The sequence below is a fragment of the Copadichromis virginalis genome, linkage group LG4 (genome assembly GCF_057382275.1).
Source record: "Copadichromis virginalis isolate Kocher_CV1m ecotype Utaka linkage group LG4, C_Virginalis_male_GT1.1, whole genome shotgun sequence".
Classification (NCBI taxonomy): domain Eukaryota; kingdom Metazoa; phylum Chordata; class Actinopteri; order Cichliformes; family Cichlidae; genus Copadichromis; species Copadichromis virginalis.
Genome location: NC_140621.1, coordinates 14,038,361 through 14,106,688, shown reverse-complemented (window position 1 = coordinate 14,106,688; position 68,328 = coordinate 14,038,361). Strand labels below are relative to the sequence as shown.

The following is a 68,328-nucleotide window of genomic DNA, read 5'->3' as shown; positions in this document are numbered from 1 at the left end:
CGAGCAGCCTGAAACAACATGGGGTCGAGCGTGTATATCAGATATACAGAGTGTGTAGATATACACACATACATGCAAACATATGCGCACTCTGATAACAGCCAAAGTCACAGTTTACTCACCCCCTGGTGTTGCATCTTTTGTAAACGACCAGCACAACAACAATAATGAAACACATGGTGCCGAACAGTCCCATCTTCACCAGTGAAGACAGACTAAATCCCTCTGAAACAGAGAGCAGACAGACTGAACATGCACAAATGTACATATTCAGTTGACCTTTACTTTGTTGCCTAGACAACGAAGCAGACTGGATGCATCCTTTTTTCCAGCTGCACTTATTCCCAATGAAAAGGTTGAACTGTGATGCTTTTAAGACTGACAAGAGATAAGCAGAGTGTTCACCAAGCTCACCGTTTACACTGTTTGTGTTGTTACCAAGGTTGTCCGATGAATTCACTTTCCAGGATGACGCTGGACTCCAGTGGCTCCAGTGGCCGTTATATCCAGATTTTTCAGTTTTAACTCTCACTCTGACGTCCCCATGCCCCTTTAGTTCAGACAGAGCTAATCTCAGCTCTTTGTCTGGTGTTTTGAAATCTCTGGCCTCCTGAAAAATTGAAAATTCAAGACAGGGTCAAAATAAAGGAATAAAATACAGAAATACTTCTCCAGGCTTCTTAAAGGACAATCAAAGCTCTTCTTTGGATGTTTGCTGCCTTTTATTCTGTTCTCTGTCAGGATGAGGTCCGAGCTCAGGGGAGGCCAATCCATGACTGATCCTCCATTGTGTGTGTTTTTTCTATCAGGTATGCTTTTACTGCATTGGCAGTGTGTTTGGGATCGTTGTCATGCTGACAAATCAATCAGACACTTTCCAGGTGGTGTTTGATGGTGAATCAAACCCTGATGGTGGTTTTCTTTGTTGATAATTCAGTTTGACAAGATCTCCAACACCATGGGCTGAAAAGCAGCCCTAATCCACGACAGAGCCTCCGCTGTGTTTTAGAGATCACCTCCTCCATACATCCTTTTTGAATCTAAAAATTTCAAATTTTCTCCCTTTTTCCTTTTGTTAAGAATGTCTTCATCTACTGCAGATAGTATTTAGGCCTGCCAACTTCCTCTTTTGTCCTTTGCTTTTACACGTTTATCAGTTTTTTAAGCTTATGGCTTTTTGGAGTCTTTGGTTTTATTCTTGTCCTACCGTATTATCTGATGTGTTCTTGTAACAGGGTTCTGGCAACAACGTGCCTAAAATACACCATTTAAAACATTTTTTTGTGCCAAATTCATCTGAACATGATCAAATACAAGGACTGGACTAAAAATGAATGAAGAAGCAGAAGATGTCCAAAGCAAAAGCCTGAAAAATCTTGAGAAAGCCTGGGAAACTTTGCTCAAGTCCTCTTTAAGACCCAACCCATCAAAAAATACCCAGAAAATTCTGATTCTTTTGGAACTGAGATGTTTAATAATCCTTATAACAAAATCTACAAAACATGTTTTGCTGTATCATGTTGTTTATGATATATTTTTATAATTTATTTATTATATATTTTTTCTATCGCATTTCATACATTGGGCATTTTCAGCAACATTTCGTTAAGAACAATGTTAATTTTAGACCAAAAAAAAGAGTTTTGTCCATAACGTTTTGAAATCATGGCAAGTATTGCTAATGTTGATAAGATGAGGTCTCAGAAATTGATGAACATGTGGCAAATATGATACAAATGGCTTTATTGATTTACTCAGTAATTTGTCTAAAAACTCTGTTACTGCATGTATGTAGATGCTCACCGTCCAATTTTGGTCACTGGTTTTGGTCTGGATATGGAAGTAAAGGGCTGACAAGTACGGTAAGATTTTTTCGCCTGGGCTCCACGTTATGTAGAGGTCTGTGCCGTTGATGCTGACATTGGGAGCACTTGGAGGATTCATTATAACTGCATACACAGACGCACAAACAAGGCAGATTATTAAATGTTGGTAATTGTTGCAGTTATTAATCCATCGTTGTAACTTATTCCAACTGTGCGGTGTATCAACAACAATTTGAATAGAAGTCAGAGCTACTCACTGCAATCTACTGGGCGATAGTTTATTAGGGCCTCCACTAACACTCCATTACAATTCACACTAAAGTTCAGTCTTTTAAAAGGATTTAAAGTCTGGAAGAAAGCAATAAACCATTAAACAATGAGGATAGAACTTGTGTGAGTAATCCAGTTTGCCATGTTTGCATGTGTCCGATACTTACTTTGTTTTCAAAGACAATACTGCAGCCAAACAGAGAGTTCTCATGTTGTTCAAGCTTGCATTTTTGGCTAGATGAGAAAAGGACACAAAAAGGGCAAAATCTTCACTTAGCACTGACGTTTTGTAGCCAAACTGTGACCCATGATGTTCCTTTTTGTAAAATTAAAACCTTTGTCCAACTAATACACACAGTTTTCAGTATGTCAGAAATATCTTACATATACAGGGCAGGACTGTCATGTGTCCAGATTGTCATCACACCCGAAAGCCAACAGTCTGCACCGGGACCCACGGCAGAGCTGTTCAGCGTGCAGCTGACATTGTTGTAAAAGTCATTTGCACAGGAAAGTCCTTGAGTAACAGAGACACAACAGAAAACAGGAGTTGGGATAGTGTTGCTTTATCAGTATCACGAGACTTTACGTTCAGATTAGACTGAACTCTGTGTGCACTCAAATATATACACTCATACCATGTGAGAGTCTGTGGGAGTGGGCCGCATGCACTGAAATGATAACTATCAGGAGGTGTGAGCACAGCAGCACCTCCATCGCTGCGAATGTGGTATGACTGTAGGCAGAGAAGAGCGGTCATACACTGAGCGTTAGAAGGGCGAGAGGAATAAAAAGTTGTAAATACACCAGCTTAGACCTGGAAGTCAGCTAAATACAATCACCACAAAGCTTCTAGGAAGGGCAATATTCACAGCTTGAAAAGCTGTGGCAATATATCAACTGTGTTTTACAGTAAGGACCTCCTCTAAGCCATACTGTTAATGCAAGCAACACCTTATTTAGTTTACAGTAGCTGACTTCATACTTTGCAGTGTGTGTGGCTTTATGCTAATGAAACAAATGAGAGAAGATGAACAAACCAGTCTAAAAAAAACCTCCGGGAACATTATGTGACCTGAAAGAGATGAATCTTCCCATCACGCTATTTTGACTCCAAAAACTCACTAAAACTATCCAGTACAGTAAAAAATCATCAACTCCAAGCTGAAAGACACACTTGTGTTTGTGTGTATGTACTTTAAAATTATTACATCAGCAAATGATTGTTTTTATTAATTAACATAGTAATTCCCCCCCCCCCCCCCCTCCCCTTAAACAGGACTAATAAAAAATGTTTGAAGAAGTAATAAATTACCTCATGAGTCTTGGTAGCAGGTGGTCAGGAAACACATTGTTGCTTCCTCTTTTGGACTGACGAGAAGATTTCCTTCTGTTCCTTTCTATTTGAACATCGCCGTCTTTTCTGGTGCTGTCGTTCTGTCACTCACAGTCATCCCCCTGCCTCCTCCTCCTCACCCCTCCCTCTTCTCTTAAGTGCCCAGTGATATTTTCCACTTGAAACCACAGCTTACAGGGGCTTACAGGAAGCTTCGTGCAGCGGTGAGTGATAATGAGAGACGATGGGCCGGGGTGGAGAGTGAGATGATGATGGTGGTGGTGGGGGCGGTGGGGGCTTGGCTTGTTGTACAACACCTCCTTCTATTCACCACCAGCTGCAACTGCTACCTGAGGCCCCGTTGCCTTGTTTAAGGTAATAATAATTGTACCGAAAACAAGAAATCCAACCACATCCTGTTTCAATCACAATTGTAAAGTGGGTTGTATAAAGAGAAACTCGCGAATTGCTCTATGAAGTGGTTTATGTCAATGAAACTCATCTTAAAAAGGACATTCAAAGGATTATATAGGCTAAAGCTACCCGATTTAGAATCGTGGGGTTATTTAAAAATGCAAACGCGAGAAGCTGTGCATGAAAACCGCTGCTGTTACAGCCGCAACCGCTGCAGACACATACTGAAGTACTTCCAAAGAGACAGAGAGTAAAGGAGGTTGAAAGTTAAAGCAGCAGACAGCTCTTCAGTCAGTGGCCACCAGGCATTTCTGTAGTCAAAGGCCACCTGTTATTCCGTCTCACTGTGTCAAACGTTAACCCTTACAGCGAGGGCTATGTGGCAGTTGTTAATGGTGATATGGGGCAAAACGGTAAGCAAGCGAGTTTCTAGAAATACAAAATGACGAGCTGGAAGGGCATCACTTGTTATACAGCACAATCTGGTTAATTTGCACCTCAAAAGGTTGTCACAAGAAAAGTGACCGTAAGAAACCAGAATTTGTCTTTGTGCATATTGCCAGTAAAATCCGAAATATATAAAAACAATACCAAACAAGCTAAACGTGATAGGTAAAGTTGAAAAAAAGAAAAGAAACAGAGAATCTCCTGTTTAACAAGACACACAAACTTTTGTAGGTTTGTAGGCTGCGAGCACAGTGATTGTGCAAACCAAATCAGTGAGATCAATTTAAGTTTGCAGAACGTTTTTGTTCATCTTTGTCTTAAAGGTCATCGGAGGCCATTGTGTAACTTGCCTTTATACTAATCATATAGGCCTACAAACCACACGCACAAAAAAAACTTTCATGCAGAACATTACAACTGTTGCGACACAGTGTTTTTGAACTCAGCTATACTTTGTCTGCCTGAGTGGGCTTAGGCCTGCAGTAGTAGGCCAGAGGGTGATGGCGTGATGCAGCCGCCACGGGTTCCTGCAGTTACTTAGGTGTCAGCATCAGTGAGAACCAGCGAGACGAGAGCAGGGGAGGGTTTAAATGTGCAAAGGAGCGGGGGGGTTGGTGAGGGTATATGACACTCACTGAAAGGTCAAAGTCCGCTGTGCCTGTGGCAGGAAGTCGTCGAAAAGACCATAGAGATGTTTGTGCTCGGAAGGCAACAAAATCATCATACCACAACCATAGTGGGGAAATGTTCAGTGGCGAGAAGGTGAGAAGAATAACAAGGGAGGGTATACTCATAATACGAACCCTACAGCTCTATAAAACAAAGCACAGTGCTGCTCTTGAAAACTACTGGGTTAACACTGTTTCAAGATTAGTTCTCCTAACTGACAGAAATACATCATTTATTGACTCATCCCCCCCAACAATCAGACTCAACTAATATAGCCCCCCCAATAAAATTATGAATTATCTTGCATAAATAGGCTGTTGATTTTCTTTACTCATTTCAGGTATTACCAGCAAAATAGTTGCATGTTTGATCATCTTGGAATTTACCCAGATGTATTTATTTATTTAGACAGCGATTGTGACACCCCCCCCCCCCCCCCCCAAAGTTATGCAGATGCATACATTCATATACAGCATTATTGTACATGCTTTAACAGAGCTAAACTCACCAGTTAACCTAACTGGTGGGCTGTGGGAGAAATATTTGATATTGTTGGGACAGGGAAAAAATGCAGGGTCCGTGCAAAACATCCCCAACTATCAGATGTTTCCAGACATTGATGGTAAATGTGCTGCAGTGTTATTCAAGCTTTGGACTATCGACTTCACTGATGAACAACAGCGTGTGGGGCCAAAGACTAGATAAGTTGCAAATGTTCAAAACAAATGTGGTAGATAGCATAAGTGCCCTCTTATCTGTAGTTCCATCAAGTGAACAACCCAATGTGTTGGGCCAAAGATAGCACAATCCTGTCAGAATTCATGCACTACATATGTATATGGTGTATATATGTGTAGTTTCCACATATATAAGTATATATATGTGTGTGTGTGTGTGTATACACAAAATTTATATGCAACTTAAAATAAACAGAGAAAAAAAAAACGTAAAACATGTTAGCTTGCTGTGATAAACCAGAGCTAGCAGCTAGCAATGCTGGATTCTCTGTAAAAGGGAACATGGCACCACAACGCGGAACTACACACTGAAAGCATGAACCACTGGACTTTTAATTCATCATAGTGAACTGATGACATTTTGTATCTACATTAAACTTCTGCAAAAATGTCAAATTAGCTTCACACAGGCTTCATAACAGATGAGCTCAGACATGAAAGCTGTACTATCTGCTGATCAGTTCACACTTAACACATTCAGCTAGAGCTGAATTTGACAGTTTATGCATTGTCTAGTCAGCATATGCAACTTCAAAGAGACCCCTCCACCTCCTATCTTTGTGTAGTAAAGGATCAGATTGCTACTACAGATACTTATTATATAGGTCTGGGTTGACAGGAGAGGCAGGAGGTTGTGACAAAAACACAAGTTTCAGTGGTTTGTGTTGAAACCACCTCCATTCTACTGCCTTTACACATCACACAAAGAGCCAAATAACCGCTTTAGCTACTACTGCCATTTACAGACCCAGTTCTCCAAGTTATAATATGAATTGGGATTGCATTTTATAAAAGCGGTTATTTTATTCATTCATTTTTGTTTACTTTATATGCACATGAATCATATTGCTTTTGTTCTGCAAACTAAAAAAACTTATGTTAATTGAGCGGGATATTACAGAACTTCCCCTGACTAAGCTTTTATTTCGAGCGCAATATTTATCTCTGTTTTGTGCATGCTAAAAGTGCAAGCAGCACCATCTCCAAAATAACCTACAGTGAGTCATAAGACTGGTGTGTGTGTTGTGGTATCAGAGTAGGAAACAGGACCTCGTTTTGCAGTGCCCTTTTTTTTCTTTTCACCATTTTCATCACATGCTTGGTGAGCTGCTGTTTCTTTCTGTTATACAGACAAAACAAACGATATATTAAAAATAGAAAATAGTGTAATAGTAGACCAAAAAAATTTGAAAATTAAGGTCAAATAAATATATGTTAAGCGACAAAGTAGAACAGGAAGAGAATGTCTCTACCGACTTCATCTGTCTTGTGACGCTACCACAGATGTGGTCTGCCAATCACAGGGCAGCAGCGAGGAGTTACTATGATACAGGGGAGTCTAAGGACAGAATATTTTGTGTAACATAATTAAGAGAAAATCTGACTAAGACAGTCATTTGGACCTTGGGCAAGATACTAACCCCGTGTTTGCCTACTGGTGGTGGTCAGAGGGCCCGGTGGCGCCTGTGTCCGGCAGCCTCGCCTCTGTCAGTGCGCCCCAGGGCAGCTGTGGCTACAATGTAGCTTGCTATCGCCAGTGTGTGAATGTGTGTGTGAATGGGTGGATGACTGAATGTAGTGTAAAGCGCTTTGGGGTCCTATGGACTAGAAAAGCGCTATACAAATGCAGGCCATTTACCATTTACCATTTAGAATTTTAAGTGTATGAGGAAATGGTGACTTAAATCTAAGGATGCAGGTGATAGTATAAAAATATTTTCAATAATAATGTATTATTATCATATAAATGATAGTTATAGGCACCTTTGAACACACTCAAGGACATCTTACATTAATTAAATACCAAACTCACAGTATTCATAAATTAACAACAATGCAGAATCAAACAGAATAAGCGGGCTTTAAACTCTCTTTGATATTTGGGCATATTGGGGCCCGATGAATGTAAAAACAAAGAATTACCAGATTTTTTTTTACCTTATTTTTGTTTTTAAGAAAAATAAGCACCACATATGAAAATATTTGTTTAAAATTTTGATAGAACAGTAGCAGTATAATGTCCTCGTAAGTGGATATCAGGCCCCTGTAGAGCAAAATTGAGTATTTTGGTCTAAATAACCTAAAATGTGATGTCCACATATGTGGACGCCAGGTCCTAGGAGGTTAAAGGCTTGCCTTTAAAGCCAATATTGTAAATGTGGTGCAGGACATGCCACTCAGCTGTGAAGCCCACAGTGGTCTGGTAAGAGGGCAGTATAATCTCAGCATACGGGACGTACAAGTGCCACTGTGCAGAAGATCAGAGAGATATGAAGGTGTGAGGTTACAGAGAGACTAAATAAGAAGCAGACACTTAAAATTAATGTGACATTTATCACACATATGGTTTATGGAAGAGGGTCTGGTAACACAAGCAGCCACATACTTTGAACCAGTTTTTTGTGCGGTAACCCAGAGAGGACAGAATTATATTAATCAAGTAATGCAGAGCATGAGTGAGAATAGAGGCACTGTCATGAATGGGTGAATTAATATTATGTAAGTGGAGATATTGATGCGTGCTTCATTAAAGGAGGAAAGAAGAAGGAGAGATTAGAAAATCAGAATCAGAATCAGGAAGACTTTATTTATCCCTAAGGGGCAATTAACATACAACAGAGCAGCATGACGTTGAAGATAAGGACAGGGCATAAACAGGCAGTAGGGGTGAGATAATAAATACACACAATATAGAGTACATACACAGTTTTAAAATTACACAGTATTAAAATTAAAGTGACTGAAAGGTGAATAAGTGAGTAAAAGTGAGTAAAAGTGAGTAAAGTGTCGACAGTATAAAAAGAGTGTAGAGTAGTTTATGTTTCTTCAGTCTGTTCCTCTTCTGAAGGCTGAGGGAGTGGAACCAGAAGGCGATGGAGAAGGTCATGATGCTTTCCAGGAAGGCATAGTAAAAAGTCATCATGATGGGTGTGCTGACTCCAAAGGAGTTGAGTTTTCTAAGGAGGTATAGCCGTTGGTGGCACCTCCTGAGAATCTCCTCAGTGTTGTTGGAGAATTTCAGGAGGTTGTCAAAGATGGTTCCCAGGTATTTGTACTCCTCAACTACCTTCACTGGCTTCCCATGGATGGTGGTGGTGACTGAAGCAGCCAGATCCCTCTGCCTACTGAAGAAGGTCACCACCACTTTGGTTTTGCTCACGTTCAGTTCAAGTTTAGAGCTGTTACACCACTCTACAAACTCCTGCAGAGCGGGCCCGTGGTGTTGTGAGGGGCCTGTCAGCAGTGACAGGAGAACTGTCTTGTCAGCATTTTCACCAGGTGACAGTTGGGCTGTGTGGATCTGCAGTCATCGGTGTAGAGGATGAAGAGCAAGGGGGAGAGCACACAGCCCTGGGGGGAGCCAGTGGAGGTGGAACGGAGACCGGAAAGAGAGTTGTTGACCCAAACTTTCTGAGTCCTGTTGGTCAAAAAGTCCAATATCCACAGGATTAGCTGATCATCCAGGTGAAATCGGGAGGAAAGTTTAGTGGCCAGGATATGAGGCTGCAGAGTGTTGAACGCTGATCAGCAAATAGAAGTCTGGTGGAGGAGTCAGGGAACTCCAGATGTTTGTGGATGGAGTCCAAGATGAAGATTTTTGCATCATGGACACCTCTGCGTGCACAGTAAGCAAACTGAAAAGTCATGCACAGACAGAATTTATCACATATATCCCAAACAGTTCCTACCAGAAGAACCTCTATTTCGTCACTGTTTAATTTGACAACCACAATTCAAATCAAATCAAATCACTTTTATTGTCACATCACATGTGCAGGTACATTGGTACAGCACATGTGAGTGAAATTCTTGTGTGCGAGCTTCACAAGCAACAGAGTTGTGCAAAATACAATAATGTAAACAAGCAAAATACAAGAATGGCTACATCTGAAACTAATAAATATATGTACAATATATAATAGTATATGCATTTCTGGATGTGTATACTAAATATTTTTCTACGTGTGTGTGTGTGTGTGTGTGTGTGTGTGTGTGTGTGTGTGTGTGTGTGTGTGTGTGTGTGTTTATTCAATTTTATCTTCCGTAAACATTCAGTAAGAGAATAAGGCAGGAAAGTGGAACTAGACTTAGTGGAGAGACAGAGCTGTGTGTCATCAGCATAAGAATGAAAAAGTATGACAAATTACCTACAACTGTGAACTAAAGGTAAAAGAAATGATAAATATAAGGGGGACCAAGGCAGAGCCCTGTGTAACACCACTAAAAACTAGTCATGTGGAATCTTATGACATGGATATAATTTGTGGTCGAAACTCTGAAATGATTGAAGGTAAAATCGCAGTTTAGCAGCCTTACAAGCAGAAAGCCATTAAGGATATTAACTAACTTAAAAAATATTTGTGTTCCATCAACGTGTATCTAAAGCTTGAGGACTGAAAAAATATCAACTGGTAGGTTGTTGAATTTGGAAATTCATGTATATATATCCTGGCATGGTGGTTAGCACTGTTGCCGCACAGCAAGAAGGTCCTGAGTTCAATTCTAACACCAGGCCGGGGTCTTTCTGTGTGGAGTTTGCATGTTCTCCCCGTGTTTGTGTGGGTTCCCTCCGGGTACTCCGGCTTCCTCCCACCGTCCAAAAACATGCAGCTTGTGGGGATAGGTTAATTGGATAACCCAAATTGTCACTAGGTGTGAATGTGCGAATGAAAGTGAGTGCGAATGGTTGTCTGTCCCTGTGTGTTGGCCCTGCGACAGACTGGCGACCTGTCCAGGGTGTACCCTATCTCTCGCCCAGCTGGGATAGGCTCCAGCGCCCCCCGCGACCCTGAAAAGGATAAGCAGAAGTGAATGGATGGATTGATGGACGTATATATATCCTACACCTAAAGAGATTTAGTTCATTCCATTGAAATGTTGGATTTTGGCATATTAAGGTAACGGTATTTGGAAGAGAACCTGGAGAGAAGCAGAAGCAATACATTTGTGTGAAAAGTGGAGAGCCAAGGAGTAGAGTTAGTGAAGGTAGATCAGTTTAAAAGCCTGGGGTCAACTATGCAAAGCAACAGTGGGTGTGGGTGGAGATGAGTGTTAACATGAGGATAGCAGCAAGAGTGAAAGCAAAGGTTTAAAAGATGGAGCCCTTCTGTGATGTATGGTGTGGCTCTGACAAAAATACAGAAAGCCGAACTGAAGAAGATGGAAGAAGTGTTTGGATAATTTTCTTATGTGAATTAAATCCTTAAATTAATTTCTGCTAGCAAACATTAGCAAGAAAAAGAGAAATAATGTTATTTCACCATCTTCTGATCGTCTAGGAGTGGTGAACGGATCAAAGTCACTGAAATTCAAAGGACTCCCCCCCACCACCACCACTATGGTCAGCACAAACTGCTAACACTAAACAAACCTTGGAGTTAAACCTCAGTTGAGAAAGACCGCACTCTTTTGCTAATGTGTTGGGGTTTTTTTCTAAATGCTGGTCAAACATTAACATGGATACAGGAAAACAAATGAGTCATAAGCAAGTGTGTCAGGCAGTTCGGTTTGTTGCACATTGCAGTGGACATGTCTATTCTGATACTCATACAGTGGTGTGAAAAAGTACCACCTTACTGCTTACACGGGAATTAAGAGGGTGAGTAGCAGCCAGATGCTGCTAATCAAACATACTTGATTAGCAGCAATCATCAGCAAGCGGAGCGCCTCTATAAAAGCAGAGGTTTCGACAGTTTGCTGTTCTGGAGCATTCAGGTGTGTTAACAGGGTGAATGTCATGCCCCCGTGTTGGTCATCATAATAATGCTGATCCAGGATCAACATTGCAACTGACCAATCATGTTGGCTTTGCAATGTGTGTGTGGTGGAGTCTGTTAATTAGCTAATGTCTTGGCTAATGTTAACAGATTACACAATGTCCTTGGTCAGTTTCTCCTGGACCAACATTGTTATGATGTGGAAACAACACCATCACCATCACGGGGATATCCAACTGTGTTGACACAATGGCTAGGAGGAAAGACATCGGCCATGATTATAGAGAAGCAACTGTTACTGCCCATCATCGCGGGAAAGGTTATACGGACGTTTCCAAACAATGTGAAGTCGGTCATACTGTAGTGAGAAAGATTATTCACAAGTGGAAAACACTTGACAGTTACCAATTTCCCAGCAATGGACATCACAGCAAATTCAGTCCAAGGTCAGGTTGTGCAATGCTTAGAAGTTAACCACGTAACTGGCAGCAATGTGCTTAACATAAATTTTGCTCAGATGTGAAAAGACCTCTGGTAGTTGAGAATGCATTTCAAAGCAGGAAAGAAAGGCGCAAAGTGGTCCAAGCTGCCACAGGTGAGGTGACACAAGGTTGATCCAGGACAAACTTGGCGATGTGATAAGAGCTTTCAACTTTTAACTGCCCTAAACCTGTAGCAGTGTGGTCAGAAGAAACAAACAAGAAAACAAAAAAACTGCTTCGCAACATTTTGATTCCTTTTTTGGTCAGATGAGATCATTCAGAGATAAATAAAAAAAAAACAAAAAAACCCACAGCAGAGGGGAAGCAAAACAAAAGGTGTTAGATTTCTTAAGAATATCATGCAAGACATCCGAGGACATTACACCCTTTCATCTTCTGATGATAATAAGAAAAACATATTGGTCTGCAAAGGAATTGTGCTCCAGATTCACTTTGAACTGTAGTGGTAACGATCCTTGCAAGCAGCAATGAGCCCGGAGAACCAATGAGACGGGCTGGAATCTGTATAATCCCTTTAGGCACTTATTTTCAAATCTCCAAAGAACAACTTTGACTGGCAACTAAAGCACCACAGCTCAGTTTTTCCTGATCATTTTTCAGTAGACTGCATTTTTCTTTCAGCCTGTGATGGTTACAAGCTAATCCATGTCTGGGAAATGGCTGCAAAGGTGTGCAAGGGCTCAAAGATCAACCTCATGCTGGATTTTCCCTTTATTTAAAGCCAGATGAATACAAATTAAAATACTAGTAAATAACAAATTTCATAAATACGGAGACAATAAATGGCCAGACACCCCCCGTTCCCCGAAAAAGAAAAACAAGAGATCTGCAAAAGAAATGTTTTTCTTTGATTTTATTTCACAATTTGATGCATTTAATGTGTCCTTTGTTATAATACCACACACAAATGTCAACTGGCTAAAACAATATAAAACATAACTTCCACAATTTTCCGTTATTTATATTATGTACATGCACTCATATATTTAGAGGCAAAGAAAGAAAAATATCTCAGGCCATCTCTCACTCTCAAGTGCACTTTCATTTATCTTCTTTGCTGGCTGAGAGGCCATTCCAATGAGGATGCTTCAGTTTTTCCACGTGGACTTGAGTTTGGACTTTTTTTGTGAGCACTGTGGCATAAAATAACTGGGTGGACGGGGCCAAAAACAAACACACAGCAGTAGTTTATAACCTTTACGATGCAACTTTTCTACACAGCATGTTTGGAAGGTGATGACACACTGATGTCAGATGGGCGTAAAGTTTGGTATGGTGACAGTTTCTATTTCAGGTGTTTGTTTTTTTTAACACCATGTGGTTTCACTGCAATAAAAGATTATCAAGGCTCAAGGGAAGAACCAAAGGCCTGACTCAAGTGCCTTATTACTCCAAAGTCAAGCCATGGAGGTTATGTTTTCAGTGTTCAACAGGGGGTATTTGATCCCTATCAAACTTGTTTTGGGAAAACTCTCCAAATACTTTTAGTGGCCTTGGTGGAAGTCTGCACTCTCTCCCTTCCTGTTGCTTCTTGTTACTCTCCTAAGTGCACGGCTTAGCTGAGCACATAAGAAATGCCAGGATTGTCTTTTAGGTGCATTTACCTTTAGATGGTTTTTGATGGGTCACTGCCAGTTTTCTTTAAGTGCTTTGTGCCAGATGGTATGCCTGTGTATTTGTCATGATAATGAAACAGCGGGCAGAGAGAACAAAGGAAGAACAGACAGACTCCTGTTGTGCTTCTGCTTTGTCACAGTGAGAGCCCACATTCATGAAACACTATCTACAGTACTCCTGGCCTCTGATGGTTTGATAAAGCGTGTAAGGTTACCAAAAGGGCAAATCTCTGCTGAACATCACACTGAGTGGGTTGGGCATGATGTCTTACTTTTACAGCTCAGTCAGCACATTAGTCACACGCAGTTTTATTCGAGGCATGACCAAAACTGGATATGGATAGTACACATATTACAAATGTCATACTGACAGCAGGATTATCAGTTATGCACTGAAAATGCATAAAAACTGGATTTTTTTTGAGGACAGGTAAAATGTATGATATTACTGAATTGTCAAAAGAAGGGAAAAGAAAAACAGGCTCACTTGTAGCCTGTATCAAAAAATATATTTAGAATATATTTAGAATACTTAAAAGTGGATTCTTATTGGAGTGGTCCTTCAGGTGCTGCCTGCCACCTGTTTGTGAGCTCTCGGTTCAGGCTGCTCAGGCCAGGTCGAGGCCACCTCTCCGCTCTATGTGGGGGCAAACTTCTTGGCCTGCGCCCTTACCCTCTTCTCGTAGTCCATCCTGTTCTGACTGAATGATCAAACGAAAAGAAAGTGATACAACAGCCTTGCAACCACACTAATAACACATCACTGTTTAAAAAACAGGTGTGATTTCCCCTTAAAGCTTATAACAGTGTTAATATATTAATTTTAACTTGAATACATAAGTGACCTTTGGCAAATAGAGGCCTGTTCTTCCTGTAAAGAGGATGGTGCAGTTCAACATGCACACCTGATAATGTAGAGAGCTAGCATTTCAACTTCAGGTGACTTTTGGCTTTACAAAGGGTCGCCACAGCGGGTAGCTCTCTGTGCTTGATTTAGCAGATATTTTTACGCCGGATGCCCCTCCTGATGCAACCCCAAAAGAATGTATATCTCTGGGGATCAGTCACTTGTTAGGCTAATTTGCAAACCGCAATCACGTAAAAAGCAGATGCGGTTGTTAGTAGTTATCATGTTGCTATCAAATCACATGACATTACTTAATAATATCACAACATTGCTTAATAAAAATAAATAATTTCTTTCTTGATTCTTTTTTTGTAGGATCCACTGAGTAAATCAAACAACCACACTTACCAGTAAATTGTGTAAGCTTCCGCTTGTGCTGGATCTTGAATGTTGGGCTCATTCAGCAGCTCCTGGATTCCCAGAAGAATCTAAAAACACAGCAATACAACCATAAATACATATAACTTAAAAACAAAGCAGCCAACTCCAATGCCATTGAATTGAATCATTACTAAGGAACAGAGGGCTGTATAGAGAAATTACAGATGCCCTCCTTTTATGCTCCAACACTGTGAAAGTAATTGGAGTAGTCACAAAAACAAAGCTGCATTCGCGGTGAAGTATGGAGGACGGGACTATGAACACAGGAGCTTTCAAACCTGTTTGATGGTGATAGCAGGTCTCCAGTCTTTGTCCTCCTCCAGGATGGACAGACACACAGTGCCTGATGGGTAGACATTTGGGTGGAATATCGGTGGCTCAAACTTGCCTGAGGACAAATTATTGAAGACAAAGTCGTACAATCAAGCACAGGAACACTGACCACAAAATACATTAGAATCACTATAAGAAACCATCATTAGTTGGAACTAAAATCACAAGAGGCTGTGTGAAAGTGAATTTACACAATAGTGTTATTTTCCTTTAATTTTGTCTCAGAGATCAAAAACAGGCCTTTGAGTAAATCATGGGATTGTAGCGCTATCGTAGCACTGTTTCCTAACATCAGAGAGGGAAATTCAGGCATATAATATACAACATGTGATTCAGAAGTTAACAGTACAATGACACCAGGGAATTCTGGGATTGAGCTTTGGTTATACACTTTCAAATCTTATGTTGTGACTAAAAACATGACGCTGTCTTCTATATGTAGAGATGATAGTTATTTATCTTAGAGTCATGCTTTGACCAAAGCAGTTCACTGACCACACCGGCTTCGTAGCCCGACGCTGTTTTTAACGTTTCTGCTGTCTGTAACTTTCCAACATCAAACATTACACCGAGCCCGTCCTTTTTCTAACCATGTATCTTTTTCATTGTCCTAATGGATTATTTCTGCTACAAAAGCTTTTATATTTTCAAATAAAGGAAAACTACAAGTTATTTTATTTGTTTGCAGTGTTTCGTGCCATCGCTATAAACTTTCCTTTAATCCTGTTCTCTTTTTGTCTCTAATGTGTGACTTTCTGTATGAATTTAATGTTCTGCTTTTTTCACTCGCTTCTGTAAACCCTGTTTTTAAAGGTGCTGTTTGAGTTAAATTGTTATTATTATTACATACCGAGAGTGGAGAAGAGATAAGAGGTACTCACATTTGGGTGGAGATGAAGGGTAGTCATCCTTGAACAGCATTCTGAGTTTATACAGTCCTCCTTCCCACAACGTCTAACGAAGAAGAATGAAAACAACTGTGTAAGCAAAGTAACTAACAACATACCAAGGTTATTTAACAACAGCAAAGCAGCGTTACAAAAGTAACTGCATAAACAAATTTCTAAACTGCCGTTTTCGTTCAGCTCATCTTTTTATCCCCATTCTTTGGGAGTACAAGAAAAATACATACAATGTTTTAAAAGCATAATTTCATAGATGTTAACACTAACTTTACCATCACAGTAATTGTCGCCACTACTTATAATACTCTTGACTGTAAAGTTTTGCTATTAAAGCTTGTGAAGAAAAGCAATGTTACTTTTTATTTGAGAAAAGAGTGGCTTGAAGTTGTTTTGATGATTTAGCCTATGTGTAGTACTTCCAAAGAGAACCTCGAATAGAAGCACATTACTCAGTTTTTGTGTCAAATGTATCTGATCAGCAATGAAGACATCCTGTAATTTAGCAGGTTTCTGTCCTGCATACAAAACTGTAGTTATACTAAAGCATAGCACAGATTTCTACTTATCAAAACACAAGAACATGTAGAGATTTCAGACAAATAAAAGAGGACTGTAATTGCTCTCACTGAAGTAGGACTCCTGGTGCTTACATGCATGGGCACGTGCAAACGGCTCAGTGTGATCCGGTTTGGTACTAATGTGCAGACAGGTTGGGTAATAAAGTTGCTGAAGGAAATGGGGTATGCATTTTATGTGTGTGCGAACAAAGTTTGTGCTTAAAATCCAGCATCTTAGAAGGCCTCCTGCTGGTTATTTCCTACTCTACATCCAGCTCCAGGTAACTTACTCCTTTCTTCCCTGGGATGGCACACTCCCAATTCATCAGGTTCATGGTCCCATCTGGATTCTTAGTGGGAACAGCAACAAATCCCTGTGGTTTACATGACACGCAAAACATCAGCTGCCAACCCGAGTCTGGTTTGTGTTAGAAACACTCACAACAGTTAGTTTCAAAAAACACTGGACATGAAGTTGCTGCAGATGACAGATGCTTACAAAAGGGTGGTCTTTTCTCCAGGCTTTGCGCTCCTGGGACAGTCTGCTAAGAGCGATGCCAGACATTGCTGCTCATCAACGCCCCCCTGTGGAAAAACAACCCCAAAACAAATTGATTAAATGCGAATCGTTAACAGGCGGGTAATGTCCTTGTTTCTACTAAAACGGCGACACATGTTTAGCTTGTTATTACCACAAGTATGACTTGTTTATGAGTCCTGCTGTAACGCAACGGTAAGTACAGGTGAGCTCCCACAATGCTAACAAACGCTACACATGAATCACCTCGCATTACTGTGGGTCCACTGTCTAATAACATCACTTCTCGTAAACTCACCTCGTGTTTTATTTGACTAAATACCAAAAGTGAAGTTATATAAGTCTCAAAGGTGGCTCGTTTGCTTCGCTAATGCTAACGTTGCCCCCGTTACGACGGCGACCGAAAAAAAAAACACACCCTTCGACGGTAAAAAAGAAAAAAACAAATACAACCGGGCTAGCTAGGCTACTAATGACCAAACCGGAAGAACAGTTTCTTTTATCAACATTACTAAAAACACTTTACTCAGATTACACTGAAGGAATTTTTCCCACAGTTTTGTAAAACAACGTGAGTCTGAAAACCGTTTCGACTTGCTAGCCTATCGCGAGGAAGGACCCCAATTTGTTTATCTCGTTAGGACCTTCAGGCAGCGTAACGGGCAGCCTAGTGACACCCATCAGAGATGACGTGATGCGTAGTTCACAGCCGTCTAGTGATTTAATCCTTTTGAGTCACGTCCAAACCCAAAATGTATCACCAGTCACGTCACAATTTTATATTTACCTTAATAAAAACCCACCTTTGTCTGACTGATATTCATATCACCTGGATAGCATCGTTACTATCAGTGATCGTTTTATTGTGCACCATCCCATCATTCAAATCAAATCACTTTTATTGTCACATCACATGTGCAGGTACATTGGTACAGCACATGTGAGTGAAATTCTTGTGTGCGAGCTTCACAAGCAACAGAGTTGTGCAAAATACAATAATGTAAACAAGCAAAATACAAGAATGGCTACATCTGAAACTAATAAATATATGTACAATATATAATAGTATATGCATTTCTGGATGTGTATACTAAATATTTTTCTATGTGTGTGTGTGTACACATATTTTACAAATTAAATAGAGTCAACAATAAATAAAATATATAAAAATATACAGAGTTGAGACATGTGCAAAATATCTGCTTGTCTGATGCATGATAAGCAGGGTATTGCAGATGCACCTCTCCCAGTTTTATCTTGTGTGATCCGAACATCCTTCCAGGACAGGTGAAACCTGCTATTTGTGTCTGTACCTGCTGGTCTTCATAAATCTTTACATGCCCAGGAAATGTCCCAGGGAAAGCTGGCACCTTTCAGTGCACAAGCTCTTGAGTTCCTCATCCTATGGACAAAACTTATGCTTATGCTTCAGCGAGAAATATATATTGTAATGTAAAATCTAACCTAACGTGCACCTCCTGAAAAATGTAACTACAGTTCCAGTTAATGCAGCCCAGAACTACTGTGATTGGCCTGTTCAGCATTGTTGACTTCTCCTGAGCATTTCCAGCTTGTAATTTGCTGCAGTATGAAGAACAATCATAGCATTGATAAAAGGACTCACAAATATCAGATTCCTGGAGGGAGATTGCTGAAAGATCCAGAATGCGCATGAAGGAAGGTACAAAGTAGAAAAACCTGACAACCGCACAATAATTAACAAGTAATGCACCACACATGAACATAAATGAAGACAAACACGTCAGCCACTTAGGAAGTTGATTGTAGGCTCTCCAAAGACTCCCCGCAGAAATCCAATTAGCAAATTTTGTTTTTCTTCCTTATGAATCTTTACAATAGATTCATTTAACCTTCATATGATTTCATGTAATCTACATCACAACATGCCTTTTAGTTCAATATATATTAATGAGGGTCAAAATAAAGAGCAAGAGTGATGTATCTGCTGCCAGTTGCAGAGCGGAAAGTTTGATTCATTTTTAGACAATGCGTTCAGCTGCTGCCTCATCTTCAGCCTGAGAAGAATCATTTCAAATGAGCTGTTCGTTCCTTTTCGCCCAGTTGGAGCGCTCTTTTATTCCGGACTCGGCATTTTTTTTTTTTTTACCTCAATGAGACATAGCAACAGCTGACATCATACAGAGTGGCTAAGATTACCCCTTTGCTACATTGTTAATGAGAAACAAAGTGCTACTCGAGGAAGAATAGAGTTGGAATAAATATATACTCTGATCAGTTTTTTATGAAGCTTTCAAAATAGCAGTCCTCATGATTGATTTAATGATTCTTTCTCAAACTGTAAATGCGTATTAGTGCACTTACACTTCCTGATGACCTACATGGTGTGCACAGAACAGCTGCACGTAGCTCATCCTGGCGTGAGCTATAATCCATAAACTTTATTTTGGCAATCGGGCATCTTTCCAGACACCTCATATAAAACTGCAGGAACCGGCTCAAACTGGTTTCCATTTCCTCTGTGTCAGCAATCTTTTTTTTTTTTTCAAAAACGCTGTGCATGTTTTAGAAAAAGTGTATTAAGTATTTTTAATTAGATTTTTATTATTATTATTTCTTCTTGGGTGCACACTAACAATGAATTACAATGACTTACGTTTTCAAAACTGGCAACTTTTACACAGTCCGATCAAGTGAAAGCAAAAAATCAAGATAATTTAACCTACACCCCCCCCCAAAAAAAACAAAAAAAACCAAAAAAAACAAAAAAAAAAACAGGATCTGAAACAACATGTTTCCTACAACCCTGCGAGGTCACCTGAGGAAGCTATATCTGATCAACAGTGAATTTTGCCCTGTGTGGCCTTCTAACAAAGCTAAATATTTACTTTACTGGTTACCCAATGCACGTTTTCCTCCACCTTGTGAGCTAGACTTACTTTTAAAAGAAAAAGAAGATACCTGTGGTGGTACCCCATCAAAACGGAAGCACATAACATATTCAGGTTATTGTAATGGAATTCTAATGCATCACTTTTGGTTAAAGAAAGAACCAAAACAATACATATGAAGTGAAACTTTAGAATGTTACATTTGCTTAAAACATTAATTATTAAATTATTTGAAAGGTTTCTTACAGCTGAGGAACCTTACAACCTATAGTGTGTATAATATACTCGGGGGGGGGGAAGGATGTTAAGGCGTAGGTTTAAAGTTCAGGCACAATCTGCTGTCCCCGTGTTGGTGCTGTTCCTACAGCATAATAATGCATGTTGCTCGAGGACCATCAGCGCAAGTGACCAGTTACAGCTCTGCGACTTTGAGAAATAAGATGGGGGGGAAAAAAACAACATTTTTTATTGAACTCTAACCTTTAAAACTGTGTAAAACAAATATGGGTGTGTCATGGGGTAGATGCAGTGGTTAGAATTGGTGCCACATAACAAGAAGGTCCTGGGTTTGAACCGACCTCCTGGGGGGAGTTTGGGTGTTATTCACCTGTTTTTGTGGGTTGTCTCCAGCTTTCTTTCGCAGTCCAACAGTCCTAGGCTAACTGGCAATTCTAAATGTGCCGGTGCGAACATGACTGGCCGTCTGTGCTGCTTAGCCTTAGACCTATCGAGGGTGTTCTTTCCGCTTCTTGTCTTGACACCTAGGCTCTTGTTAACCCAAAGCAATTTGTCTCCCCTGCATAACATTTGTGAAAAAATATGGTCCTAACCCTAACTAAACGGTTCAAGCCAACCAACTTGCCAGATTGCTCTTTGTCACTTCACATGACTTTTGAAAGCCAAAGTCTGAAAGCAATCACCTCACACATCTATGCAACTGGTCATTTGCGATCACAGTCCTAGAGCAACACTGTGATGCTGTGGGAGAAACACCAACACGGTCAGGTCAGATACACCTGTAGCTTAGCTCCCTCTAAAGAAGTGACTTTCCCCTCACGCCTTCTTTCCCTCCCCCTCTGAGATGATAAGTTCTGGTGATGCCTTTTGAAACCACTCGCACCAGGAACCATCATAAAGGCAAACCCCGGGATGCCCGAGCAGGTGGGCGGCCAGAATGACTTGACACGCTGTGACGCCTGAGCCGCAAGAAGCCCAGAACGGTCGCGTCATGTCCACCCCTGCATCCTTGAAAATCTCAGCCAGGCTCTCGGTATCCTTCACCTTTCCAGAGGGATCCAGCAAAGTTGTATATGGTATGTTGATCGCTCCGGGGTAATGTCCAGGCAGTATGTCTGTGACCGGGAGAAAGAAGAGTGAGAAATTTAGGGGACGTATCAACATGTGACAGGTTTTTATCTTAAATTTCTTCCATAGCTTTTAGCAGCATCTCCTGGACATCATCAGTGGATGTTTGCTTCAGTGAAAACCACCAAGATAGAAGCTGAGCACACAGTATCTGCTGGTTATCTGCACGTGGCTCAAGAGCTGTAATTAGCAGCTGAAATAAAATTTGGGTGATGGCTTTCAACACGGCTCACAGTTTCTATCAGCAGCTTTTTTTTGTGTAATAAAAAAACCCTACAGAGACTCTTCAATAATATTTGTTTTTTAGTTATCAATTATCATTAGATTTTTTTCCTTTTCATTTCACATTCCGTACCTACTTCAGATTTTACTGTAGTTTAAGTTCACTATAGTAACCTTACTGAAGAGTTATGTTCAGTGACAAAAAGCAGGAGCAGAGGGCAAGGCCACCACAGGGCACGGCCTTTGATAACAGCCAAAGGTTTCCAAGATAACAGCCAGTGTATACAGAGTACCTTAAAAAACAAAGTACAAGTACCTCTAAAACTCAGTGCTGTTTCAAAGGCAAAGAGTACTGAAGCTAATTTATTTTCCTGCACTTTGTGTAAAAGTAGCTATTATATAAAAAGTGCTGATATTAGTATTTTTTGAAAGCATGTTCACTTTGGAGTATTGCACACAGCACTGTGTACACGATAAATGACAGCAGCAACATGTGAAGTATGCAAAGCAGTCTCATCTTTCTTGTTTTGATGCAAAACCCTACATGTTGTATCTTATGCTCTAAGCTGTTTTTAACCCTTGGGGAACTAACACGACTGACCGATAAACTGTTGGCCTCTTCTTAAGTTTAAACGCTTAAAGTTTGACTCACCATCTCGGGGCTCTGGCTCAGTACCCTTGAACCTGCCAGGAGACCTGGCGTCCACAACCTGGACCTGCTTGGTTCTGATGTTTTCCAGCACGTCCTCGTAGCTTTTAACCCACGACTGGTTCAGAGTGGCCTTAAACTCTCTGCTCTCCGGCTTCAAGTACTCGGACGTCACTGGATAGCCGTCAACCAGCCAGTTCTTGAAGCCACCATCCAGCAGCGACACCAAACTGTGCCCGAACAACCGGAACATCCACCACACGCGGGGCGCGCTGTACGCCCCGGTGTCGCTGGTGTCGTACACGACGACGTGCGTGTCATTCCCGATGCCCAGATCTCCCACATATTGCGAAAAGTAGCTGGCAGTTGGCAACATATGATCAAACGCAGAGTTCTTGTCGGAACATTCGTCCAAATCGAAAAAGGACGAGCCCGGGATGTGCTTCTGCGCAAACTCCTCTCTGGTGTTCCGTTTGGCTTTCGGCAGGTACCAAGAAGCGTCGAGAACGCGAAGCTTGGGACCGATCAGGTCATTTCTGACAGCATTTGCCAGCCACTGACCTGACACCAGAGCACGGGTCTGAGCCGCCATGACGAGCCTCTGCATGAAATACAAACCCGGAGCGCTAGAGGGAAGTCACTGTGCAATTTTGTTTTTGAGGAGCGAACAAGTTCGGCACGTAAAGATCATTTTGAGAATAAAGTCGCAATTTCGAATTACAGTCAAAGATGAAGACGGTTAATTTAAGACTAACCGCCTGTTCAGCTGCTCATTAACGGAAATATCTAATCATCCAATCACATGGCAGCAACTCAGTGCACACAGGCATGTAATGTAGGAATGCTCAAACTAAGCCAAATGGGGATGAACGTTTAATTCAAGTGACTCTGAATATTAATGACACACTGGTTGGTCTTAGTATTTCACAAACTGCTAATCTGCCCACCTGAGTACAGCTGCTGACCATTTCCATTTTTGACCATAGTGTACCCACCTTGTGGCGACAGCAAGTAAACGCACCACATCACAAACCCGAAATAATCTCAAACTGGTTTCTTGAACATAACAATGCATTGATTGTACTCCAAAGTCATCACATCCTTTGGTATGTGGTGGAACGGGAAGGTCACATCATGGAAGTGCAGCAACGTTGTGACCCTATCATGCCAATAAGGACAAAAAAATCTGGACTTAAATCAAAGAATCAGAAGTGTCGTAACTTTTAAATTAGAGTGTTGGAGCACTAGAATAGCTTCAGTGTGTTTTCCAAGAGCTATTTCCTATTTTGGTGTCGATGATGGTGATGCAGTGCTGCGTAACACGATGGTCCTCCCATAGAAGGTCTGCTGGGCTGAGATCTACTGACTGAAAAGCCTAATTTTCATATTCATTAAACCACTTCCTGACATCTCGTGCTGTACCTGTTGAAGACATTGCTTCCACCAGGATAGAAATGATTCATCATGTAAGACAAAGATGACCAATCAGGACACCTTTGCATTGATTTGCAGTCACCCCTTGCTGTTAGGTAAGAGTGTTAATCATTTTAGATCACTGGCCATATACAGCTCAGTTTCATCTCAGGTAGACTGGACCAGTAAATCAAAAATTACCAGACGCTAGAAGATGTAATTAATTTCTTTTAAAAGTATTTTTCTTATTTAACAAGTAGTTCATTGAGAGAACAGAAGATGGAGAGCCTGAGATGTCTTAAGGAACATCTTTAAGTGCACTTAAAAAAAAAAAAAAGCCACTTTTTCTACTGTTATAGCGGAAATGTGGAACCTCTAAATTCACATGTAGAGTTTCTGCACTGAAACAGCAGTATTTATATAACTCATTTAGATACAGACATACTTTTCATTGCATCAGTTCTTATAAATACTGGCATATTAGTACTTTTTAGCAATGCAATTGAATCAATGATTCGATTGCATTTTTCAAACTTTGCACAGCACCATCATCAGTGAGATTTCCCCCCTTTGGTGGGACAGTTTCTTCTGTTCTCTACATGTTTATTCTCTTTAAATCTTTCTCTTTTGAGTTATGAAAAAATGTCTTTATCAAGCACAAAACGTCTTATGTATCTAATATTCATGTGAAAATTGCCCAATAAGTACTTTCTTGCTTTCTGAGTTTAAAACCGAGGTCACAATGAACTAAAAAACCTCAGAGTCAGATTTGTGATCAGATTTTATTTTTATCATTCATAAATCACAAATAAAGATGATAATCATTTCTAAATAAAGTTGCGTCACTGCTTATTTATCCTCAAAGCTTGCTTTTAGCCTCTGAGAACCTCTCAGACGAGGAAATACACGATGGCGCTGGCATCATGTGAGCAGCCAGCATCATGTGACAGGCCGTCACACTGGAGCCACAAAGCGGCTCACTCAGGTCCACCTGTGACCTCAAAGAGCTGCTTTAGCTCCTGCGTGGAAAGCATCATGCGGTCACTATCAAGGCAATTGGGAAAAAATGCATGAATCTGGAGTCTGGGATGCGACCTGGTTGGACGCCTGTAGGATAAAACACTAGTTTACATTTCTGCACACATCTGTAGCGCTGCTTAGTCAGGCATCCACACACTTTACATTTCCTGCAAACTCTTTTTCATAATCAGCATCACATGAAACAGTTTACGGTAGTTCCCCTTCCAGAATGTCTCACAGTCTTGTTGAGTGTTGATATACTGTAGGTGGTATTGCTGCAAAAGTGACAATGCATCTGTTTTCTTTTTGCATTCAACAGTAAGAGCTCTGAGTTTTAATGATAAAGAAAATTTTCATCACTCATGTTCTGAACAGTCTCCAGAGTTTGGTGACTTCGTTGGGACTCTCTTTTTCTCATAGGATTGATGCTAGTGCAGCATTAGTGTCTTTATTCAATAACCTAATAATACTTTAATAATCTCAGACACTGCAGGTGACTTTCTGTATTATTCTACAGTTTTTATGCTTCAATCTTTGTTTTTAGCCATTTGTTACGTACAGGTCGTCCACAGGTTCAGTCCTGTCTGCTGTGCTGTATGTATTTAATTAAAAACCGGTCTAATTAAATACATATTAAAGCATGGCGAGGGGATGTATTTAAATGCACATTTCATTGAACCTTACTGCAATGAAATAATCCATAATTGTGCATGGAAATGCTGTCTTTGTGAGATTATGGCAACATAGGCAACATATGTTTCTGTTACTATCCTTTTTTTTTTAGAAACATCCATGCCGGTTTCTTAACAGTGAAAGAAATCCAACAGTCTCTCTGGATCATTTCTATCCAGAAGATGGAACTCTTCTTATGCAAACACATTTTGCGCAAAGACAAAAATCATCGGACAAAACATGTGGTGATAAAACATCTGGTGACAAAAGGTCATCATTTTGTCATGCTGTAGTTCCACCTGGTGACAAAATTGTGATATCTTGTCTGGTGAGAAAATGTCACTTTTTTTCAAAAGCAGATTTTCTCTTATAATTTTCATTTGAAAGGAGAAAATCAGAGCTCCTAAAACTCCTAAAGGGATAAAGATTGAAGGGGATGATGATAAAGATTGAAGGGGATGATGATGCACAAAGCAAGCAAAAACACGATCTGTAAATGTTTAGTTGCATGAAAAATATCCTCACATTATTTTCACATGCAATATAACAAAGTGGTCATATAACTTTTCCTGTGAGCTTGACTATATGTGATCATTTTTTTAATCTCTACTTATTTCCCATACTCGTCACAAAATATTTATGATCTACAAAAAACTGCATATATATTACATTCGTGTGAACAGAAAAGTGCAAACACACACACACACACACACACACACACACACACACACACACACACACACACACATGGCGTAAAGCAGAAGTTGATCCCAGTATAAAAAAGGGGCACACCGTTAATGCAGATGTACTGTTGTCTGCTATACTAACACAAACTGCTGAATCTCTCACTTCCTAAGACGCTACCTGATAAAACTCCAGGAATTACTTTCCTGAGTGTATTTGGCAGTTTTTGCTGCATTGTGAGGGTCCAAATTGTGTGAGAGAGGATTAAAAAAAAACACTAGAGAAGAACCACTGAGGGCAGAGAGCACGAGGACGACTGAGTGAGAGGCATTGAGAGGTAGAGAAAAGGGACAGGCAAGAGACTAAATTGCTTAATTGGAGTCACAGCCTGTGTGTTATAGACAAAGCCTTGTCTCTCCAGTCCAACCAAGTTTTATTTCCACTGAGTGGTCTTCCACCCTACCAGCTGGCCAGATCTCGAGACATCTTCATAGCGAGGTAAGTTTATTTTATTCTAAATAAAACGTACAGGTGAATAAAGGTAAAGGGTTCATGTTCTGGTGTTTATGGAGCAGTTTTCTACTGTTACTGCACTCAAAGCCCTTCAAATATGATGAGGAGATAATGATTTGATTTGTATTGATGCAGTTACATGTACAGCATACAGCATACTAACGTCTAAGGTGAATTGAAGATATTTCTGAAGTACTGACCCTTAATGCACAGACTTCAATATTAAGAAATGTTATAAAATCAATTTTTTGTGGATCATTTTCTTCAGATAAGCTTTTGACAACTATTTCTGTGGCATGAGTTTTGTACGTTTTTGGAAATAAATAGTGCTTCAGAGGCTTAAAAAATATCTTTTTAACACAATTACAATAACCTTTGTTATATTTTGGTTTCCTCTGCAGAAATATTAACAAAATAACACCCACCATTTGGCATAACCAAATGAAAATCTTATAAGAGATGAACTATAAGGCCAAAATGTCTGTAAGTGAGTTGATCTGAAAAGCAACATTTTCTAGTTTCTTAAACTAAACTAAACTGTGGTTCAACTGAAATCCAGGCCCTGCCTCTAAGAGCTTTGCTGGTGACCCAGTATGTGATGAGGTTAAAATAATAGATTTTTTTATTCTTAATTCGTTTAGATTTTTTCAAAAATAATGTTACTGTTGCTTTATTGCCCATCAGTTGGCTATTTCTACTCTATGATGTAACACACAGTAGTAGTTCTGGTAGCTGAGCTTTTGGAATCACAAGACCTGCTTCCCTGCAGAACCCAAATCCATCAGATGGAACACAAGATTCGGATAAAGGACAGACAGCCAGCATTGTGTGGGTGATTCAAACTGATGGGACCAATCAGGAGAAATCTAATTTCCCAAAAAGTCATTTGGCGAGGGACATGTTTCCTTGACGACCAGCAACAAAAAAACCCTGGCCAACTTAAGTTAGGGAAAGGGAGTAACTGCTTTCACGTGTGAGCAGATGAGCTTAGTTATGAGCCATTACAAGGCTCTGTATAGCTGTAGAGTGCTGGGGGTATTGTCTAATACAGAAGTAAAATCTGGATGCATTCCATTCATGTTCACCTCATTGAAGCACAAGGAAATCTGTGTTTCACTCAGCAGGCTCTTAAACATAAATCAGATAATTCACTTACAGGCTCCGCTAATGTGAGAATGGTTGGACATCATGTGAGGAAACCGTAAAGGGAAAATGTTCTGTTATACAGTAGCTATATGGACAAATACACTGCGGTGTGCCGGTTTGTGTAGTTTGTGTTACATGTGAGATCTGAGGTGTAGTTTGCCAATAAAAACTGTGGAACAAAACAGCTGTTAAAGCGAATTGTTAAATGTTGTCATTTTTATGCTTACCATCTCTACATTGTTTCATCACAGAGTTAAAACAATGTAGAGATGGTAAGCATAAAAATGAGAACATTTAACAATTCACTTTAACAACAGCAGTAATATAGTGATATATTGGAATATTATAATATATAGAGTAATATTTTGGAATATTCATCATTCTATGTTGATAAGCTAACATTTTCTAATCAGTACAAACACAAAAGGCACAGCTTAGGGTACAAGCTCTATACAAAAGATGCAATGTCACATATTTGTTTGTCAAGCTCTGTTTAAAGTTCCTAATTTTACCATTATGGATGTTAGCTAGCTTTGATAGAAGTTACATCCATAGCAGGGCCCTCGAATGGTAAGAGTTATGTCAGGGGTGGTCACGTGGTTCATGTAGATAGTTCCCTGGAGTGCTTAGCAGAAAATAGGAACATGTGAATATAGAGAGACAGAACTGGTAACTGGTAATTAATAATTATAAATACATTGATCTACAAAGGTTTTAATACCACATGTGTATGTAGTTAAATGTTGTGTTAGAAAACCTTACCTGATTACATATTTATGGTGGTATTACCCCACGTCTTCAGTCTCAGCTGACTGCAAGGCCAGGACCCAAGGAACTGACCTCCCAGTCCATTGTTCCCTCAGTGGTGCTGGTTTCAGTCATTATGCAAATGTACAGTTTATAAGATTGGGGAAACCTGCAGTCAGCTGAGACTGAAGAAGTCACTTGGATGAGTGATGAAACGCTTTGCCCACAAAACGCTACGTCCAGATGAACAGAATCAACTTTTGGGGATTTACTTACCTGGATGATTGAGCATGCATCAATATGATATCCAACTGCCTCTCTGAGACCAATTATAAGATATTCAAGGTTTTTGGGAGAAAAGCAGAAATGACCTCTCTTCCTGTCTTGCTCCTGTGACCACATTTTTAACATTTTAGTGGATCTGAATCTCCTCTTTCTGTCTCTGATTGATGGATACTTTTACAACTTGTCCTTCTCTCTTAGACTGACAGTTGAATATGATTATAGAGCCCTCCTTGAAATGAATCTACACACATTTTCACCCTCTTTAAACCAGTTCAACCATCTGCATGTCATTATCCTGAACTGTCTGAGATTTTGCATTTGAGGTTACAGTATGGGAACAAAAACATACTTTTAGGACAGTTGTCCCAGGTCAGGTCATACTCCAGCTTAAACAAATCATCACAGCTTCAAGTATTTAAGCTGCTGTTCCCAGTTTTAAATTGTGTTAATCTGCCAATTTTTTAAACACACATACTGAAGGTCTGCTGTGTGTTGCTGGAGAAGTCCAGCAGTAGCAACAATTCCCCTACAGGTTCTCCAGAAAGTGCATAGTTTAGTTACTTTTACAAATATCTAATTATAAACCAAACCTCTAGATCCTTACAAAATGTGATTTAAAAACCACTTTTGACTGTCATATTACTTAGACATACTGTATTACAAAGTAACTGTGCTGCAAGAATAGTGTTCTACAGCTTTTACGTCAGCCCCATTTGTTTAAACTAAATCCATCAGTCTTCTGACTTGATAAATGTGCACAAGTATTGGTATCTGGTTCTTTTTGTCTTTGACTTTGACTTTGATTTTGATTTTATTGATTAGCATTCAAATTCAAATCTCAGTGAAAACAGTGAAAAAAAAACAAACAGTGAAAACAGAACAAAAATCCACCATAAAGAAAGAAAGCATGAGACAAGGCTAATCAAAAGGTATTGGCTGAAGCATTTGCTTATTACGCCAACCCTTTTCACAAAATATCTTTTTGTATGCAGCTCCTGTACACAGGGCTTGAAGAAAATAATAAAACAAAGCAAAAAACAAACAAAAACAAAAACAAACAAAAAACAAAGAAAAAAAAAACAAACAAGATCAGTCTTGGTTCTTTGCATGCTTGGAAAATCTCACAAAGTACCTGGAGCGGTCATGGACTTTCTCTCTTTTTCTTTCTTTTTGTCAAGCCTCCTCTGTATTAACAGGATGACCCTTCTCGACTACCCCATTCCAGATCTGGATGTTACCTTGCAAGAAGTGAGCCGTGTTCTGCAGCTTACTTTAGGACCCGATCTTTACCCAGAGTTCAAAAGTACGTTGCAACAACAAAGAGAGCTCCTTGAAGAAGCCCAGCAGAAATTAGCAACCAGTGCTGCAGGCCAAGAGAACTGGGTGACAAAGCAGTTCAAAAGAGGTCTGTTGTCTTGTGCTGACCCTCTCCCCATCTCCACAGCACTCCCTGTAGTTCTTCTTCCATCTAAAGCAAAGAAATGTAACCAGCTTAGTAGAGCAGCTGCTCTGCTCTGGGCAGCAGCAAAGCTTTACAGTGAGCCCGACTTATTGGAAGGCAATATTCCAATGGAGCATACCCAGCAGGCTGAAGTATTCGCTGCCACCCGTATTCCTGGGAGGGTTCAAGATGAAATTAAGGTGAGATTAATAGCAGTACAACTATCTTGATGAATCCTAAAAGACTTTATTCTTTATCTATTGATGTACTAACCTACTGAATGTATATCAAATATTTTCTAATCTGTAGACTTTGTAATTGCAGATCTTCCCTGACAGCCTCCATGCCGTCATTACCTGTGTTGGCGGAGTGTTCCCTGTTGACATACTGTGGCGACCGAGCACTGGTGGGCCAGTTTCTGCGCGGTCATTTATTGACATCTATAACCAGCTTGCTCAGGTGATGGATCAACCCAGGGCAGGGAAACAAAATGATCCTTCATCCATTTGCAACCTCACAGCTCTGGAGCGTAAGACCTGGGCTGCGAGAAGGGAAAAGATCCTTGAGGAAGGAGGAACAGCACTGACATCACTGAGGCTGATGGAGAGTGCTATACTTACGCTCTGTCTGGAAGACTATGATGCACCCTCTGAACTGGCTGATATCCTCAATGCAGTGAGGCTGGGAGGAGGAGGACACAATCCATCTCTGAGATACTATGACAAGGTAATGGAGGGAAACTAGAACAAGCTTAGTTCAGCTGTATTAGCTCTTTACTGCGAAACTTTATTATAGTTTTAACAACTGTTAAAAGATTTAAAGCCTCAGAGTAGTAATTAAGAGTTATAATTAAATAATTTGTTTATTGCTTGCTGATTTGTAGAGGACATCCATCCATCCATTTTATACTACTTATCCAATTCAGGGTCAAGGAGGGCAAAGAAACCCAAAATAATCCCTTTCTTTTCTGTGTTTTTTGACAGGTGTTGAACCTGGTTGTGTTCAAAAACTGCACAGCTGGAATGGTGTTTGAGCACAGTGCTGTGGATGGGATGGTGGCTGGGCTTGTGACTGAACATGTGTATGATCTGTCGGAGACTGTTGACTTAAACCCACTGCATACTGGCACTGAAAAGATGACTGGATCTGTTGCAGTAAACAATATTAATTCTGTTTGTCCCCATCCTCTAACATTCCCTTTACAGGGTGTAAATACCCCCCAACAGAGCCTCGATTTAAAAACAAACCACCCAGTTCTCACCTTTGACATCTCCTCCTATCCTGATGTCTTCTCTACTCTCAGAGGGCACAGAGGTCTATATGATGCCTGGATCAACTTCTCTTTGCAGCTCTCCATGAGGCAGACCTTTGGAGAAGCTGCTTCAAATCACATACTTGTCACACCTTCCCATATGCGCCACTACAAACATGGTCGTTGTGACCCTACATACTCAATCACCACGCATTCTCGTCAGTTAGTAGGTGCCCTGGCATCCTGCATTGGTCCAGATAACGCCATCCAATACACTACTGACCTACTGCAGTTGTTCCATGTTGCATTTCTGGAGCATAAGAAGCTAATAAAAAACACCAAAAGTGGTCAAGGTGTTGGCCCCCACCTAGCTGCTCTGCGCCGAGCTTTGCCATCTGAAAATCCCTTGAAAAGGTTCCTGGACCCCTTTGGGTGTCCATCTGTGTATCTGACAGGTACAGATCTCATGGAAGGAGTAGAGTGCGGAGTAGGAAATGTCTATGCTCAAGATCAGTTAGCTGTAACCTACCTTGGGAAGAGGGACAAGGTTCGCATTGTGCTTAATGGGAAAGGTAGCTTTGCTCTTGCACTAGACAAGCTCCAACAAAACCTCAAGATGAACCTGAAGTTATTGATGCTTCTAGCTGTTAGATATGCCATTGCAAGTGAAATGGGAGCCCTTGAGTGTCTACTTCAGCAGGGTCAAAGAGAGAAACTTAATGGAGAGAAAATTCATTATCCAGAGAGCACAGACAAAAGCACTGCTGGTAGTACCCTTGGCATGAGTCCAGACTACACTCTAGTGATTCATGGGGGTGCTGGAGAAGAGATAATGCTGAACTCCCAAGTAATAGGGGTCATTGAGTTTGCTCTACAAGCAGCCTTAACTCTCGGATCCCAAGTGCTTCAACAAGGTGGCAGTAGTCTGGATGCAGTTCAGAGGTCAGTGGAAGCTCTGGAAGACTGCTTTCTGTTCAATGCAGGTAAAGGTTCTGTATTTAACAAAAATGGCAAAAATGAAATGGAAGCAACCATTGTGGATGGCAGTACAAAGAAGTCAGGATCTGTTGCCTGTGTGCAAAGTCTAAAGAACCCAATAAAAGCAGCCAGGTGTGTAATGGATAAAAGCTCACATGCACTGATCGTGGGAGACGGAGTTGAAGAGTTTCTTGAAGAGCTTGAGGAAAAGCAGAAGCCCGTTGGCCCTGAGTATTTCTACACTGATGTACGTCACAGAGAGTTAACTGCAAAACTCAGTAGTGGAAAAAACTCCAAAAACAATCATCCACAGACAGTTGGTGCTGTGGCCTTGGATCGCTGGAATAGATTGGCTGCTGCAACCTCTACAGGTGGGTTGGTAGGAAAGCTGAAAGGGCGAGTTGGGGACACAGCAGTAGTAGGAGCAGGTATATATGCTGATGAAAAGTTAGCCATTACCTGCTCTGGAGATGGGGATGTTTTTTTGAGGAACACAGTTGCTCAGAAAATAGCAAGTCTATACCATCATAAAGGCCACAGCCTTAGGGAAGCGTGCAGAGAAGTGATAGCTGAAGATCTGAAGGAGATCTGTGCTGGAATCATTGCTCTGGACGCTAAAGGTGATGCTGTCATTGAGACAAATGCTGGTGTGATCTTTGTGGCCTCAATGATTTGTGGCATTTCACGAGTAGAGGTCCTCAGACCCCTGAGAGATCCCCCTAATGTTATCTGGGAAACAGATGAGCTTGTTGCTTATCTAAATCTCAAACCCTGGATCCCTGGAGCAACGATTCTGACTAGAAAAACTCTTAGTGGGGCAAGCAGCATCTTCCACTTAGCTACAGCTGATTTTGTTGCTATGCTACAAGGAGCAAGAGTTGTCTCAAACTTGTTATGTGAGCGACTGGGAGTGCAACGTTGTGCCTTGGTATTCAATCCAAGTCCTGGTGAGCCAGCACAAATCAGACTCCTCCCTCTTCATGGCTTAGAGCCAAAATGGCAGCCCCATCTTGCTAGTGAAGAAGAGTTCCACGCTTATAATCCTGGCTATTGCACCTCAAAAAGTGGTCCACGCTGGGATAATGAAACACTGGCTCGGGTTCAAGATAAGATTAGAAGTGCACTGCCAACACCAAATGCACCTTTTTGCTATGATTTTTTGGGGGACCTATCCAATGACAACCTGTTCAGTCGCATTGTTCGTGGGGAGCAGCAACAGTGGAGAGTGTGGGAAGACAGTGAGTTTGTTGCCTTTCTGACACCTTATCCAAACAGTCCTGGTCTAACTGTTGTGGTGCCACGCAAACCTCTGTCCAGTGACATCTTCAAACTGAAGGAACCTGACTACACAGCACTGATCTTGGCCACTTACAAAGTTGCTCGACTGCTGGAAGAGGGGATGAAAGCTCCAAGTGTTGCACTGATCTTTGAGGGATTTGAGATCGACTATGCTCATGCCAAGTTGATCCCTCTGTTACCTTCACCAGATGGCACTAAACCTGCTGAGCTGCAAACAGAATGCTTCCAAAGCTACCCTGGATATGTTTCATCACTGAATGGCCCACCCGCTGACTCTGAAACCCTCAAAACCATCCACTTGAAAATTACCCAGTGCAAGCCTGCTCGTTCCTGGACAGATCCTGAGTCTCACTCCATGGCAGCCATCAAGAGCCAGTGGTATCGAAACCTTTTCAAGATCCAAAACACTCTTTTCCACAGCACAGTGGAATACTTCAACAGTTCCTGCCAGTACGCATATGCTCTGACACCTCTCACCACTGACACCATCTCCTCACCAATGGGCTTGGGTTCTGACTCAGAGCCAGTTTCTGTCAATCTCCTGGGCCAGGGTGTGTACCTTGCTGACTCAATGCAATTTGTACTGGAATACTTCCTTCGCTTCCAGGAAAACCTGCCAGGGACCTACTACATATCTCCCAGCTTCAGAGGGGAAGATCCTGATGCCACACACTTAAACCAGTTCTATCATGTGGAGTGTGAACTGCAGGGTGACATGGACAATGCAATGTCCATAGCAGAGGGATACTTGGTTCATCTCACCAAGTCCATGTTGAAGAAACACTCAGATATAATCCTGAACACTGCTGGGACCCTTGCACATGTCACAGCTCTGCTCAGTAAGCTGGAGGGAAAATCCAGACTTTCAAGAGTCTCTCTAGACCAGTCCATCCCCATGATGCCCTCTGCTGACTGTTTAGAGTGGGTCCAAGATGGTCAGCCGAATTTTGGCAGAAAGTTAACACGTAAAGGAGAGCGGGTTTTAATTGAGAAATATGGTGGAGCTGTTTGGCTGACCGAGATGGACCATCTGGCAGTTCCATTCTACCAAGCATATGTGGAGGGCACTGGGCAACGCAAAGCCAAAGCTGCCGACCTTTTGCTGGGGCTGGGTGAGACTGTAGGTCTTGGTGAACGCCATTCAACTCCTGAGATCGTACAAGAGGCTCTGAGGCATCATGGAGTGTCAGAGAAATCTTATAAATGGTACATTAACATGCGCCAAGTGAAACCACTCCTCACCAGTGGATGGGGTATGGGGACCGAGCGCTACTTGTGTTGGTTGCTCCAGCATGATGATATCAGGGATATACATATCATCCCCAGGATGAAAGGGGTTAAGTACATGCCTTGATTATGAGTTTTCCACATTTTTCAAGCCATTGAAATTGACTTGAAAAATGGCTATAATGCATGTGGAATTGTACCATGAAAATGTTTCAGTAATCCCTAGATTACTAGAATTTTCCACATATGTCTTGGACAGAAGAAATCTCTTAGAGCTCCCTTAGTGCAACCTGGTCATTGACACTCTGCAAATTTTTACAACTCCAGCAGAAGCTGTAAAAGAAAAAATATGCATTTAAATGTAGAGTGGTAAGATCACAGCATTAATGTGTGTGGAAATGCATGAACCGTTAATGGATTTTGAATTATGTATACATGTTCTTGTAATGAGACTGATTTTCACTATTGACAAAATCATTATTTACTGGGTTTAAATTGTAGTAAGTAAATACATTTTAATTGAGTGATAATTTGATGACTTTACATAAACGTTGTATACTATTTTAAGTGTCACCTCTTTATATTTTTTCCATGATGTCGTGTTTTTTGTTGTTGTTTCTATCACATTACCTTTTTATGTAAATGTTTTTGCTGAGGTCAAATGGATCGTGACTCACTGATGTTTGCACTCAGTATTATCGATATTCAAAAGAACTATTGGATCCAAAATAAATATCAGTGACAGATTCGTATGGATTACTGATGTATCCAATTGACCCTTTTCATAGGAGATCTACATTCTTGAGACTAAGAGATATATGTTTTCATGCCATTGGAGTTTATCAGAAAAAAAATCAGAATACGTTAATAATCCTGTTTAAGATAGTTTAATGATATATATCAACTGTTTAAAATGATAACAGTGTCAGCTGCCTCAGTGTCATTTGGCAAAGTTGGTTGGATTCACTGATTCTCCAAATAGTCTCACATTGCTCAGAGCTATTTGGTTTATTGTTGATTTAATAAACATTTGTTGATGCAACTAAAAAGATCATGACTTTGATGTTCTTATAAAGTCTTACATACACATACATATTATATATATATATATATATATATATATATATATATATATATATATATATATATATATATATATATATATATATATATATATATATATATATATATATATATAAAAACACCCAGCACGCCCCTGCGGGCGGTTTATCCTTCAAGCTCGGGTCCTCTACCAGAGGCCTGGGAGCTTGAGGGTCCTGCGCAGTATCTTAGCTGTTCCCAGGACTGCGCTCTTCTGGACAGAGATCTCCGATGTTGTTCCCGGGATCTGCTGGAGCCACTCGCCTATCTTGGGAGTCACCGCACCTAGTGCTCCGATTACCACGGGGACCACCGTTACCTTCACCCTCCACATCCTCTCGAGCTCTTCTCTGAGCCCTTGGTATTTCTCCAGCTTCTCGTGTTCCTTTTTCCTGATGTTGCTGTTATTCGGAACCGCTACATCGATCACTACGGCCGTCTTCTTCTGTTTGTCTACCACCACTATGTCCGGTTGGTTAGCCACCACCATTTTGTCCGTCTGTATCTGGAAGTCCCACAGGATCTTAGCTCGGTCATTCTCCACCACCCTTGGGGGCATCTCCCATTTTGACCTCGGGACTTCCAGATTATACTCGGCACAGATGTTCCTGTACACTATGCCGGCCACTTGGTTATGGCGTTCCATGTATGCCTTGCCTGCTAGCATCTTGCACCCTGCTGTTATGTGCTGGATTGTCTCTGGGGCATCTTTACACAGCCTGCACCTGGGGTCTTGCCTGGTGTGATAGACCCCAGCCTCTATGGATCTTGTGCTCAGAGCTTGTTCTTGTGCTGCCATGATTAGTGCCTCTGTGCTGTCTTTCAGTCCAGCTTTGTCCAGCCACTGGTAGGATTTCTGGATATCAACCACCTCCTCTATCTGCCGGTGGTACATACCGTGCAGGGGCCTGTCCTTCCATGCTGGTTCCTCGTCTCCCTCCTCTTTCTTGGGTTTCTGCTGCCTGAGGTATTCACTGAGCACTCGGTCAGTTGGGGCCATCTTCCCAATGTATTCTTGGATGTTCGTTGTCTCATCCTGGACTGTGGTGCTGACACTCACCAGTCCCCGGCCCCCTTCCTTCCGCTTAGCGTACAGCCTCAGGGTGCTGGACTTGGGGTGAAACCCTCCATGCATGGTAAGGAGCTTTCTTGTCTTTATGTCAGTGGCTTCTATCTCCTCCTTTGGCCAGCCTATTACCCCAGCAGGGTACCTGATCACGGGCAGGGCGTACGTGTTGATGGCCCGGATCTTGTTCTTACCATTCAGCTGACTCCTCAGGACTTGCCTGACCCTCTGCAGGTACTTGGTGGTTGCAGCTTTTCTAGCGGCCTCTTCATGGTTCCCATTCGCCTGCGGGATCCCGCATATATATATATATATATATATATATATATATATATTAGATTAGATTAGATAGAACTTTATTAATCCCTCGGGTGGGTTCCTCTGGGAAATTCGATTTCCAAAAAAGCACAGCACCGACAGAAGTTACAGAGTTACAGAATATTATATATATATATATATATATATACACACACACACACACATATATATAAATACAGAGACAATATAAATAAAATATACGAAGGGGATAAATAGAATAAATAGGAATAAAAATAAAAATACAAGTGAATTGCACATTTCAAGTATTGAGTCTATTGCACCGTTGACTATTTACAAAAGTATTGCACAAAAGGTATTGCACAGTGAGGTGAAGAGGCACTACAGCTTAGTTATTCCCCCCTCCTTTGTCCTCCTGTTTCCCCTCCCTCTCCCCTCCAGGGAGGAGTTAAACAGTCTGATGGCGTGTGGGACAAAGGAGTTTTTAAGTCTGTTAGTTCTTGTCTTTGGGAGAATGTGTATGTATATATATATATATATATATATATATATATATATATATATATATACACATACTGTTCTCCACAATAGAGAAAAATTACAGAAAGTTCTTTCTTGATTGCATTAAAATTGAGTGCATCAGTTTTCATCTTTTAATATTAATTAAATGTTTATTTGTTTGTCAATTTTAATCCATCCTTCCAATAAAATTTATTAGAAAAAAGTGACACTTGGACAAAAAATTATGCTACATGCATTCACAATTTTAACATGAAACAGCAACCAATCCTCCAGACAGAATTCCAGAATCAGCAGTTTAGTATGAAAGAAAGAAAAGTATGAAAGAAAAAGTATATCTTTGGCTTAGATTTTTTAAAAATAGCCACAGCTGATGCTTGTCCAGGGTCTCTCTGGAGGGTAATTCCAGAGTTTTAGTGCAATGATAGCAAATGCATGAGCTCCATTTGAAATAAGCTTTAAATGCGGGATGCATATCCACCACATTTGCAGGCGCGAGACCATTTAAGGCTTGAAACACAAATAGTGCCAATTTATACCTGATTCTGTAACGTACAAAAAGCCTTCCAACACCGGAGTGATGTGAGCTCTCTTTTTTTGTCCCAGTCAGTAATGTGGCTGCAGCATTTTGGATAAGAAATGACTGACTAGCTCCGGTGTACAGTGCATTACATTACCCGTGTTTAGATACAACAGACATATATATAAAACCCTTTTCCAAATCAAGTTTAAGAAAAAGTTCTTTGTCTGGAGATTGCTGTTACCACAGCAAAATAGTGAAAACACAAAATTGAAAAACATCACCTTTTTGAACTTTAAGACCTCAGTACTACACAGGTATCAGCTATAACCTTATTTCAATATAGATTCATAGTATTAAATTTATTATTATTATTATTAAATAAATAAATTAAAAATAAATAAATGTTGTGTCTTTGTGATTTTAATAAATTAAAACTGAATTGAAATTAAGGCACAATTTCTTAAAAATATAATTCGACGGACAATGTTATTAATTCAAAATAAAAGCGTAAAAAAACACTAAAAACTGACCCGGATATACTGTATGAATAGCAGACTATTTGTTTCCGGTTTCCACTATCGAGTCTGACCCCCGGCTAGAGCAGAGGTCTGCTTCCCCCAGAAGACAAACTATCTTTGGTCCTTTTTTCCTGAGAAGTAGGTGGCTTAGATTTGTTTTGTTGTGTCTTTGTGTGGCTCGTTTATCCTCGCTCGCACAAACGTTTCAATGACCATATTTTGTCCATAAAGCTGGCTGAAAGTAAGGTCAGCGCTTGCTTCGGCAGCTAGTTAGCGTGTTGTGCTACAAAGAGATGTGACTTGATCCAGCCATTTTCTAAAGACTAGTGAGCCTCGATATGTAACACGGCAACGCTTTCTTTTCGCTGATGAAACGATCCCATAACATGTGCCAGAAAACAGACTGCGAGCTTTAGTGTTTGCTTGGTTAGGTTTACACAGAGGCTAACGTGGCAGTCTGAGCTGACGCTGCAGCTGTGTTTTTACAGCGTGTGGCATGTTTGGTTTTCCACTTTAAAGGTTGGATTTTTACACGGATGAAGCCATTTCTAACTATCACTTCAGTCCTCTAATCATCTACCCTGTGCTCACCCTTTGCACAGGAGCAAGGGTATCCCCCTCCTCTCCATGTGTGATCCCTGATGGGCAGCTGGTCTCGCAGTGCGGTGCTGGAGCTCTACAGGGCGCTGCTCCGGGCAGGCCGACACCTTCAGTACACAGACCGGAATTACTATCGCCGCGCCGTGGCTCGCGAGTTTCGCCGCTGCCAGGCACTGACGGTCCCAGAAGATAAGGAGGAGGCCCTGAAAAGGGGCCGGTTCTTTCTCAGCAGCCGACTGGGTGGGCTTATGTAGGAGGAAGGGGATCAGGGGCCATCAGGTGGTGGGTTAAAGGTTGTCCGAAGGTACATCTTCCAGGTGGGTTTACACGTAAAACGTCAGGAGTAAACAGACATTCTTTGTAATGGTTTAGTTTGTAGGAAGTGATGTAAACAAGATCACATGGTGATGAGCTATCCACTGATTTCTTGGCTCTTCCCACCCTAGGCATCCTGACTCCACTTCTTCTTTTTTTTTTTTTTTCCCAGTGCCAGGATGGCGGGGGTGAACGGAGACCGAAAAGGAAAGAAGGATGATAATGGGATTGGAACAGCTATTGACTTCATGCTTTCAAATGCCAAACTTGTGCTGGGGGTGGGAGGGGCAGCCATGCTTGGCATTGCAACACTAGCCGTCAAAAGAGTGAGTACTATCATGAAAAGTGTGTGTGTGTGTGGTGCGGGGGTGGACTAACTATAATACCAATACAATGAATTTTATGTGCAGATGTATGATCGTGCCATAAGTGCTCCCACCAGCCCCACAAAGATGGAGCAGACAGGAAAGAGAAGCTGGGAGGAGCCTGCCTGGATGGGGTCGTCCCCGAGGGTTTTAAACCATGACATGAAGTCCACAGTTAGCAGGTCACTGCAGTCTCTGCCCACTTCTTCACATGCTTTTGAACCAGGTGAGGGGAAGCAAATTGTCCTTTAATTTATAACTTATACATGAGGTAGACTATCGGCCAGCTCTCATCTTTTTTTAAATGTTTTTGTATAATCTGCTGACAGACAGCCTGTTTGGAGGATTCTTGCTCTTCCTTTACAGTGGGTGCTGGCTCGTTTAAGTTTAGATACCCAGCTGTTTTATACTAATCTTTAATTGTAATGTTATAGAAACTGTAGAAGCCCCTTCAGTTAGTCTTCGTAGATTTAGTTCTGTCATATTAGAATATTTAGGGAACATAACCGTGCCACTCCCATCCTATTACACTTTTACCCATCGCTTCCTCCTGAAAGCGCAGATGAGGAAATCTCACAAAATCCTGCTGCACTTATTAAAACAATGCATTTGTAACTTGTTTTCTTCCCAGACTGTCTGCGAAGGGCTGTGGGTCGAGCTGCTGTGGGAAGAAGCGATGCCACCCGGTCGGATATGATGCGGGCCCGGATGCGTCTGTCTTTGCAAGAACACCTGTGGGAATTCTACCAAAATAATGTCAACATCCCTGCTGAGGAGCAGGCCATGGCCAGGAGGGCGGCGCTGGACATCTGCGCTGAGCTCAGAGTGTTTCTTCATGCCAAACTGCCTGACATGCCGCTCAGAGAGATGTACCTCAGTGGCAGTCTGTACGATGACCTTCAGGTAAGAGCGCTTATTTTTGGGATTGTTTTTTTCATAATGACACATTCATTTAATTGGAAACCATTCTCCCCTGTTCTGCCTCCAAGGTTGTAACAGCCGACCACGCCCAGCTCATGGTGCCTCTTGTCTTGGAGAAGAATCTGTGGTCGTCCATCCCCGGAGAGGACACGATCATGAATGTCCCAGGTTTCTGGCTTGTCCGTAGGGAGAATTTGGAATATTTCCCTCGGAGCAGCAGCTATTGGGACCGATGCATGGTCGGAGGTTATCTCTCCCCGAAATCAGTGCTTGAAGTCTTTGAGAAGCTTGTTGCAGGTTCTATTAACTGGCCAGCTATAGGGAGTGTCCTCGACTATATCATCCGTCCTGTGGTTCCCGCCGAAACGCTGACTCTGGAGGTACAGTACGAGACGGACAGGAAGCTGTATGTGGACTTCTTGCCTTTGCTCGTGATGGAGGATGGAACCTCACTGATTGCCAAACCGCACCGGTTTGCTGCAGAGCGCCACGAAAACCTGTGGCGGCAGAGCTTCCGCGTGGCCGAGACCGCGCGGCTCAGGGCACTAGATCAGGAGGATGGCGGCTGCCGCTGCACCTGCCTCAAAGTGGCGAAGGCTGTGTGCAAGCTCAACCCTGCCCTTCACAAGCTCAACTCCAGCCAGCTCACTAATACCATCCTGTTGCTCAGTGAAAAAGAAGGTGACTGGACTCAGGAAGCGCTGGCCGACCGCTTCCTTCAGCTGCTACGAGCGCTAGTGGGGCACTTGGAGGCTGGGAAGCTGCCGTGTGCCCTTAGCCCTAAAGTGAACTTGTTTTGTGAGCTGACTGATCAAGAAGTGGACGAGCTAGGGTATACCCTCTACTGTGCGCTGTCTGATCCCGGGGGACTGCTGAGAACTGCAGCACAGCCACCACACCTCTGAATGGTAACGCTGAGCTGTGACGAGGTTGAGGGAATAAAAACATGTGCATGGAATAATCCTCTCTTGTGCAACACATGCTCTCTTGATTAGTCATGGCCTCCTCTACATGCAGAGGCCCGTACACACAGTAGCAGTTACTCAAATGTTGGGGATATGTTAACATTAAAGACGTATCGTTGTGATCCAAATATTATTTTGATCTCAGAGAACAGAGGTGGTTTTTTGGTGCTGATGGCTCTCACTAAGGCCATTGTGTTAATGAAGTTAAGAATGGATGCACCATTATGGTCGAGTGTTGAGTTCCTGCAGAAGACTTGAAATGTGTTACACTTGAAGTCCAGTGTTTTAGGAATACAGACGTGTCCGATGCAGGTCAGGGTTACATGAACCGATTGCTAACTCAGTTTTTGGGATTTGATTCAAAGAACAGAGTGTAATGCTGCGTGTGTGTATGCCAACTCAAAAGTTAATAAATCGTTAATCATCCTGAATGACATCTGCGAGGAATCTTCATTAATACAGTGGCTGCTTTTTATTGTATGCTTTACGTTACCTCGGGTATGTGAAAACAGTCATTAAGTGTGTGTTTGGAACGTCTGCTGTTTGCATGTGTTAATATGGAACAGGTTTAAATACAGAGTTGTATGTCCATGTCTTGCTCCACACCGTTCAACCAAGGTAACTGATTTAAAGTTTACTATAAATAGAAAGAGGACATTTCTGGGTAGTCGCTGGTTGATGAAATTCCCCAAAAGGAGAAGTAAAAAAGAGGATTCATGTGATGATTGAATACAAAGTTGCTCTTTGTTTGCTTTTGCTCATCTCCAGACTCATGTTTGCTGCTTTAATCCACAGGTCTGATATGCTTTAATCCTAATTTTGTTCATTTTCTCTCATTACTAGTGTCCTGCTGTAAATTTGGAACAACGTTAGGCATTCAGGAGGACTGAAAGCGCTGTATCTCTTGGCCTTTGCTTTAATTTCCTGCTATTGCTCTAAACTATATCCAGTATGTGTTGCATTCACTTGCTCCATCTGGGCCTCCGTGTCTTTAGTAGCAGGATGGTTCTTTTGTGTTGGCAGTTTTTCCGCCGTTGTCCTCGTGCAATTTGAGAGTTAAAGAACAACAAACATGGTTTTAACCCGCAGGGGGTTTTGTTTGTCCTTTTGGTGTATTAGTCTCAGTATTAACTGAAGCCTCAGATCACAGTCAGAGTAGAGCCTGTTGTCTTTGTGTGCTTGCATATAAACCCTGATTAACTTGTCGGTGCCAGTCTGTTGTGTAAGTTGCCAGACACAGATTAGAGCAGCGCAAGTCCACATCAAGCAGGTCAAGAGGACGACTACTGTTTATCAGTACTGCCGCTGTGACACATAACAGATCTGTGTGCCTGTCAGATCGTCCTATATTTGACTAGATTACAGGTGCTAATGTTTTGGCTCATGATCTGATGCACAGGGATCTACCCATAGATCTTCAGTTATGTAACAGCAGCTGTAATAGCCAGGGTTTCTAAAGTGAAATTATTCTATCAGTTCATGGTCAGGTGACCGGTAGAGTAACTATTATAGCTGCCTCACTGACAAGTAGTCTCAAAAACAGTATTCAAAATATGTCATCCAAATAATCACATGACCGCTGTCTGCTGTCACTTTTAGCCTTAGAGTGAAGAAAATGCAGTGATATGGAGTAAGTGTCCCCTCAGTCCCCATCCCACTATTTGTATTGTGTACATAATGGAGGGGTCGTTTATAGTTCCGTTATGCGTCGAGTTAATAACCACTTACATGGTGATGATGATGATGATAACAGTAACGGGGGGGAAATAAATATTTTTGTATTTATTGTACATTTGTAACCAAAAAGAGCGTCATATTTATTTGCACTGATGCAGGTTCAACATGTAATGTACTCCTTGTTGTGCTTCATTAAGTGCTTTGATCTGGATGTGTGGACAAAAAAATGACTACAGTAGATCTTCTTTCTCTGCAAATTAAGTGTCTTCCTTTGCTGACCTAGTTTATGCTATAAACAACTAGGGGAGTCACTGTGCCACATTTGTAATGTTGTAAACAAAACCCAAAGTAGATCACTACCTCTACCTTGTGGAGTGCATATTAGCCATAAACCATGTTGCATGCTATGTACTTTTCCCAGCTGTTTTTTTTTGTTTTTTTTGGTTTTTTTCCCCCCCAAGCTGAACATTGAACAGTGCAGCTCTTTGTATACTACATTAAAAATGAAAATGACATTCTGCACCCTGTTGTTTTTGACTTAAAGCATATTGTGGTTCCACACTGATGGGTTACAACTAATAAACATGTCTCCCAAAAAAAGTGACAAAATATTTATTTATTTTAAAGTTTTATTTTGTCAAAAGTCAGTAATCAAATTCAAAAATGCATGTTACACAAATCCTCATATACACTGTATGGACAACAGCAGTGGGCCCCACCTTAAAGCATGGTGCTGTAATAGGATGGCTACCATTGCAACAAGGCAGCCTGGGGAATTCTTTCCTCCTAAATATTCTACAATCAGTTATAAGCGGTATTGCAAAGTGGAAATGTTTAGATACCTCAGAAAACAAGCCACAAAGAGTCAAACCATATAAAATTATAGGATGGGGTCACTGACAGCATTAAAGTTGCCATTGCTCTCCTGGCTCCGTAACTGTAGAGGTCCAAACCTCTGCTGGCGTTAACATGGGCACCAAAATTGTATGTTGGGAGCTTCATGGCATGGATTTCCAGCCGCTCCTGCAGGAGTAATGTGTAGGTAGCCCAGTACTTTTGTTCATATTATTGTGCTTTTTGTGTGCAAAAGGTGTGGCACACTTAAAATCACACAAATTTAAACCATCCAAAGACATTGAAATGCACAGGTTTGCATAGTATTCTATAAAATATATGTTAAAGCTAAAAAAAATCAAAAGTATTTAAACAGACAAGTGTAAGAAATGGGTTGTAGTAGTCCCTTTGTTCACATCACTCCTTTGATTTGTGGTCATTAATGTAGCGTCCCTATTAGCTCACTGCAAATCATTTGGTGATTCATGAAAACCTCATTTCTGCATGCAAATGTCAGATATCTCTGCAAATCAAATAAAGCAAGACTGTCGATGAAATTTTGCATTGCGGGACTTTTAAAGTGAAATTACTGTTAAAAAGGAGAAGTGCAGTATATCTTAAACTGTTTCATTGTCTACTTGGTAGGGGCGAACCCCACGCGATCAGCATTCCTGTCGAACACTGTGTAGTACTTCCCAATGAATACATCTCCCAGGATCCAGAGGGGTCCTGCAGGAGGTGGGATATCCATGGCCATAAAGCCTGACAGACAGATAGTCACACCCAGCTGAGACTCCTGCAAACAAGGGGAAAGATTTTACTCCTTACCCTCAGCAATCATCATCTTTGACCTCACTACCACTAAAGGACATGTGACAACTGATGATTGTTTCTTACAGTTTTTGGGCAATAATTACAAAAACTGTCATTAGATTTTATTATGACTTAAAAACACCACTTCTTATTGGTTTAAGTCAATACCTTCACGACATAATCCTCTCCGGTCAAGTTGAACGTCTTTCCTCCAATGTCGAAAGAGATAACGGGGAGAGTTGGAATCTTATTACACTCGATCAAGGCCTGAAGGGGACAGAAAATGTATGTCAAAATTAAGTTAAAAATCAAGGTGGAAAGATGCAGTGGGTGGCTTGTAATTACACACTCATCTTTACCTCTCCCATGAGCAGGGGGATCGCTCCAATGGCTTTCTGCAGTGCCTTGACTTCCTCCTTAGGACCCGTAATTAGGGACGTCCCTGTGTCAACGATAGCCTGGCAACCGGCTTTGCAAAGAGTCAGCTGGTTGCCAACATCAACTCTGTGGGGACGGTAAGAAGGAACCAGCATGGTGGGACCAAGAAAGAAGGGGCATGAGCTTATGTTCACTATCTGCTGTTCACCACACATTTAAACCCAACTTTCATCCGCCTACACATCCAACTGGCAAATCTCACATATGTCACACTGCTTATACTGCTTTAACTTACGCACAGCTGCTGCCCCTCTGCAAACTGTGTTGCTACCCACCTGCACCCTTCTATTCCCTATACCCTTAATGCATTTAATGTGCTCAGATCCACACTATGGAAACATATATTTCTGTAGGCAGAAATAATAACAATCTAACCTAATCTAATCTGAAATGTTTTTTTCCTGCATGCACGCTCACTTTGACGTCACGGATAGTATCCATGACAAACAGGGAACAGAAAGTCTGTCATGTGTCATGTGGACTATTCAACTTTTAAGAACAAAGCCACTCAGGTTCCTTCTCACCTGTTCATCCCAATCTGCCAGTAGGCCTTTCGTGTCACATTAACATAGTGCAGGTCTCCAGTGTAGTACTGCGGGTCTGTCCCTCCCAGCGTCAGCTCCCCTCCTACTTCTGCGGTCGGGTCTCTGGTGGAAGGTAAAAGTAAAAAGAAGCCATCGTGTTAGCAAAAAACACCAAACACATTTTCACAGCTGACTTCTCCACACAGTTTAAATAATACAGCAGTGTAAGGCTAAACTGTCAATTGCATACCAACCTGCTAATGTAGAAAGAGAAAATGTTCTGGGGGAGTAGCTTGGCAGCCATGGCCGTGTCAAACACCGGCATGACATCAGCTACAGATATTGAGGGGTAGCCCATGCCCAGCACCCCATCGAATCGCGCAAGGGCAAACGTGATCCCGGGCTGCTTCACCGCTTCTCCAAACTGCTGCCCAGGCACAGACAGACCTGCAACCTGCAATCCATGCCAAAGGAATAAGAGGGAATGGTTAATACACAATAAATGCTTCGAAGGAATGCCAGGAATGGTGTGATCACCAAAACTGAGAAATGCAGTCAAACAAAGAGCTTAGTGATAGTGACTGAGTGTTTCTCAAACTCACAGTGACAGTGTCCCCACTGATGAAGCCAGACAAGCTGCCCCTGCCATACTGGATGGAGAACTCTGTGCCATTCTTGACATATGTGCTCGACTTCTTTGAGTTGTAGCGGTGATGAAACCCTGATAAGAGAAAACCATCAATCATACTTAAAATTCATGGATTTGTTGGACTTCATACTCCTGCATACATGGGGAGCTGCCCAGTGAGCTGCTCCCAGGCCCCTGAGAGGCCCCTGCCATTATCCACCACATATGCTGTCAAATCTAAATGAGGATGTGGTTCCAATAAGTCAATAGCACTCTGTCTCTGACTGTTGAGTGCTATGTAAAAACCACAGTGTATTTTCATAAAATCTGGTGGAAAGGTGGTGCACAGGGCAGAGAAAGAACCCATCAAACTTTGGCATTAAAGTTACTAAAAGCTTTTGAATCTGAAGTCCTTTTTTCAAAAATAACAAATAAATAAATATTCAAACTCACAGCAGGCAATATCCAACACGGAGCAGTGAATGGAGGGGACCCACAGGTTGGAGGAGCCAGTGTCAAACAGCACAGTGAAGTTCTGTGGTGGGGTGCCAATACTTATAATCCCATAGTACTGAGACTAAGGAGACAAAACCGGGAAACAATGCAGTACTGACAAAGTTAAGCAGGATCGTGCAGGAGTTACTGCCAATATAACAGTTTGTCTTTCAGCTGTACTAGTTCTCAGCACAAAATTAATCTTAGCATTAATCTCAGACTTTTTTTTCCATCCCCCAAGTTATTTCAAATACAGAGCAAAGAAGAAAGGGGGGGAAAACATGTGTTATCACAGGTGCTTAAGTCTAATATTTACTTAATTTAAAATCTCTCTCTCACAGGTTAAAATATGCGATTGACCCTTGAATAAGACCTGCACACTAACATTAGGTGTATTTACGTTCATGCATGAACTGTTAATTTGTAACTTTTAACTGAAGTGTCCTGCAGGTGATACATACATCCAAGAAGTTGGTCAGCCTTTCCACGGGCAGCTGTGGGGATGGAGCGCTGTCCGGTGATCCGGTGCTCTTCGCCAAAGCCCGCAGCTCATCCACGGACAACCCATTATCGCTCATCAGGCGGCGCAGGCTCCTTGTTTTATAAAGAGGAACTCTGCCATAACAAAACGAGATTTAATTAAAGGACTCGCGCGCAAAGATGCAGCTTCCTGGTGCTGTCCACACAGAAACCCTTCTCACACTGAAGCCTCTCAAGTGGACAAAACTGGCAGTAAATAATATTTTTAAGTACACCTGCGACAGGTGCTGCCTCAGACCGGAAGGGACAACAGCACGCGAGCATTCATGAATCCTTATTTAAAGTCAGAGGGACGGATAGCAATAGTAGCACGCGCAAGTTACATCACTACTGGCAGATAAATGTTATTTACCTCAGGATGGCGGTGCATTGTGCTAGCAGCAGCACCCCGGCCACACAAAGTATCTGCAGTCGACTCATTTCTGACCTCCAGAGTAAAAGTCCACTTAATTTCCGAGGCTAATGGACGCCGAAACGCGGAACCGTCTACTTCAACTGACGCACTAAAGCTGAGTGAAAGTACTTCGATAACATCCGCTCTCACTCGGCTTTGTCCGCTCTGCGGCTCCGCGGTTGGAGGGCAATAATGAAAAGGAAGCTGCCATTGGTTGAAGAGTGCGGCCGTCACTCAGAGCTACAAACAGGCGCACTAGGTGTGTGACGGGTCACGAGTTCTACTCTGCTCACTGCGCATTGCACAGATGTGTTAAAATAATGGAAAACGTCCCACAAAAAGCTCGGTGAATAATCTGTAAACATGCAGTTTGTTACTGGCTGTTGGTGAAAGGCTACTTTTGATGAGGCTCCTCAAACACAGACCTGACTAAATAGAGTTAGAGAGATGTGTGTGTCAATTGAGTTTCAAAAACATGGGCTCCTGCTGCAGTTTCATCTTTGGTAAAGGCACTGGTGTTTATAAGATAGTTGGTTTTTATAAATGCTTGACATGGCGAGTAGTATTCAGCCTGTGGTTTTTGATAAAATAGGGAAGTAACCAAGCCACGAGGACTCGATTTTTTTTCTTCTGCTGCTTTTAGAAAGTCATTCCACAGTGTCCAAATGACTGACCGCTGCTTTTAGAAGCTCACCATTTAAAGTCCTACTCAAATATGAATATGCACACTTTTGGCTTGTTTTCACTTAGGACTGTTACCTCACAGTTGAAATTGTTGGTTGGATACACTGTTTTAGGTATGTTCAAATATATTAAACATCCATGTAATTATTGGAGTAAAAGGGTAGCATTATTAGACACTTATCCCTACTGTTTATATAGGCAGGGATGTGATGATGTGTGGTGCCCAACAGCACGTCATATGACAGATAATTATATAACAAAATGGAAGTAGCTGTAATCTGTGATCTAAACCCGAGTCCTAAGGTGAACAGTCCAAAAACCAGGGGAGGCTGGGAAATGTGCAGGAGACAAAGAGACCTCATCCAGAGACAACTCAATATAAAAAGGGAAACACAGAACACCAACCACTTTATTAGGTACACCTCACTAGTATCAGTTTGGACCCCCTTTTGCGTTAACTTAATTTTTCATGCATTCAACAAGGTGCTGGAAACCTTCCTCAGAGATTCTGGTCTATATTAACATGACAGCATCACACAGTTGCTGCAGATTTACCAGCTGTATGTCCGTGATGTGAATTTCCCATTCCACTATAAACCAAAGATGTGCTATTGGATTAATATCTAGTGACAGCTGAGGCCATTTAAGTACAGTGAATTCATTGTCATGTTCAAGAAACCAGTTTGTGATGATTTGATTTGAGCTTCATGACAGATATTCAGCTGGAAACAGACATCAGATGATCGATACACTGTGTTGAAGAAGGGATGGACATGGTCAGCACACTACTCAGGCTGTTCAGTTTAACTGATGCTCAGTTGGTGTTGTGGGCCTCAAAGTGTGCCAAGAAAATATTCCCAACGTCAAAAGGTAAACCACCGAGCTTGAAGGCTAAACCGCCCACAGGGGCGAGCGGGGAATTTATATATATATATGATTCAGCTCTCGCCCCGGCGGGCGGTCTGTCCTTCAATCTCAGGTCCTCTACCAGAGTTGTGGGAGCTTGAGGGTCCTGCGTAGTATCTTGGCTGTTCCTAGGACTGCGCTCTTCGGGACAGAGATCTTTGATGTTGTTCCTGGGATCTGCCGGAGCCACTCGCCTAGTTTGGGAGTTACCGCACCTAGTGCTCCGATTACCACCCTCCACATTTTTTCACACTCTTCTCTGAGCCTTGGTATTTCTCGAGCTTCTCGTGTTCCTTCTTCCTGATGTTGCTGTCATTTGGAACCGCTACATCGATCACTACGGCCATCTTCTTCTGTTTGTCTACCACCACTATGTCCGGTTGGTTAGCCACCATCATTTTGTCCATCTGTATCTGAAAGACCCACAGGATCTTAGGTCGGTCATTCTCCAAACTGGCAGAAATCTGAGAGATCCCATGATGAAGCATGAGAAACAGTTGCTGTCAAAGCAGGTGCACAGCTGGCCTGTCAAACAAGTTTTAGATTAAATCCCCTGCACAGACAAGTGTGTTATCGACTGACAGGTATACAGGCATGGAAAAAAAAAAAAAAAAACTAAAATGGCCAACACACACACACACACAAACGGGTTTGACAGTTGTCTTTAGGTTACTATCCAATTTTTCATCTGTCTAGAAACTGGATCCACCCACATATTTGCGCCTCCATCATGACGCTGGTGGGAGGAGCAGGCACTGTGGCGCGACAGGTGCTACCAGTACAGCATCCAGTGTGTTAAAATCCTTTAACACACTGGAGTCATGAAGGAAAATACAAGGAATAGCAGATAAAGTTACCTTCTAAACGGGAGCACGGTGGTAAGAATGGCCTTTTCTTGTGTTTATTTATTTTATTTTTATAGAATTAAAAGAATATTCTATAGAAAATATTAATATTATAGAACATTAAAAGGCCTAAAAGCTACATAATGTTACAAAGAAAATGTCACCATCACCAAGAGTTTGAGCATGAGTTGAAGAGCTATCACCTATATGCTGCAGCTTATACAGTTAAATACTCAGTTTAGTGTAAGATATAATAGATATAGTAAAACATAACTGGATCCCATGTTCCAATTATGTTTTGGAACATAATTGTTCATTCAAAGAAGATTTCACACATCTTTTTAACCAGACTGCAGATGTGTTTGCAGGTGTCGCACGCTTCCTGTAAAGGCTTCTGTTAGGAAAGACACATTCGTTTTTATCAGCGATGCAAGTCACACATAAGCTAACTTGTCATTGCATTCTAGGCATGTATTGTTTTTTCCTTGCACGAGTCTGATCATTTAACTGCATAACCCAACTTTTCTGCTATAACCCATGAGAAAACAAAACAAGTATTTATAGTCTAGCTGAGGAAGACAGTATAAAAGTATTAAATAATTACAGGAAAGCCGCGGTTTGCTGCAATTTGTCTGTAAAGATGGCCAGTTGCAAGTAGAGATTGCATTGGACTGGACTTGAAAATAGCTTTGCCTGAAACAGAGCTAATAAAGTCAGAGAAAATCATCTAAAATAATGTCTAATGCCATTATTAACGGCAGTGTCAGGTGTGGCTGAACATCAGGTCCTTAAAAATATGACATAACAAACTTTTTCATCTCTAATCTTGACACGTGTCTTTAAGATTCTTGCTAAATCTAGAATGAAGGCCTTCAGTGGTTCACTGCTGTTCTTATAAGTGTGTTTTCCTGAGATATCAACAAACCAATAATCCTGGAGAGGGCCATAAGTGCATAACTGGCCCATGATAGCTGCTAAAATCCAATCCATAGACAGCCACATCATATGCACATGTGTAGTCTTATATGTTGTAGAGGTGGAGCTGGGGAAAGGAAGGTATTAAGTTAGGTTTTTGAAAGATTGTCAGGAGATAAAATGTATAGAAACTGAACTTAAAAAAAAAAAAGGTAAAAAAAAAAAATCCCTTCCTAGCAGTTCCTGGTTAACAGAAGAATTTCTTGTAACATCTAATTATGAGTTGTGTTTTCCTGACAAATCAACTAAACAAATAGGCATTCTTTTTCCCTTATCAAAAATAATGAGTTTTTTTTTTTTTTCATTTCTGTCACGCTTTAAACCCCAAAGTCATCCAGTCCCTGAAGGACAAATGACACAATGGAGTCAGCCAGCTCAGATGAAATCCAACAGCCTATCTACGAAGACCCGGACGCTTTACTGGTAAAAACTGATTCACATTAACCTCCTGCGTCCATGAACTGCTGAGTCTTTATTTTTTGGGTGTTCACACTTCTAATTTAAACATTGTATCTATTCTCTAGAAGAATTCTGAACATTTATAGCAGTATAAAAAAATGGAATTTTAGGCCTTGTATGTGAATAAACAAATCTTTCAGCTTTCCTTTAATTAAGCTCAATATTTTTGTAATTAAACTGTTGCTTGTACAGAATGCAATGATTTGCAAATCCTGTGAACCCATATTTTATTCACAAGAGGGCAAACTATCATGCTGCTGTCTTCTCTGAGGCAAAGTGGAAAACCTTTTTGTGGTCAGACGAATAGAAATTTGGAATTCTTTATGGATAACGTGGATGCCGTGTTCCCCAGACTGAAGAGGAACAGAACCATCCGCCTTGTTATCAGTACTCAGTTCAACAGTCTGCATTTCTAACGGGTTGCATTAGTGCCTATGGCATTGGCAGTCTGCACGTTTAGAAGGACAGCGTCGATGCTGAACGGGATGCACAGGTTTTAGAGCAACATATGCTCCCATCCAGAGTTTCCATGACATTTCAGCAGATAATGCTGAGCCACACACTGCATCTAATAGTGTACCATGACTTAGTAGTAGAAGAGTCCTGGTTGTGAACTTGCCTGCCTACAGTCAGACAACGTTTCATTCCCAAAAGTCTAGCAGACGTTTATGAAGAAGAGGAGCTGGTAAAAAACATGGCGCAATTTTTTTCTTAAAAATGGTATATTTCTCTGTTTAGACAGTTTTATGGATACTTTATTGATCCCCATGGGGAAATTACTTGTTTTAAACAGTTTGAAAACAATTTGACTTTATGAGATTTCTCAATCATTGCATTCTGCATTTATTTGCATTTTACACAGCGTCTCTGCTTGTTTGGCACTGGAGTAGCAGATAACAAAATGCTAATTGCCTGCTATTTTTGACAGCCTGATGACACACATGAAGCTCAACCAGAAATTAAAGTCAAGCCTGTACCAGCGCCCAGGTTGAAATTATATCAACAAACCAATAGCACCAGTAACAAAGCTGAGTCCTCCAATAAGGCTGGAAGCATAGCACCTACTGCGGTAAGTTGAGCTCTTTTTTTTCACTTAATCACATATTGGCTCATAAAGATAGCAGATACTAATAAGTATGTATTGATTCATTTCCTCTTTTTTGTGACCAGACTTCCAGTGGATCCCCTGTGGGCTATAAGAGGCCTCAGCCTGCTCGCCCTGCTCCCAAACCACCAACCGATACTAAAAAAAATGCTGAAAAACCAGCAATCGCAGAAAGCGCTTCAAATGCTCATTCACCCGTGATGGTAGAAAAGTACTTTTATCTTTAGAAAGAATACTTGGGGAACTATGCGTCCTTGTGGGTTTTGTGACAAGGAAGCTAATGCCTTTTCATGGTTGTTAGACAAGCTCCGTGAACATAAGACAAAAACACAAACTAAATGTGGACTTCTCAGAGTTGTGCTGACGTATTATATATAACAGGTCAGTGTTAAAACCACAGACCATATAGAAGAAAAGGTGTAGCCATTGTGACATCAGTCACTAGTTTTATTTTACTCCAGCTGGGGCCAGAATTGATCAAGATAGATATCATGCAGTGCTGGTAAAGACCAAAAACTCAGCTGGGAGGTGTTTAATGAGGTCACTGAACAAGCAAGCATCTATTTCTGTACATTTTCATGCCTTTTTGGAACCACATTAGTCACCACATGCAGGCTCCTAGAAAGACTGAAAGTTTAAGATACCATGAGTTGTATTCACTTTTCAAACTCACGGCCAAGCCTAACTTTTACATTCATTCTGTGCTAGTTACAAGAATCCAGAAAGTCACAGGAATAACTAATGGAGAACACAATCTGCATTTGATCAGGCCAAACCTTTGTTCCATTTAGTCCTTTTCTCGCTATCCCTTTGTGAATTTGGTAATGTCTTTGAATGTTTATCCTGTTCAAAGGTCCTCTTCTTCAAAACGTCTCTGATATGATCCATAGCTGACTCAATGACTGGAAGCTTAATTTTTTAACCTGAAAGTTTTTCCTAATGCTCTTCCACAGCATTCCCACATAATCACTGTCTATTTGTAGATGTATTCTGTGATGACATTTAGAGTTTGTGGAGATGTCAATGGAAAATTGTACTTAGTAGTCAGTATAAGCTTTTAATGATATAAGTTTGCATGTGATAGAATACTGCATAATAACCTTTTGATGACTTAGACTGTTGTTCACTACAAGACTTGTTCTTCTCACAGCGATAATAAGAGCTGAACAAGCGGTTTCACTCCCTACCAGGAAGTGGAGAGAACATTTTTATCTTCACTCCCTAACAAGAAGAGGGGCCGCGTCCTTCAGAATCACACACACACATACACCTAACATACACAACCACATATGCACCTGCTCACGTATCAACATTCCACTGAACAAATGTATTCACTGTTGTATTATTCTTGTGTATAAATAAAGACAAGTGCAAGAACAGAGCGCACATCACAGGGCCCCCACTCTGATGTGAGCGCTCTCTGACCGCCCTTGCAAGTAAAAACTGCAGCGTGTGTTTCTCCACTCTCTGACTCTCCGCTGAAGAAGTGTCTTTTAGAATAAATCTCTTGACAGGAGACTGTATCTTTTTAATTCAAATGCTCTGACTGACTTTGATATTTTTCTGCCACAGACTCCAGATCTACACATTGAACAGGCTCCTCCTCCCCCTCCTCAGCCTCATCGTTTTCCAGCTTCCCACAGCAGTTATGGCCAGATGAGTTCATCAGCGAGTCAAAGATACGAGGTAAGGGCTCCATCGTCATCAAGATATTTCCCTCAGGTCATAAACGTAGAGTCAGACTTCTCTTCAACATCTGAATGTGCAATATATTATTTTCTAAGCTGGCGTTAAATTGTTATTAGAACAAAAATACATGCATGGAACCTGAATCTTTGTTGAATCAAATAGTATTATGCATTTTCATTTTCTTTCTTTCTTTCTTTCTTTCTTTCTTTCTTTCTTTCTTTCTTTCTTTCTTTCTTTCTTTCTTTCTTTCTTTCTTTCTTTCTTTCTTTCTTTTTTTTTAAAGAACACATCAGATCATCAATCCAGGCCTCCCTCTGCAGGCTCCACACATCTAACTCCTGTTTTTCCAGCTCTTTCTCAGGAATCACCAAACGTAAGTGAGCAAACTAAACCGCAAACTTAAAGTGATGCACTACAGAGAACGCTTCTTCTCTGAGCTTCTCTGAACCTATACAAGCAAACATAGCGTTTTCACCGGTTTATAGATCTGTTCTTCATCTCCCTCCTGCTCCCCCATGCAGCTCTACGGCAGCCCATTAAATGTATGGGAACATTTTTGAAATTTAGCACAACAGTTGGTGACCGTCCCCTGATTAATTTCTCCAAGTTTCGTGTCAGTATCTTGAGCTACCAGCCAAAGCTGGTCAAAGCTGGACCTGCATTTAAACACATCCCTTTTGAAGCAAACGAGTTTCAGTTTGACTAAATTCGAATGAATAAGGTGGAGACACCCTCACACAGGAAATGAGATTATATTTCAGCAACTGTTTACATCTCTTGCCACAAAACTTTGTTTCTTGATCACTGGCTACAGTTGCCACGTCAACTTTGACCAGCTAAACTGCCTGGCTATTCACTGTTGCTTGCAACTATAGTCGAGATAATATTTTACCAGAGTTTTAGTAATATTGTGGCAATGTTGGTCCAACCCAGCAGTAAACAGCAGGAATACTCAGCTCTGTAAAATGTTGGACTACACTCAGATTTTTGTTCATACTCAAGCACATCATGCAACTACAACTTGAGAGGAAGTAGGTCGTTGATTCTCAGACCACAAACCGGACTAACAAACTTTTCTTTTCATCTCATCTCCAGGAATCCCCCAGCAGCAGCACTATCTCAGGGAGAAACTCTTCGCCTTTACGAGTATGAGAGTTGGTCCTTGGATGCACGCCATCACAGCGATTAACAGTGCAGAAAAGCATGCGCTCATCATTAAGAGATGGAATGACAGATAATAAAGACTTTACACCACACTTATATTACGTGTCGAGCACTGACAAGCACACTTTATCAAGGTCAACCCACAAAGGGAATTTTTGGGATTATTTTTAAGCATTAAGATTAGTAATAAAAATATTTCTTGTCTGTAAAAAACCTAATATGCCACTGGTTCCAGAAACGACTTCCTGATCCAACCTGTTCCATTTATTACTTTTGAAAAATGCTTTTTTATTTCCATTAGATCTGTTTTTATTCCCTTTTCTGGATTTGGTTTTGTCTTTGGAGGATTAATCTGTTGAAAGATCTGCTTCTGGTTAAATGCTAAATAAATGTGTAATTTGCACTTTATTTTTTGCCACAGAATCCAGATCTGCATATTAAACAGCCTCCTCCTCCCCCTCCTCGGCCTCATCGTTTTCAAAGTCCCCCCCAATATTATGAAACACAGTCTTCAGCGAGTCAGAGATACGAGGTAAGTGCTCCATGCGCGACAAGATATTTCCCTCATGTCATAAATGTAAAGACAGACTTCTCTGAGACATCTGAATGTGAATTGTAATATTTTCTAAGCTGGAGCTAAATAAGTATTACAATAAGAGGACATAAATAGGACCTGACTCTCTCTAGTTAAAATAGTATTATATGAAATATTTGTCTTATGTTAACTTTTTGTGTGTGACTAGAACAAGCCAGAATGTCAGTCCCCACCTTCCCCTGCAGGCTCCACACATCTAACTCCTGTCTCACAGGCTCGTTCTCAAGAATCACTGAACGTCACTGGAAACAACTACAGTACACGGGTAAACTGCAAATTAAAAGTCATGCAATATGGATACAGACTTCTCTCGGGTTTCACAAACTAATGCTACACAGTGTTTATATGTTTTTACATTATCTCCCTCCTGCTCTACCATGCAGGTCCATAGCAGCTCACATATTTTTTTGTGAGTTAAAATTTCTGAAATTTGTCACAACAGCTGGTGACGGTCCACTGATTAACTTGTCCAAGTTTCAAGTCTGTACGTTGAGTTACCAGCTGATCGCTTTTAAAAAATATCTCTATGCTTCATCACGCTATAAAGTCACAGTTTTTTATTGAATTTCATAAGCCACAAATTCTTTTTCAAGCATTTACATTCAAGGCAACCGGCCTCTTTGAAGAAGTGGGCTTTCTTTCATGATCTGTACTGTTGAAAGGCCTGCCAGTCCTGAACACCAAGTCATTTTAAAACTAAGGCACTTGGATTTTATATCTAGTAGTATATATAAAATCTTCTTAAAAACGAAAGGTTTCTCCCACGCTAAGTCCAGATGAACAGAATCAACCTTTTTGGGACTACACAGACTTATCTCCCTAATCTGGACCCATTGTATAACATCAGTGACATAAATGTATAAACCCTGACATAAGAGGAAAAATCAGTTGAATTGGATTTCTCCTCTGTGTACCACGTCTGTGACTAGCAATAACACAACTGCGAGAGCCAAGCGGCTTTCACGGCTGGAAAATTTCCACAGCAGAGTCACCTGTGAAACTCATGGGAATAATAATGATCTTGAAGTTGATTATAACAATTTCCTGCTATGGAAATGGCTTATTTTATTTACCTGAACTGGAGTATTCCTGTTATAGGAAAGCTGACAACCAAAATATTATGTCCATTACAGAACACACCACCACAGCTTCCGCTGAACCCACCATCATCACATTCAGTGTCTGGAGGATCAGTGCACTCTGAGACACCTCGGTACCTCGAGATCCTTCAGGATGATTCAGATGAGTTGGTGAGAGAGACAGCGCGCTCTGCAGTTATACGACACGCACGCTTTATAATATACACATGTATTAAAGTTGTCTTTTGGTTACTGTTATGGTAAAAAGGACATGGATGTAAGTCAGTTCATTGTTTTTACAAATGACAAGTTGGTGTTTGCAGACAAATGCATGACAAAGATCAGGGTTTTCCTGTAAAGTCTACCTGATCTTTTATCTAACTGTGATTTAGTACAATGTGATCTTTCCCTCGTCAGCGAGTGTTTTTCATATAAAAATGATCTGTTTTCCTCAGGACCTCAGCGGGCTATTGACCTGGTTCAACAGAATGATAAGTAAGGAAAAAATTTGTTTCATAATTGCCTTGAAAAAAGGCATTTTTATTCTTTCTTTTATTCCAAGAAGTAGTAATTAATGTAAAAAACATGAAAAAGATTTGTGAAAAATGATCCTTGCTAACACAGAGCATTATTATATTGTTATGTCCAGTTTATTGTATTCATTTCTGTGCAATCATTTCAGCGTCCTCTGATTCGTCTTTGTCACTCTATAGAGTGACAAAGAGGATGAAATGAGGTAACCAAAAACATGAAAATCTGCATAAGCGTGATGATGGAAGTCAGCGAGATAAGCTGTTGTGTACCTAATTACATGAGCTACAACTTTGTGTCTCTTCTGTCACTGCTCTTTGAAGCTCAATCAGTCAGAGATCCATGAATGTTGCAAAGGCTTGGCATCTCTACAATCTTCTAATGAGTAAACGAAAAGAAGACCTGCAGAAGATCATCACAGATTTCCATTCCATCTGTGAGAAGCTAAACAAGATCAAGAAGAACAACAAAAACATGGGTATTGCCGGAGGGACCACGGCTTCTGTGGGAGGGGTAGCTGCAGTGGTGGGGATCGTCCTAGCTCCGGTGACCATGGGTGCCTCGCTGATTGCGACAGCTGTCGGCGCTGGCATGATTGCATCTGCTGGAGGTATGGGCGCTCACGCCGCTATAGTCAGCAAGAAGATGGTGACGAGGACGGCAGTTGAGAAACTGGTAAATGACTACATGGAAGGTGTCGCTGATCTGGAATGCTGTCTAGATTATATTATCTTCACAGTGATGGAGCTGCGAAGGCACGGCATTGCTAGGTTAAAGAGTGCAGGCGCTCATCTGGATGCGGTGAGGATGTTATACATATTATGTGATGGAAAAAGCAACACAGACATTCATGGGGGGAGAGCTGCACAACCAGGTGGGACGTCATCTGAGAAATTACTTCAAGCTTTTACCAAGGAAATGGATCTTTATTTTACAGAAAAGAATGGTCAGAAGCTGAAGAAGTCAAATAAGAGCATTTTTTCGGGTAAAGTTTGCCTGCTGGTTGATGGTCTACAGGAAGGACTGGATCATCTGATTGACATGTGGAAAAAGTTATCTTGAATCAAAGACCACTGTGTTTGTCCTTTGTGTGTGTGTGTGTGTGTGTGTGTGTGTGTGTGTGTGTGTGTGTGTGTGTCAGTGTGACAGAGATGTGAAGTGTGTTTGACTTGACTCCTTTTTGATTGATTTGAAAGTTCCTGTACATTTACATCACTGTAAAAATGGAAATGCTTATGTTGGAGTCACTACTGAAGTCCTGATAACAATTATGATTAAATATATAAATTAACAAAAGTTACTCTTGTATGCATTTAATCGTGTGGTATCAATAAACAGTACTGCATCACCTGCAAAGTTGAGTATCAGTAATTACTTTTTATTTTTTTAGGACACCAGTCAGCGACAGTGGCTGCAGTGCAGAATACAAACAATGGCAGAAATCATAAGGTTATGCTGCAGAAGGATATCACACTCCTTGCTTTAGCTTCACAACATACACCTTGTTTTCTTCACCTTGCTACACCTGTGTTATGGTATAAAAAAAAGATGAATGTTTGACTCATTAAGCGCAGCACTCCCTCAGAATTCGGATAATCTCAAGGATCTTGGGGTTATTCAAAGAACCTTGTTCACCTTGTAGTTTTCTTACGGAACCTTTAATAGCTCAATTTAGGAAAAATAAAAAGGTTACTGCAGGAACCTCTATTAATGCTTGAGGGGCTCCTGCAGGAACCTTATTAAAATGCTTCCATCAAGATCCTTTTATAAAGTTCAGTGCAGGACTAACTGATGCTGAAGAGGCTGATAGTTGTATAGTTGTAATCATTCAAAATATAACAATTTCAAATCTCAATATTTTCATAATATAGATCACATGTGCATTATAGTGCCAAAAGCATTCACTTATCCATTGGATCACTGAATTCAGGTGATCCAGTCACTTTCATTTTCATAGGTGTATAAAATCAAGCACCCAGGCATGCAGACTGCTTCTTCAAACATTTGCTCTGTTTGCAAATGTAATTATGGTGTTGGGTCGTTTTTCAGGAGTTGGGTTCAGCCCCTTAGTTCCAGTGAAAGGAACCCTTAATGTTTCAGCACACCAAGAGATTTTTGACAATTTCATACTCCGACTTTGTGGGAACAGTTTGGGGATGCTCCTTTCCATAACTGCGCACCAGTGTACAAAGCAAGGCCCACAGAGACACGGATGAGCAAGTTTTTGTGGGATATCAAACGGGAGATATCACATGGAACCCTACAGATTAAGAATGGGAAGTCACTCAAGTTCATATACATGAGAAGGCAGATGAGTAAATACTTTTGGCAATATAGAGTACCTTTTATGCTGACATAATGCTTAACAGCTTACTAGCTTTAGGTGGCACACTTAGTTGAATGTTATGAGAAGAAAAGCATTGTCATTAACACCAGTCAGACCAGATAATTAATCATAAACGTCCCACCTGTGGGACCTACACCTTGTGGTGAACACTGTGTGGAATGAGCATGTGCAATCACATAGACACACAGATACAGACTAATGCAATCTAGCACAAACAGAGTGAGGAACTGCTTTTCCACTGAGCTGTGGCCTCCAGCAACCCTCACCCAATCCCACATACACTATAATAACCGTCAGGACTGTTATTACACTCTATAATCACTCCCTCTGGCATAATGATGTTTTTATTTATTTATTTGTTTGTTTTGGGGTTTTTTGTTACTATTTATTCTTTTTTGATGGGTATAGGAGGGATGCCAGTGGCACTTGTGTAACAACAGCACAGTTCATCCTTTTCAATTCTGTTAAAAAATTAACCACCCAAAAGTAGTTCTTTGAAAAAACCTTCCTGTTAGAGGAAACTTTATAATAAAGCTATTGCTATGTTATTATAACAATTAGTCAGTTAGTCGCTATCTATACAGATAAATGGCAGTTACGCTTATATATATTGAAAGATGTGGTATTAACAAATACTGCGTCACTTTCAGAAGTTTATTTTCAGTGACTACTTTTTCAGACAGACAGCAGACAGTGGGTGTGACGCGGATTGATAATGTGGGCACGGCGGATGCATATTGCCACTCCTTGCATCAGCTCTATATCGCGAACTGCTCACAACTATCGCCATTTTCCCTCCTGCGGAACAGACAACGAGCAGATATTGTTGGACACCGCGCTATTTGCCGAAATGGCAGTGTGAAATTGTGCCGCGACCCAGCAGCAGCCAGCAAAACAGTGCATCCAGCCAGTGCACTGAGTCACTTCTAATTCAGCAAAAATGTCGTAAGTATTATTTTTTAACATACCAGCTGTCGGGGACAACCGTCTGGCCTGGGAGCCGGTCTGACGAGTCTGCTGTTATGTTTTTAAATATATATATATATATATATATATATATATATATATATATATATATATATACCATACAGTTATTTAATAGAACGCTAAACACCTTTATTTGAAACTATTAAATCAAATGACGACAAAACTGAAGTGACGCAACACGTGTTACTGTCACGATTTGTAACATTTGACGCAGTTTTCGCAAATAAGCTCGTAACATTGTATCTGTGAAAACGCTAAACCCTCTCTCACGCTGATTAATCAAACTTGTGTTCTCATGCCGGCCTCCGAGCGCCAACGTGGCACTCAGAAAATGGTTCGTTTCCTCTTTGTGTCAAAATGGCGGCTCGCTGCAGGCGGACTGAGAACAAAAGTGTAGCTGTTTTGTTTTTTTGTGGGGAGGGAGACGGACTCTTTGACCTCGCTTGCTAGCAGACTTACGTCAGAGTCATAAGACTGGGAGCTGCGCGGAAACACGTGATAGATCACTGGTATTGCAGTCTTGGGGGCAGTGTTGGTAAAAATTAAAAGAATTTGACTCAGGATGATTTTGTTTATACTTGGAACTTTCTTTTCTGTAATAAATGTGAAGTGTGTGTGTGTGTGTGTGTGTCTAAAATGGTGTTCAGGCATTCAAAAACATTTGTTCATCTTTCTGTCTTCAGGTCCTACGTGGAAACCCTCAGCACTGCTGCATTCGACAGCATAATAGAATTCGAAGCTACCCTAGCATTGTCACGCTCCCCATTTGTGACCAACAACAGCCATTATGACCATGATGATGACCAGCTCACAGTTTGGCCAGGAAGACATGGAGGCCCTTCTCTGGGGGCCTTCCTCTCCCATGGCTGACGCCATGGACTCGCTGTTTTTCCGCCCTGACAAAGAACAACAGAAAGGAGGAGGAAGCTTGGAGGGGGATGCTGAACCTGCTTCCCCCCTCACCTCCTCATCGCTGTCGTCTTCCTCTTCTCCTCCGCCCTTCTACTCCCCTCCTCCCTCTCCGCCGGCCCTCCTCCTCCATGGGGACAAAGTCGGGATGGAGTCTGATCTGCTCTTCCCTTTATTGGCCCACCCAGGTCAGCTGACGTGTAGCCAGGCGCTCTCAGGTGACGGCAAAGGTAACGACTTACTGTTGAGTAACACCTAAAAGTTCGGACACCTGATGTCAGAGTGTAACGAAGTATAAATTAATAGCTCATTCATGTTTTGCTTGCTCTGCCTCCACAGAGGATGCGCTCAGTGACTTGGACTGGATGGCCGAGAAGGTGGATCTTAGTGACCTTGACCTGGACTCGCTGATTGGCTCCTGCAGTCCTGCTGAAGAGTCTCACAGCTCTCCAGAAGACCTCCTGGCCTCCTTTGATTGCCCCATGGAGCTCGACTCCCTCCCCCTGCCAGCTCTCTCAACTCCTGTGCTCATGGATCCTCCCTCTGCTTCTCTTTCAAGTACACCGCCCCCTTCATCTTCCACTGTCTGTTCAGATACTGCTGTCATCACTGTGGATGATCCTGAATCCTGCATCGATGGGCAGGAGGTTCCTTCTTCTCCACTTTGTATCCCAGAGCCTCAAGAGGAGCTCGAAATCAAATCAGAGCCTACCTCCCCAGACCCTGAATCCCCCGTAGTAGAGTCTCCCTCCTCCCCTACCTTTACCCTGGACCTTGGCAGTGAAGTGGATGTGTCAGAGAGTGAGGTGAAGCCAGTGGTAGCCACTGTGGTCCCTCAGGTCCCAAAGCTTGTACTCTCACTCTCACCAACTCGCATCGTCCTCGTGCTTGCCCCGAAAAAGGAAGTCGGGATCACCACGGCCACCACGTCAAAGGTCATTTGTTGCTCCCCACCATCCTCCCCTCCAAAAACACCCTCCAGAAGCAGACCCTACCCGGAACCAAATTACAAAGCTAGTCCGCCCTCTCCTAGCACCACCAGTGTCAAGGTCAAGTCCCCACGCGGTGCAGGTGGACCTGAACGTGCAGCTGTGAGGCCTCCAAAAGACAAAAAACAGAAGAAGATGGAGCAGAACAAAACTGCTGCCACGCGCTACAGACAGAAGAAGAGAGCGGAGAAGGACGCCCTCGCTGACGAGCACGTGCTGTTGGAGAGGAAGAACCTAGAGCTGGCAGAGAAGGCCGAATCTATGGCCAGAGAGATCGAGTATCTCAAAGAACTGATGGAGGAAGTTCGAATGGCAAGGCTCAAGAAGGGTCTGAGTGCTGACCCCTAGTGGCAGGACCTAGCAGTGACTGATCATGCGTGATAGGAAGTGATGACTAGAAAGTGGGCTCAGTGGGTTTTATTTTTTTGAAAATGAATAACAGTATAGTTGAAGCTGCATCTGCACTGCATGACTTGGATGCACAAGAAAAGAAGTGTTTGTCAGATGATCACCTTTTATGTATCCAACACTGGTATTAAATATTGAATAGTCACGTAGAAGTAGAAGCAAGTAGTTGAAAATTAAGTAATCTTCTCCCAGTATAAACATATTTTATGTATGTATTTGCGTGTATTTGGACCTTGGTAACCTAGGAACTGACTTTTTAACCTTTCAACTTGTCTATATTATATCACAACCAGACTACATGTATTCTCTCAATAAAGAGTAATAAAGTGCTTAAATGAATTGTGGCAGTTTTTCTTTTTGCATGATGTTGACAAGAGAATGCTTTAACATTAACCAGATGTTGAGTAGGAACTGGTGTTGGTTTCTGAGAATTCTTTCGTTAGTGTTTAATAAGTTTGACCTGAGTCTGAAGCATGAAAGTAATGTGGATGAATACTACAAATATTATCTGTTATCTAACTCCAAACAAGGCTGGTCGCTATCTCAGGGTTTTCTTTGAAGCAGAACTGAAGATAATGGGGCCCGCCTGATGGTCATGTTGTCAAAACGCATGATTATTCAAGTGACAGTCATGTGAAGTTAATTCTATTTATAAGTTTATAAAAACATCTGGGTGCTGCTTTATTTCCCAGTGCATAACAACACGTTTGATTGGGCAGATTTCTCTACACTGGATACTCTTAATGATACAACCCCAAAAGATGTAATAGTATGTTCAGTCCCTCTGCAGCTCATTAAGGTGGTTCAAAAGTTTATGCTGGTCATGAAATTGAGCATATTTTTATTTGTGCCAGTGTACAGGAGAGGGGGAGAAAAAAAAGTGAGAGTGCTGACTGGTGCTGACCTAGGCACAACTCGAATAATGTTACCCAACAGAAATGTGTGCATTCATCCTACGACGGGACCTAGGTGTGCGCTCTGTAATTGGCCTGGGCTCGTTTCCAGATAGCTCAGGGACTATTTACCATACCTCTCTGGACAAGCGCCAAAGTCACAGCAGTTCAGCACTAATAGGCAAAATATTCCTTACAGGCAAAAACCTTTGCTAACTTTGTGTAAATGCCCTCATTTTTCAAGAGTGAAGCAAGAATTATTAGACTCTCTTTTTGTCTGCCAATGCAAAACAGATCTGAAATTACCTTTTTTGCATTATTTTTTGAATAATCTCCTTTCCCAGTAATGCAAATATTACTCAAGTTGAAACAAACCGTTTCAGAGCTCATTTTTATCTGCCTTCATCTTCACATGCAGTATTTTGCTTACTACACTGCCACCTAGTGATGCTATCACCACACTACCAGATCCTCTCAGAGGTAAAACAGTGAGATCTTTTGTCTTCAAAGACAGGATTTGCATTTTTATTGAAATGACAGTTAAATAATAAGACGAAAGCCAAAAATACACAACAATATATCCATATCTTTTATTATCATTGTCTCAGGATGAACAAAGTACTGATGTTGCAATCTCCACATAAAGAGGGACCACAGAAAGGGACGTCACTTTGGCTACAGTAAAGTGGTAGAACTTACACAGTGCAAAAATGCTTCACTAAGAGCCTAAAATGGTACATTATTTTACACTGTTTACTACACTTTTGATATACTGAGGTGGTTTGGGACTCGCGGGACGTCCTCGTATTAAAATGTGAAAGTCATGCGTGTCACACTTAAGTGCTGCCGGTGGCCTATGTGGCTAGATGAAGCACAGAGGTTGCTGAAGCGTTGAGAGGGAGCAGTGCTGCGGTTTCATTTACAGGCTACATCATTTGTAGAAAATTCCATTTTACAGCATGGCAGTGCTATCGGTCACATATTATGTATTTGTTTTTATTTCAGAGGGTGAATTCTATTTTATCCCCTCCTTTTTCTTCTTTTCTTTTTTTTGCAGCTGTAAAGGTAGAAGGATGTGATGTGATACCAAAGAAATCGCTTATTCAAGCAAGAAGAACGAAGTGAGGTTGCCTTCAGCTCTATAGGCACTCATTTTTCCACATGCTATGTCTTAACATGCCTCTGATGGCTGTATATATTTATATATATATATATATGTATGTATTTTTCTTTAAACTACTGATGTTTGATAGCTCAAGGATGTAGAAAAAGTTACAAGGTATTAAGAGCCCTATGAGAGCTTGAGTGGTTCATGAGGTTATGCTGTTTCTGTAGCATGCGAAAGCTTGATGTAGCCTATAGGATACTGCCCTGCTGCTACTGCTGCAGGGTGTGCTCCTGCTGTCTCGCTTTGATGCTGAGGCACGTAGCTGAATCTGCCTTGTCAATACACGCACTGAGTGCATGACCATAAGCAGCCAAGCAGAGCTGGCCCGGGTGCTCCACGGGGATCTGAGGCTGCGCTAAGTTTCGACACAGCCTTCTTTAAACTGTCTTCCCAGCTCCTCTTGAACATGAATGCAGAGGTGTGATAAAAATGACTTGCGCTTTTTAGCTGGTTCTTAAAGACTCACTCCCTTTAAGCTCCCGGTAAACTAAAACAAACACTCGGAGAAAGCCCCAAATTTGGATTAACATGTGACTCACGTCCACATTTAAGCAATCAACATTAATCTGCGTCTCTGTGGCTGTGCCAGATTTTGCCCCTTTTTAAATTAATCCAACTCAGACTCCCTGAGCAGCAGAGACGAATGCATTTTTAACGGAGATCATTTCAGTCTCACTAATGTGAGAGGCAAGCGTTACCTCCTGTTTTTAACATCTGAAGGTTGTGCGTGCACTTCCAGCACACTTTGTCCATGTTTGGATTTGGTATTAAGTAGCTTGCTTTCACTTGAGCTTTTTTCTTTTGCTTGTAAATCCTTTCTGATTCAAACTGATTGACATCAGAGGGAACAATCTTCCAAAACTTGCTAATGACACATGTGATCCCACCCTCAAATCTGACATTGCAGTTTTTTTTGTTTTGTTTTTTTAAACGTGTAGCTTTTTTGGTTTGGATTTTGCCATTTTTTTGCAACACGTAATACAAAGTTGATCAGTGCGGACGGAATAAAGATTTACAAAGATTAGCAGCAGCTGACTTCTGTGGACATGCTCGCAGGCTCGGGGTGTGTTTTTGAGCTCAGGTCGCTCGAAGCAGGACATCTCTCCTGCTGTTCGGCATGAGGAGCTCGTCTTAAACGTCTCACTCTCCAGACCTACTCATCTGAACCCTTTGTTGTCCCTGAAACTCTTGAGAGTTAGAGAGGGATATCTCAATGAGATTTTAGTTTTATGAGGTGATGTTCATGCCCCGTTAAAAGGCTCACAAGGAGGAAAAAGACTTTTCCGTTTAGTCTGATTGTGTCACTGTAGCTGGCATCCCCGGCAGTCGTCCTCCGGTTCGGTGTTGTCAGAGGAGTAGGAGCTCTCCTCGCTCACTGTCAAATGCAACATCATTTTATTAGTGCGCATAATTTTCATAAGCAGATCAGCTGTGTACATATGTGTTTTTCAACTGCAACACGAGACAAAAGCCACTGAACATTAGCTATCGTTGCAAAATATATAGAAAAAAAGGACTTACACCACTCTGTCTGTATGGGAAGGAAGGCCTTGTCGCCGTTCTCTCTGATCATCTCTTCAATCTTGTCCAGCAGGACCGACACACTCCTGTCTTTGCCAGGCGTCTTACTGTCCAGTACGTGGTAATAGTTCCCACAGTATTCCAACAGTCTCTGCAACTCGCGTCCGCCTCTGAGGATGTGCTCCTCAATGGGCGTGCGTCCCAGCCAGTCACCACAGCTGAACAGCACCATGGTGTGGAGGCACGCGCTGTCGCCAAACAGAGTCTCTATGTGCGCCACAAGCGTTCGCCGCTTCCTGGCGGTGAGGGACGAGACGACGGGGAGGACCAGCAGCAGGGTGTGGGGTCCGGGCCGCAGGAGGGCAGCCCCGCGCTGGGACTCCTGGCGGATTCGCTTAGGGGTTCGCCTCACCGAGAACCAGTCCCAGCCCGGCGTGTCTACAATAGTGACCCGACGACCAGACACGAGCGCCTGCCGCCTGAGGCACAGCTCTGTCTCTTGTCCTGATTCAAAGTAGCGGCGGCCCAGGATGCAGTTCCCCACAGAGCTTTTTCCAACACCCTTCCAACCCAGCAACAGCAACCTCAGTTCTAAACAGAATGACGAGGACAGGATGAGAAAT

At 41.5% G+C, this 68,328-nt stretch overlaps 10 protein-coding genes across 13 annotated transcripts in view; 5 read left to right on the top strand and 5 right to left on the bottom strand.

The window, feature by feature from the left end:
• The window catches only part of il2rb (interleukin 2 receptor, beta), a 7,028-nt gene extending 3,467 nt beyond the window's left edge, over positions 1-3,561 (bottom strand). Inside the window, exons 1-9 of one of the 2 annotated variants that reach the window (XM_085453707.1) lie at positions 3,412-3,561; positions 2,735-2,832; positions 2,481-2,613; positions 2,264-2,330; positions 2,084-2,174; positions 1,804-1,949; positions 415-610; positions 123-246; positions 1-8 (exon numbers count right to left, since the gene is read on the bottom strand). The exon at positions 1-8 is cut by the window's left edge and continues 71 nt beyond it. In XM_085453707.1, the coding sequence (XP_085309833.1) occupies positions 1-8; positions 123-246; positions 415-610; positions 1,804-1,949; positions 2,084-2,174; positions 2,264-2,330; positions 2,481-2,613; positions 2,735-2,832; positions 3,412-3,416 (868 nt within the window). In that variant the 5' untranslated portion in view covers positions 3,417-3,561. The remainder of the gene's footprint in view (positions 9-122; positions 247-414; positions 611-1,803; positions 1,950-2,083; positions 2,175-2,263; positions 2,331-2,480; positions 2,614-2,734; positions 2,833-3,411) is intronic. The other variant, XM_085453708.1, reaches the window with a different exon arrangement.
• Positions 3,562-12,757: 9,196 nt separating this feature from the next.
• LOC146711031 (SUMO-conjugating enzyme UBC9-like) lies at positions 12,758-17,808 on the bottom strand. The gene is made up of 7 exons (XM_085453706.1): positions 17,455-17,808; positions 17,118-17,203; positions 16,909-16,992; positions 16,038-16,110; positions 15,102-15,211; positions 14,791-14,870; positions 12,758-14,236 (listed from the first exon to the last, which is right to left on the bottom strand). The coding sequence occupies exons 2-7, from the start codon at positions 17,181-17,183 to the stop codon at positions 14,173-14,175; spliced, it is 477 nt and encodes a 158-aa protein (XP_085309832.1). The 5' UTR covers positions 17,184-17,203; positions 17,455-17,808; the 3' UTR covers positions 12,758-14,172.
• Positions 17,809-19,896: 2,088 nt separating this feature from the next.
• On the bottom strand, positions 19,897-23,038 carry mpst (mercaptopyruvate sulfurtransferase). The gene is made up of 2 exons (XM_085453705.1): positions 22,266-23,038; positions 19,897-21,378 (listed from the first exon to the last, which is right to left on the bottom strand). Exons 1-2 carry the CDS (start codon positions 22,867-22,869, stop codon positions 21,080-21,082), a joined length of 903 nt encoding a protein of 300 aa, XP_085309831.1. The 5' UTR covers positions 22,870-23,038; the 3' UTR covers positions 19,897-21,079.
• A 6,837-nt stretch (positions 23,039-29,875) lies between these two features.
• On the top strand, positions 29,876-35,974 carry LOC146711029 (uncharacterized). Its single transcript, XM_085455401.1, has 3 exons — positions 29,876-30,383; positions 30,508-30,909; positions 31,167-35,974. The coding sequence occupies exons 1-3, from the start codon at positions 29,886-29,888 to the stop codon at positions 35,064-35,066; spliced, it is 4,800 nt and encodes a 1,599-aa protein (XP_085311527.1). The 5' UTR covers positions 29,876-29,885; the 3' UTR covers positions 35,067-35,974.
• Positions 35,975-38,993: 3,019 nt separating this feature from the next.
• Positions 38,994-39,796, top strand: LOC146711028 (mitochondrial ribosome and complex I assembly factor AltMIEF1-like). The gene is made up of 2 exons (XM_085453704.1): positions 38,994-39,080; positions 39,545-39,796. Exon 2 carries the CDS (start codon positions 39,584-39,586, stop codon positions 39,794-39,796), a length of 213 nt encoding a protein of 70 aa, XP_085309830.1. The 5' UTR covers positions 38,994-39,080; positions 39,545-39,583.
• On the top strand, positions 39,797-44,300 carry mief1 (mitochondrial elongation factor 1). Its single transcript, XM_085453701.1, has 5 exons — positions 39,797-39,859; positions 40,030-40,183; positions 40,268-40,448; positions 40,854-41,125; positions 41,212-44,300. Exons 2-5 carry the CDS (start codon positions 40,037-40,039, stop codon positions 42,046-42,048), a joined length of 1,437 nt encoding a protein of 478 aa, XP_085309827.1. The 5' UTR covers positions 39,797-39,859; positions 40,030-40,036; the 3' UTR covers positions 42,049-44,300.
• A 102-nt stretch (positions 44,301-44,402) lies between these two features.
• napsa (napsin A aspartic peptidase) lies at positions 44,403-48,614 on the bottom strand. Its single transcript, XM_085453702.1, has 9 exons — positions 48,410-48,614; positions 47,979-48,132; positions 47,476-47,599; positions 46,997-47,115; positions 46,649-46,848; positions 46,395-46,517; positions 45,792-45,936; positions 45,601-45,699; positions 44,403-45,415 (listed from the first exon to the last, which is right to left on the bottom strand). The coding sequence occupies exons 1-9, from the start codon at positions 48,475-48,477 to the stop codon at positions 45,254-45,256; spliced, it is 1,194 nt and encodes a 397-aa protein (XP_085309828.1). The 5' UTR covers positions 48,478-48,614; the 3' UTR covers positions 44,403-45,253.
• Positions 48,615-50,844: 2,230 nt separating this feature from the next.
• Positions 50,845-58,895, top strand: LOC146711025 (uncharacterized). 3 transcript variants are annotated; one of them, XM_085453699.1, is made up of 13 exons: positions 50,845-50,919; positions 52,192-52,284; positions 53,249-53,389; positions 53,491-53,628; positions 54,998-55,111; positions 55,398-55,487; positions 56,210-56,260; positions 56,700-56,810; positions 57,022-57,138; positions 58,007-58,123; positions 58,408-58,447; positions 58,635-58,688; positions 58,807-58,865. In XM_085453699.1, the coding sequence occupies exons 2-12, from the start codon at positions 52,222-52,224 to the stop codon at positions 58,685-58,687; spliced, it is 1,035 nt and encodes a 344-aa protein (XP_085309825.1). In that variant the 5' UTR covers positions 50,845-50,919; positions 52,192-52,221; the 3' UTR covers position 58,688; positions 58,807-58,865. The 3 variants fall into 3 exon arrangements, with proteins under 3 accessions (XP_085309825.1, XP_085309826.1, XP_085309824.1); XM_085453700.1 differs by lacking the exon at positions 58,635-58,688 and having other exon boundaries at positions 58,807-58,895; XM_085453698.1 differs by having other exon boundaries at positions 58,635-58,874.
• Positions 58,896-61,561: 2,666 nt separating this feature from the next.
• On the top strand, positions 61,562-64,462 carry atf4b (activating transcription factor 4b). The gene is made up of 3 exons (XM_085453697.1): positions 61,562-61,775; positions 62,501-62,956; positions 63,066-64,462. Exons 2-3 carry the CDS (start codon positions 62,605-62,607, stop codon positions 64,061-64,063), a joined length of 1,350 nt encoding a protein of 449 aa, XP_085309823.1. The 5' UTR covers positions 61,562-61,775; positions 62,501-62,604; the 3' UTR covers positions 64,064-64,462.
• Positions 64,463-65,582: 1,120 nt separating this feature from the next.
• The window catches only part of LOC146711023 (GTPase IMAP family member 8), a 7,008-nt gene continuing 4,262 nt past the window's right edge, over positions 65,583-68,328 (bottom strand). Inside the window, exons 6-7 of the mRNA XM_085453694.1 lie at positions 67,706-68,296; positions 65,583-67,559 (exon numbers count right to left, since the gene is read on the bottom strand). Coding sequence (XP_085309820.1) covers positions 67,486-67,559; positions 67,706-68,296 — 665 coding nt within the window. The 3' untranslated portion in view covers positions 65,583-67,485. The remainder of the gene's footprint in view (positions 67,560-67,705; positions 68,297-68,328) is intronic.

Coding starts and splice junctions, on each gene's coding strand:
- LOC146711031 (XM_085453706.1), bottom strand. CDS start 17,183: ATGTCTGGCATCGCTCTTAGCAGACTGTCCCAGGAGCGCAAAGCCTGG. Junction 16,993..17,117: donor GGAGAAAAGACCACCCTTTT/GTAAGCATCTGT, acceptor TGTAAACCACAG/GGATTTGTTGCTGTTCCCAC. Junction 15,212..16,037: donor CCCTTCATCTCCACCCAAAT/GTGAGTACCTCT, acceptor ATTTGTCCTCAG/GCAAGTTTGAGCCACCGATA.
- mpst (XM_085453705.1), bottom strand. CDS start 22,869: ATGCAGAGGCTCGTCATGGCGGCTCAGACCCGTGCTCTGGTGTCAGGT. Junction 21,379..22,265: donor TGAGCCAGAGCCCCGAGATG/GTGAGTCAAACT, acceptor TCCCGGTCACAG/ACATACTGCCTGGACATTAC.
- LOC146711029 (XM_085455401.1), top strand. CDS start 29,886: ATGGACTTTCTCTCTTTTTCTTTCTTTTTGTCAAGCCTCCTCTGTATT. Junction 30,384..30,507: donor GGGTTCAAGATGAAATTAAG/GTGAGATTAATA, acceptor TTGTAATTGCAG/ATCTTCCCTGACAGCCTCCA. Junction 30,910..31,166: donor CTCTGAGATACTATGACAAG/GTAATGGAGGGA, acceptor GTTTTTTGACAG/GTGTTGAACCTGGTTGTGTT.
- LOC146711028 (XM_085453704.1), top strand. CDS start 39,584: ATGGGCAGCTGGTCTCGCAGTGCGGTGCTGGAGCTCTACAGGGCGCTG.
- mief1 (XM_085453701.1), top strand. CDS start 40,037: ATGGCGGGGGTGAACGGAGACCGAAAAGGAAAGAAGGATGATAATGGG. Junction 40,184..40,267: donor CAACACTAGCCGTCAAAAGA/GTGAGTACTATC, acceptor TTTTATGTGCAG/ATGTATGATCGTGCCATAAG. Junction 40,449..40,853: donor TTCACATGCTTTTGAACCAG/GTGAGGGGAAGC, acceptor TTTTCTTCCCAG/ACTGTCTGCGAAGGGCTGTG.
- napsa (XM_085453702.1), bottom strand. CDS start 48,477: ATGAGTCGACTGCAGATACTTTGTGTGGCCGGGGTGCTGCTGCTAGCA. Junction 48,133..48,409: donor CAATGCACCGCCATCCTGAG/GTAAATAACATT, acceptor TTGTTATGGCAG/AGTTCCTCTTTATAAAACAA. Junction 47,600..47,978: donor GGCTGACCAACTTCTTGGAT/GTATGTATCACC, acceptor TTGTCTCCTTAG/TCTCAGTACTATGGGATTAT.
- LOC146711025 (XM_085453698.1), top strand. CDS start 52,222: ATGGAGTCAGCCAGCTCAGATGAAATCCAACAGCCTATCTACGAAGAC. Junction 55,488..56,209: donor TTTCTCAGGAATCACCAAAC/GTAAGTGAGCAA, acceptor TCTCATCTCCAG/GAATCCCCCAGCAGCAGCAC. Junction 56,811..57,021: donor CAGCGAGTCAGAGATACGAG/GTAAGTGCTCCA, acceptor GTGTGTGACTAG/AACAAGCCAGAATGTCAGTC.
- atf4b (XM_085453697.1), top strand. CDS start 62,605: ATGACCATGATGATGACCAGCTCACAGTTTGGCCAGGAAGACATGGAG. Junction 62,957..63,065: donor GCTCTCAGGTGACGGCAAAG/GTAACGACTTAC, acceptor CTGCCTCCACAG/AGGATGCGCTCAGTGACTTG.